At 36.4% G+C, this 72089-nt stretch overlaps 3 protein-coding genes and 2 long non-coding RNA genes across 7 annotated transcripts; 3 read left to right on the forward strand and 2 right to left on the reverse strand.

The window, feature by feature from the left end:
* The first annotated feature begins 22405 nt into the window (after positions 1-22405).
* On the forward strand, positions 22406-23990 carry LOC118491257. Its single transcript, XR_004890997.1, has 3 exons — positions 22406-22667; positions 22746-22930; positions 23669-23990. It is a non-coding gene; the product is annotated as an uncharacterized LOC118491257 (long non-coding RNA).
* Positions 23991-26240: 2250 nt separating this feature from the next.
* LOC118491259 lies at positions 26241-28023 on the forward strand. Its single transcript, XR_004890999.1, has 3 exons — positions 26241-26695; positions 26774-26958; positions 27703-28023. It is a non-coding gene; the product is annotated as an uncharacterized LOC118491259 (long non-coding RNA).
* A 3515-nt stretch (positions 28024-31538) lies between these two features.
* On the forward strand, positions 31539-44419 carry LOC110936718 (intermediate cleaving peptidase 55, mitochondrial). Of its 2 annotated transcripts, none has more exons than XR_002590231.2 (14): positions 31539-31800; positions 32653-32724; positions 32831-33094; positions 33209-33301; positions 40023-40229; positions 40439-40542; positions 42332-42398; positions 42481-42588; positions 42692-42784; positions 42952-43042; positions 43398-43463; positions 43556-43611; positions 43693-43753; positions 44142-44419. XR_002590231.2 is itself a non-coding variant. In XM_022179127.2 (14 exons), the coding sequence occupies exons 1-14, from the start codon at positions 31741-31743 to the stop codon at positions 44250-44252; spliced, it is 1458 nt and encodes a 485-aa protein (XP_022034819.1). In that variant the 5' UTR covers positions 31540-31740; the 3' UTR covers positions 44253-44419. The 2 variants fall into 2 exon arrangements, 1 of the variants encoding a protein (XP_022034819.1); XM_022179127.2 differs by having other exon boundaries at positions 31540-31800; positions 43398-43468.
* Positions 44420-44558: 139 nt separating this feature from the next.
* On the reverse strand, positions 44559-45410 carry LOC110933594. Its single transcript, XM_022176807.1, has one exon. It carries the CDS (start codon positions 45408-45410, stop codon positions 44559-44561), a length of 852 nt encoding a protein of 283 aa, XP_022032499.1.
* An 8446-nt stretch (positions 45411-53856) lies between these two features.
* LOC110936719 (5'-nucleotidase SurE) lies at positions 53857-59020 on the reverse strand. Of its 2 annotated transcripts, none has more exons than XM_022179128.2 (10): positions 58776-59020; positions 57823-57917; positions 57148-57212; positions 56807-56850; positions 56411-56488; positions 55745-55898; positions 55336-55518; positions 55178-55237; positions 54968-55085; positions 53857-54091 (listed from the first exon to the last, which is right to left on the reverse strand). In XM_022179128.2, the coding sequence occupies exons 1-9, from the start codon at positions 58922-58924 to the stop codon at positions 54978-54980; spliced, it is 936 nt and encodes a 311-aa protein (XP_022034820.1). In that variant the 5' UTR covers positions 58925-59020; the 3' UTR covers positions 53857-54091; positions 54968-54977. The 2 variants fall into 2 exon arrangements, with proteins under 2 accessions (XP_022034820.1, XP_022034821.1); XM_022179129.2 differs by having other exon boundaries at positions 53857-54100.
* Between the last annotated feature and the right edge of the window lie 13069 nt (positions 59021-72089).

A 72089-nucleotide genomic window follows, 5' to 3' on the forward strand; every position in this document is an offset into this window, starting at 1 on the left:
TAGTACATACTACACACCCATACATCATTAAATCGGTTAGCTCGGGATCAGCCAGCCAAATTGTCAAATTTTACTAAAAAAAATATTTTTTATAACAGTGTATATAAATAAAAATAATAAAAAAATTGAGATAGTCATGCGTAATTTAACTGAATTTTTATATCATTTTTATAAATTTTTTTGTAAAATTTCCGCATATTACTAAAGTTTAAAAAAAATAAAAAGAAAACCATATTTTTTTATATTGTGTGTTCTAGATTAATGTTTGCTGAAAAATAAAAGAAAATGAAAGATTAACTTAAATTAAAATGGAAAAACACAAATTACCCAAATAGGTACGCAGTTTATAAAAAGAACTAATTTAATACAAACACAAAGTAAAGAAAATTATGCCATTTTGGACGGGGTAAGCACCGCCAAAAATACATGTTATCAACCATGAACCTTCTGTAAGCTAAAAACTTTTGTTGAATATCGTCTGCTAGATTAATTGGTTTATCCGTAACCAGATACTCCGGCAGCATACAAACGTACACAGCTTTGTTACCTGCCAGTGATCCGTTAGACACTACATAATCATCGTTAAGCTCGAATGTGATGCATTTTTCTTGTTGACCAGTTTTTTTCCAGTATCGCATATACAGCGACCTTTCTTAACAGAGGGTGAATGACAGTCCTGTATTTTAGACAGCCACAAACATTCTCCCATGCGTAAATAAGCAGTTGTTGGGTCTCCAACTCTACTCTTATAAGCAACCATTCTTTATTGTTGAGCGGTATTGGGAAGAAAACATAATCAACATCAAAAAAAAGATGGAAACGGGCTTAATTTACCATTGCAATAGCTAGCCACGTTTTTTGGAACGGACTGTAACAAGCTTTCATAAAACTTTGGTGGTAGAATCGTCCAACGCATATTTAACAAGGGGTCTTTTTGTAGCTTTCTACTTTTCCAGTTTATCAATCTTCCAACCCAGCCTTCAATATGCTGTTAAAAAATTTAAAATTATAAGTTTTTTATTAAGAAATAAATTTTAACAAAAAAATTACTTAATAATTCTTACTGCTTCGGTGAGATTACAGTTTAAACGTTTGCCCAACAAAGTTCCCCGAAAATTTTTGTCAAGTTCTACAGTCCTTGAAAAAACGGCTGAGAAACAGAACGGAGAATCCCCATTATTATAGAATTCGACAACATCTTTAGACCAATTTGCTGTTTCGTCGTCTGGTATAGCCCATCTACCGTTGTTGTGCTGGTGTAGGCTTTGCCGATTGTGTATAAACTGATCTTCATCCGGAGCGGGTTGATTTGCATTTTCGTTTAATGATGATGTCTCGCTTACATTCATCGGATGTCTTCACCTACTTAAGATCCAACTAGAAGATTTCTTAGCGGGTTGGGAACAATATTCGTCATTAGCTAAGCTTTTCCCAAGGTGATCAGACATAATTTAGCTTGACAAAGGAAAATCAATTAGACGGTATTTTGTGGTCTCAAATATATTGCCACACAAAATTATTAGCACAATTATTGGTTTGGTATTGCTTTATATTATAATATTAAATTAATTTAATAACTTAGCCGATGCTTGCATTGCGTCCGCCGACGCTTTCAAAATTCGAGACGTCTTGCGCCTGCCATCCTTATCCTCTTGCGTCTGCCCCCTTATTGCGTCGCACGAGAAAAATATTAAGTGAACATTAATTAGTATTTAATGGCGTCTGCCCCCTTATTGCGTCTGCCCCCTTATTGCGTCTTCCTCCTCATTGCGTCTTCCTCCTCATCGTTAACCTCGTGTGTCCTCCATTAAAAAGGGAAGCGTCCGCCGACGTTTGCCATGCCTACACGTGTTCTCTTCCAACGTCTGCCAGACGCACCATAGTAGACTGACCACATTTCTCCCTCATTCCCAAACGGCATTGGCGCTAAACCAGGGACCACCACGAGACCTGACCCGTTTCTGGTGCGAAACACGCACAAAAAACTTTGACCCGACCCGTATTCTGGAGTCCCCATCACGTGGTCCCGGCCGACAACATGGACTTTTGGAATGAAGAGTTCAACCAATCAGGTTACAACGGTAATGTTGGAAACTGTGTTTTCGGTAACTTGGGGCAAGACCCAGGTATTGGATTCGGAAACATTGGTGAGGTCGGATAGAGTGGATTCAGAAATGTTGGTGGTAATGCCGGAAATACTGACTTCCGAAACGTTGCCAACGCAGGAAATAGTGACATCGTAAACTTTCTTAATGCTGTAAACATTGACTTCCAAAACGTTGCCAACGCCGGAAACAGTGACATCGGAAACCTCGGCAACGACGCAAACACTAGCTTCGGAAACATAGGCCACGACATCAATCCGAATTCAAATGTTTTAATGCAAGACAAAACATCTAAACAGAAGAAGGTAAGTATTTCTTTCATTAGTATTATATTTTTATTAATCAAGTCTATCATTTTGATTATTGTTCAAGATTAGTATGTTTATTATGTTGTTCAAGAATAGTATGTTTATTATTATGTTCAAGATTAATCAAGTCTACCATTTTGATTATTGTTCAATATTAGTCTTCAAATTTATCATGTTGTTTATTATCGAAGATTAATTTGTATTTTAACCTAAGGTTCCTACGATTAAAGTTAGAGCCGTTTGGACGGTAATTGACAAACTGAAGGAGAAAATGTCTGCTTCTTTAGAAATCCAGTTTAGGCAAGGCTGTTTTGGAGATTACTTGAACATTAAAAACGTTATCTGCCAAAGCAATCTTTTGCTAGGAGTTTCGCAACGACAGATTCAAATAGATAATCCTATTGAGGGAATATCTTATGCAATAGGTGTGCACACTTTGAAATTTACACCAAAAGATTTTTGCCAAATAACTGGGTTTAGATTTGGACCAGTAGAAAATGTTCTATCCAAGCAATCCCCTAACTCATTCAGAAGTAGATATTTTGGAGGTTACAAAGTGGTTAGGAAACGTCAACTAGAAGAGTTGTTTGGGTCTGATTGGACAGGGTATACAGAAGATGATTGTCTTCGCATTTGCCATTTGATGATGGTTGAATCTTTTAAAGGAACCCAAGTCTACCAGGCTGTTGACGACCTATTGTTAAATCTGGTCAATAATCTTGAAGCTTGGAACCAATTTCCATGGGGTACTTATCTCTGGCCGAACACATGTGCAAACGTTTACAATCTAAATCAACGGTACCAGCCAGAAAACAAGGGTTTTTTTTTACCCGGCTGCGTTTGGCCATTCAAGGTACATCAACGGATTAATTTTGCGGTTTAGGATTTTAGAAAGGTTTTTTAATTATGTATACTTATTTAATTTTGCAGTTTTGGATTTTAGAAAGTTTTCATGAGTTCAAATCTTGGGATGGATTTTATATCGCTCCAAAAAGTCTGAGATTTTTGAGTTGGGCCGCAGGAAAGAGGCTAGCATGGAATTATGTGAATCGGATTATTCAAGATTCGACAATGGTATTGTCTTTGGAATTTGTATTTACTTGGATATATTATATATTTTATGAATATTTTGTGAATGTATTGTGTTAATTAAATGCAGATTGATGAATATTTTCCAACCTGTGATTTAGTTCCCACCAGCGAAGAGTCGGATGCCATGTGGTTCGGCTCGAGTTTGCAACACATAGTCAGTTTTGGTTTAATGAAACCGGCCTCAGAAAAAATGCAGCCGTCTTTTGAACGACATGTGTTTGAAAATATGGAGGTAGATGGTGGAGACAATGATTGTTTAGACGGTTTTGATGGCAAGGTTGATGGAGGCAACGATGGAGGCAATGATGGTTTTCATGGCAAGGTCGAAGGGTTTTCCGGTTCGGAAGGTCATTATAACATGAATGCATCCACACATTCAAGGAAAAAAAGAAGTGGAAAACCGCTCGGTGGGTATCATGTTGATGATGAAACACAAAACAATTTGATAGAACAATTTCAAAAACTTCTAGTCGATCGGTTTAAGGAAAACTACCAAAGGTTGGCTAAGCTACTGAAGCTGGAGGTAACACTAATCCACTTATTTCTTTATCAAACAATTCTTACGTACTATATCTTATATTGTAACCGTTTTTTACAGTCGACAATTTCTAAGGGAGCAGATGGAGCATCTAACGCTACTGAAAGGGTAACTTTGAATAACATAGAAATAATGTTTTCATTGGTAAACGTTAATTTTTTATTTTAGGTTGATGCGGTCTCGTGTGGTGCAAATGATAATTGTAGCGATTATCATGTGTAGACCGACAAGTTGCATCCGAGTAGTGAAAAAGTGAGTAACTTTTATATGTAAAATATCAACAAGTAAAAATTCTAAAAATTATTTATAACGAGGTATTATTTTTTTGCGGCAGATAGAAGACATTGAAGTGGCCGAGACTAGAAAATCCGATAGGTTATCAAAGCCGAGCTCCTGGTTTCTCTCACCTTTCGTTGTGATGAACAATGTAGCGGGTAGGAAAAAGCGGAAAGAAGATAAAGAAGTTCCGCCAGAAAAAAATAAAATAAAAGAAATAAAGGAGTGGGCCGAAAAGGAGCAAGAAGTAGTTAATAAAGGTGAGTCGAGGGTTCGAAAACTTGGCCTTACAATTGGCACAGAAGTTGGCCCAGACTGTTGGCTTTGTTTGCTAGGCGTACAGCGGAGGGGTTGGTTAGACGATGATGTAAGAACCAACTTTCTTACGTAAAATAACATTTATATTCTAATTTGTATTATATTTAACACTCTATTGTTTTACAACACATCTATGCTTGCATGATAGACTTGTATAACTCGAGACAGAAAATCGACCGTTGGTGTATTTTACCACCTCATTTCCAATGGTCGCTTTTTTACTCAGGGATGAAGAATGTTTTTAAGTATTATTTTGATGGATCATTGGAGCCCTTGCCACGAATTGACCAAGTTGACGAGGTAACAAAAAATTTAATTTTTAGTTATAAGTACTTTCTTTGGTTTTTTTATTCAGTTTGTCGAATACATGTAGGTTTATGTTCCATTGAACGTACTAAACAAGCATTGGTTCTTGGGAGTTTTCCACCTGCACGACAAAACATTAACGATATATGACAGGTTAGTGTGATTTATCTTTTTAAGTGTTGTAGGTGATGTCTAGTAATCCTTTCATTTTTTTTAAACCTACAGTTTGCTCGATTGGTCGTCAATACACAAAGAGAGAACACAAGTCATATGTCATATCAATTTTGCATTTGACTCGTGGTTGCTAATGAACGATTACTATGATGACAAGGGATGGTCATTGTCATTCCCGTTCAAGGTTGTGATGTGCACAAAATGCAACATATAAATTACATCAATAATGGCTTAAAACTAACCCTTTTTTAGTACTAATGTTGGAAAAAGTGTGCTTTTGTCTTCCTTTTGTATTTTCAGGATTAAATGCGCTCAAAATAACAAAAGAAGCAAAAAGACAGCAAAATCTAACATAATTACAAGAAAAGGAACAAAAGTGATATGCCGACCCTCCCGACAGCATCTTCCCAAGCAAAACAAAGAAGTCAGAAGACTGAACACGCCCCGTGCTCAGCGAGCATGGGGCCGTGCCCAACAAGCAGCAGAAAAGACAAACCTATAGAAGCTTCTACTGCCCACCACGGGGCGGTGCCCAGCGGACACGGGGGCGTGGTCAGAGTGCTGCAGGCGCATTTATTGTAATTGCGAATTACAATTAATGAAGAGAGAGAGTGTCAGATGGACACGGGGCCGTGCCCAGGCTTCTGTTCAGCCTATAAATAGAAGTGCTTGGAGCCATTTCAACTACACCACCTCTCTCACACTTCACCCACCACCCACCACCACCATAACACCATCATCCATTGTCCATCATAGAGTGTGTGAGTCGTCTCGGGATCCAAGATTGATCGTAAGAGTTCTTGACAATCAAAGGTCATGTTTGCCTAAGTCTCTTACATCACATGGTGAAGACAAGTGTTTAGTGTAGTACTTTTTATTTTTAATCTTTTGCACTTTTTAATTGGTTTTGTATTAATGACTTTAATTACTAGTTTATTATGTTGAAGGTGATTCTTCCTTATCGTTTGTCCGTGGTGTCTTGGCATTATTTTACTGTCTATATAAAATAAAAGATTTTCACCATTCATATCTCCACGGTCTATATGGAGGTATGTTGGCTACCTGTTCGGGGGTTAAGGGAACGGTTTGGTAAGAGTCTTGCCATTGTTCAGTGTATAGATCCTGCAAAGGACCTGGGTCAAACTTAGTAAGACCTCCTTCAATACCCAAAGGTATTGGATGGCGGGGGTCCAAACTCTTTGACCCCCTCATAAGTTAAACTATTATTAAAACTTTAACCCGACTACTTAGGACTGTATCCCTGCTGACTCAGACTACTTAGCGGAGGGTAACGTCGCCTTCAAAAGAGGGGCCTACCACATTATGCATTAATAACTTAATTAATTATCTTTCAATAATCCGAACCTTTAGGATTGTATCCTTGCTGACTCAAACTACTGGGTTGAGGGTAACGTCACCTTCAAAAGAGGGGCCTACTACAATAACTAAGATAATCTCTTAAACAGGTGCAAAAGTGCGAAAATAATCAAAGGTTACACTAACACACGAGTCGAATCCAAGTGATTCATCTTGTCTATCTATTTTTATTTTTATTTTATTTTTCAGCATTTTAGTTAGTTTTATTTTCTTAGTTTAAAAATCTTTTTTTCTAACATTTTGATTTGATTAGACGTTGAGGATAAACCGGTACTAAAAGCTCTTGTGTCCTTGGACGACCTCAGTATCTTGCCAACACTATACTACGTCCACGATGGGTGCACTTGCCCATATGTGTGTTTAGTGTTAGTAAATATCGTGTTTTATAAATTTAAAACTTGGCTAAAAAGTGTAAAAAGGGCTTAAAATACACATCTAAAATATATACACTAACATGCACATCAAATTTTTGGCGCCGTTGCCGGGGACACAAGGATTTCAAGAAAGCTTAAAATCGACGGCCTAATCAGTTTTTCAAAACCTTTTTAAAACGCGCGCACATTTTTCGGCCTTTTAGTTTAGTTTGCATTTACAGTAGCCTAAACACGGGGCCGTGCTCACTGAACGCGCCCCCGTGCTACATATTTTTAGCTAGATACCCAGATACAGAGTCTGAACACGGGGCCGTGTCCACTGAACACGCCCACGTGTCCAACAAGACCAGTAACTTTAATTAAAACGCCCAGATACAGACCCTGAACACGGGGCCGTGTCCACTGAACACGGGGCTGTGTCCAGCTTCTGTTTCCGTCTTTATTTTCTGTTTTCTGGTCCCGAGACTCAGTTGTGGTCTGTTGAGTGATCCCCATGGATCAATACTCGGGAGGCTACAACTACACCTATGAGGAGGATGATTATATGAGAGACTATTGCACTAATTGTGGAAACCCGCACTCGGTACAATATTGTAATTTATTTCAACCATCCGCTTCATAAAACTATTATGAGGAGCCCAGGTACGAGCCATCGACTTCATACACATCCTATGAAAACCAAAGGTATGAACCTTACCCCTCATACTCATATTTTGACGAACCAAGGTATGAGCCTTCATACTCATACTTTGAGGAATCAAGATATGAACCACCACCTTCATATACTTATTATGAGGAACCATGGCGTGAACAACCCACCTCATATGAGTACTATGAAGAACAAAATTTTGACCCTTATCCATCATATACTTACAATGAGGAACAATGGTGTGAACCATCTACTTCATATGGGTACTATGAGGAACCAAGGATCGAACAACCGGATTCAAGCTTTGAGGATCCTGATCCTTACTCTATCACTGACATAGCCGATAGGATAATAGAAAAACTTAAAACTATCGAACGTTGCATAAAAGAATCTCGCGCAAGGGGAGAGGAGTCCCGCGCAAGAGAAGAATTAAATAAAAAAACGATAGTTGAAGAGTTAAAAATGGAAGAACAAATAAGTGAAAAACCGACACATGAGCTAAACAACGAAAAAGGTGAGGCCGATAACGTTAAAATTCAAGAAGAGTCTAATTTTTAAGAAAATAATCTCTTGTCACCTTCTTTCGAAAATCATTGTTTAGTACCAACTCATGCTAAGTTTTTAAAAGAGTTAAACACTAACACTAAAATTGAAGAAATGGTAAGTGTTAAGTTAACTAATGATCAAACTTTGCTAATAAAAGAAGACCCTTTTGAAATTAACATTACACCGGTTCCATGTTTTTTTCAAAATTCATTTATTAGTAATGTCACCATTGATAAAGATCTTTGTGTTAACATAATGCCCAATTACATTTTCGAAAAATTAAGTATTAGTGATTTTGCTCCACTTCAAATACCCATTTTTCTATCCAATCGGAAAGTAATAAAATCAATCGGTGTAGTTGAGGACGTCTTGGTTCAAACAAATCAACTGGTTATTCCAACGGACTTTGTCATCCTCGATGATGCTCCTCTCGTGTTGGGAGGACCTTTTGTAAAAACTCATGAAGCTTTGAAAAGCCGGAAGTTTAATAATCTACCTCTTCAATTAGGGGTATTTAAAAGGAGCATAGATATTGAGCGTTCAATGAAATATCTTTTTGGCAATAATGACCCCCTAATTGAAGATGAAGATGAGCCACCCGATACAAGTGAAAAAGTTGACCACTTTGTTGAAGAAGAGGTCTCCATAAAACAAACCTTTAAAGTTCTTGATTTAGATGAGCCACAAAATAAGGAGTCTCCTAAAGACCCACCCATTGAGCTCAAAGAACTCCCAAAAGGTTTGGAATATGCTTTTCTAGACAAAGATGGTAAATTACCTGTAATTATTTCATCTAAATTAAGTAGCTTAGAAAAAGAAAAATTAATTAAACTTCTAAGAAAACACAAAAATGTGATCGCTTAGAAGCTTGTAGATATTAAAGGAATAAGTCCTTCCATGTGCACGCACAAAATTTTAATGAACGATGACTACAAAATGGTAATACAACCACAACGTAGAGTAAATCCCAATGTGCAAGAAGTGGTTAAAAATGAGGTCATCAAACTACTTGACGCCAGACTAATTTATCCTATCTCCGATAGTCCATGGGTGAGTCCCGTCCAAGTAGTCCCAAAGAAAGGAGGTATGACGGTAATAACTAATGAAAAGAATGAATTAATACCAACAAGAACCGTCACAGGATGGAGAGTTTGTATAGATTATAGACGATTAAATGAAGCAACGAGGAAAGACCACTTTCCTTTGCCCTTCATTGATCAAATGTTAGAAGACTATCCGGTCATAAATTTTACTGTTTCTTGGATGGCTTTTCAAGTTACTTTCAAATTCCAATAGCACCTGAAGACCAAGAAAAGACGACTTTCACATGTCCCTACGGAACTTTCGCTTATCGACGCATGCCATTTGGTCTATGTAAGGCACCTGCAACATTCCAACATTGCATGGTGGCCATTTTCCATGATATGATAGAAAAAACAATGGAAGTCTTCATGGACGACTTTTCTATCTTTGGAGATTCATACGACCAATGCCTCGATAACCTCGAACGAATGCTATCCCGATGTGAGGAAACTAACCTCGCCCTTAACTGGGAAAAATGCCATTTCATGGTAACGGAGGGAATAGTACTCGGTCACAAAATCTCGAGCGAGGGAATGGAAGTTGATCGAGCAAAAATTGACACAATTTCTCGATTACCTCCACCATCCTCCGTTAGAGCAATCAGAAGTTTCTTAGGGCATGCCGGATTTTATAGAAGGTTTATCAAAGACTTTTCAAAAATTTCAAGACCTCTAACAAAATTACTTGAAAAAGATGCGCCTTTCATCTTTGACAAGGAATGCAATCAAGCGTTTCTAACCCTCAAGGAAATGCTAGTCAATGCACCTATCATGATATCGCCCGATTGGAAATTACCTTTCGAAATCATGTGTGATGCAAGTGACTCTGCTGTTGGAGCAGTCTTGGGACAAAGAAAAGAAAAGCATTTCCACCCAATCTATTATGCTAGTAAAACACTTAATGATGCACAAGAAAATTACACAACCACTGAAAAAGAATTACTAGTTGTGGTATTTGCTTTTGATAAATTTCGTTCTTACCTTGTTCTTTCTAAAACTGTGGTCTATACAGATCATGCAGCTATCCGATACCTTTTCAAGAAACAAGACGCCAAACCCCGTTTGATCAGGTGGATTCTACTCCTACAAGAATTTGATATTGAAATCAAAGACAAAAGAGGAGCAGAAAACACTGCGGCAGATCATCTTTCACGCCTAGAAGACCCAGCTTTGGAGGCAACCAGGGACGAACAAATCAACGAAAAATTCCCAACAGAGTCCCTGGAAATGATGGAGTATCGACAAGAACAATGGTATGCCGACTATGCTAACTACTTAGCTAGCGGTATAGTCACCAAAGGATGGCCACACCACCAAAGAAAGAAGTTTTTTGCTGATGTAAAGCATTACTTTTGGGAAGACCCTTATCTTTTCAAAATGTGTGCCGACCAACTCATCCGAAGGTGCGTACATGGCAGCAAAGCACGAAGAATTCTCCGCCATTGTCATGAAGGTCCATATGGGGGACATCATGGTGCCGCTAGTACCGCACGAAAGGTATTTGATTCAGGATTTTATTGGCCGACCATTTACAAAGATGCGCAAAATCTTGTAAAGACATGTGATGCTTGCCAAAGATCAGGTAATATTTCTTCCAAAAACGAAATGCCTCAAAATGGCATTCTCGTTTGTGAAATTTTTGATGTGTGGGGACTCGATTTCATGGGCCCTTCCCACCGTCAAAAGGAAACAAATATATACCTGTGGCAGTCGATTACTTGTCTAAATGGGCCGAGGCCGAGGCACTTCCAACAAACGATGGAAGAGTAGTGGTAAGATTTCTGAAAAAATTATTCTCTCGTTTTGGAACACTTAAAGCATTAATAAGTGATAGAGGTGCCCATTTTTGCAATCACCAACTCGAAAAAATCTTAACAAGATATGGGTCTATCACCATGTCTCAACAGCATATCACCCTCAAACAAACGGACAAGCCGAAGTGACTAACAGAGGTTTAAAACGAATACTTGAAAAAACCGTAGGTTTAAATAAAAAGGAATGGGCTGATAAATTAGATGATGCTTTATGGGCCTTTCGAACTGCTTATAAAACCACTATAGGCACAACCCCATATAAGCTCGTCTATGGAAAAAGTTGTCATTTGCCAGTAGAAATAGCTCACAAAGCCTACTGGGCAATAAAAAATGTGAACCTAGACTTAGAAATTGCAGGTAAAAATCTATTTTGTCAAATGAATGAATTAGACGAACTAAGGAATTATGCATACTCTAACTCAGAAATTTATAAGGAAAGAATGAAAAATTTACACGACAAATACATTAAGCCTAATGAATTTCGAGTAGGAGACCAAGTTCTATTGTTTAATTCACGACTTCGATTATTTCCGGGTAAACTAAAATCTAGGTGGTCAGGACCTTTTTCCATCACCCATATTTTTCCTCACGGTGCAGTAGAAATTAAATCTCGAAATGGAATTCCATTCAAAGTCAATGGCTAACGGCTAAAGCTCTATCGTGGATCCATTGAGGATGAGGAAGAAGAGATCTCGCTTCAAACGGTCAACGAATAAAAAGCATCCACATCATACCTGGTATGTTACGAACAAGTGAGTACACATCGAAACCGGTAAGTCTTCTAACCATGTTTCTGGGAAAAAAGAAACGGGCACTCACACGAGCACTAAAAAAAATTCAAAAACTTTGCTTGGCACGGGGCCGTGTCTGCGCAACTGTGGGGATAAAACCCTCTTTTCATATCAGTTACACCATTCCACACGCCCCGTTTCCCCGAAAAACGCTCTGGTCCGGGCGATTTTCCGCATATTTTCGACGTCTCTTCTCGTTCTAACAACATCAAGGTATGATTCTATCATCATTAGTACTTAGATCAGTTACTTGCATGTAGTTAAAACATCAAAAATTTGGGGAAAAATCTAGGGTTCTTGAAGTTCATCCGGATCGAACCTCAAATTTTTGAAATAATCTGTTAGCATTAGTTTAGATTAGTATAATGGGAAGTAAATACACTTGTATTGTTGATAGATTTGCCCGATTTCTCACAAAAACCTCAAACCCTCGTCTTTGAACCGAAAAAGATAAAATTGAAGGGGGTAAACGGTTTGTTTTGGGAAAAACGGCACTTGGGGTTTCATTTTCGAGGGAAACTGCACATACTTGGCCAAAAATTTTCAGATTTTCAGGACCGGGTCGAAAAATGAAATTTTTGAGTAATAGACGCCTGGACACGGGGTCGTGCCCGCTGAGCACGGGGCCGTATCCAGCTCACTGTTTGCAGTTTCTTTCGAAAACCTCACTCTTTCATGCTAACTTTTGGTGTATTCTTTCAGATGTCGGCAAAGTTCACAAGATTCAACGCAAATGAGCTCGATGCTAGGGCCAGATATGACATGCTTCAAACAAGACCCGAAGAATATCCAAGGCGAGCATGTACGGATCTCTTGACCATGGTGAACCAACTTGACCGATTCAACAACCTTGTTACCGGACCACTAAGGGTTGCCCTAACCACTCGACTTCGATCGGTGCATCAATGCACTTTGGAGTTCTACAGTACTTTCACCTTCACTTCAAGGTGTGACCCGTTTGACAATGAGGGGGTTGCATTTCGATGTGGTGGGACGAGATACTCGATCTCTATGGCGCAATTCGGGGCAATAGTGGGACTGTATACGGAGGAGGATTCGGGAAATGAAGAAAACACCGGGGGATTGCGAGAACTGGATGAAAATGAACGCCAAGCCGCATGGGCTCAGATTGGTGATGGGTTTTACAATCCGAGCAGCACTAAGAGTACTAAGCTGAGGGATCCGCTTTATCGCTACATTCATAGGCTCCTCACTTACTCTCTTAGTCAAAGACATGATAGCAGCGGCGTTGTTGGGTTAAGAGATTTGGTAATCCTTCACTGCATCCACAACCGAAGACCCCTCGATGTTCCATTCCTCCTACTCCGAAACATGCATCTGAACCAGCTTGCTCAGGCACCAACCCCTATCTTCTATGGGGGATGGGTGTACCGCCTCTTCAAGCACTTCACGCGCATTCCTAGGTCTTTTGAAAGAAGCCCATGGTTGGGGCGGGTCGATGTGCACATTTGCCGCGCCATGAACCTAATCTATGAGGCGGAAGATGGATCGGTGAGCTTTCAAAGGATGCAAGGTCATGCATGGAACCCGCAAGAGGCGCTAGTCCTTCACGCTCCACCTCCCCAATACCAGTACCAACCCCACGGTGACCCGGGGCAGTCCTCCTCACAAGGAGGTGGTTTTCCTAACCTTCAAAGTTTACATGATCTTTTGCAGGAAAACCTTATGTGCACCAGGAACACCTACAACCTTGCCAACAACACATACCACCGGGTCGGAGCCATTGAAAGAAACATCACCGATATCCAAGACGACATCGGGAGCATCCGGGAGTATATGGCGGGTCATGGGGGAGGAGGTGATGACAATGATGAAGACATGGACTAGGAGGGTGAAGAAGGAGTAGGAGTGGACGGTTGGTGAGCCCACAGGTTAATTTCCCTTTCTATCAAACAATTTCCGGCCTGCGTGTCGAAGTGTTGAACAATTTACTTTCCCTAACTTATTTTTATTTTCTACTTTTGTTTTTACTTTTAACTTGACGGTTTGGATGTTTGATTTGGTAATTTAGGACGTTTGGTATTGTTTGGTGTGGTATTTACTGATAAAACAGGTACAAACGAGGCTTAGAGTGCTAAACATTAGTGCTACTAAAGCCAGGACAGGAAAACCAGAAAAAGAAACTTGTTTTTCAGCCTTACAGATTGTCCACACGGGGTCATGTCCGGCCGACACGCCCCCGTGCCCACCTCCCAGATCTGCTGTTTGTTTAAATTTCTGCAGAATTTTTGCCAGACACGGGGTCATGCCTAGCCAACACGCCCCCGTGTCCATCTTCTGTAAGTTTTCGTTACTGGCAGTTGAACACGGGGTCGTGTCCAGACTGCCAGTAACATAAAATTTTGCTTTTAACACCATTTTACACATTCAATCAACCTAAAAACTTATTTTTGGGACACATTGAGGACAATGTGTAATTTAAGTGTGGGGGGGGATGCTAAAATCTTGAATTTTGCAAAGTCCTAATAACAAGCCTTACACAAAACTCTATTGGAACCGCTAATCACCCCAAATTTTTTCAAAAATTTTCATTTTTTTTCACTTGTATAAGTTTAAGTTGGAAATTCAAAGTCTAACAAGGTTATATTTTTATAAGTTTACAACCAATACCGTCGTGATAAAAAGAACCAACATAAGAAAATTATGAAACGGCATGACAAGCTTAGTTCAAATTTGATTATATATACTTGATCACATAAAAACCCATTCCCACAAAAGTGAGTTTTGAGCCTTTATTGAGCATACAAATATACATCTTTACACTATATGCTCATTTTTCGTTTCTTGTGTGAATAGCCGCTTGGTTCTTACGACTCTAGAACTTGCCACGAAAATTCATTCCCGGTCCTTACCAACTTAAACCCAAGTAAGTAAATGATTGAGGCATTAGGACTAACCCCTTTTTCTTTTAACACCATTATTTTCATTTTTTTTCACCTACCCAAAAATTCCCCCTAGTTAACCCCTTTGAACTTAAACATTTTCATTTCTTAACCCAAAACCCTTTTACCCACCAAAACCCCTTTTTCATTTTTAACCCTTTATTTTAGTAACAAAGCTCGGTTTTCGTGTGACTTCCCAAAAAAAAATGATGATGAAGTTGGAAATAAACAAACCAAGCTCCTCAAACAAAGGCTTGTTTGAATAAATACTTCATCGAAAATAAAACGTCACAAAAACAAAATGTTTTACGAAAACCGACGCTTTTTACGTCTTTCTCCCTTTTCTACTAACCACTACCCCAACCACCCACCTTTAGCCTAAGCCTAACCCATCACCCAAAAAGTCCTCTTGATATTTACAAAGGTAAAAAGTTAAAAAGGAGGAGGATTGATTGCTTGGCAAGCTTATGGTAGGAGTAAGTTCCATGCCGCACTCGAGTGATTCACTGAAAATACACCTTCGGCCGAGTGTGAGTGATTTCCTCCGTGAGGTATGTGAATTTGTATATAAATGGAATTTTAAAGAGGTATGTTATGCCTTAATAAATAATTTATCTTATGAAATGTTTTTAATAAATCATGACGAATAGGATTGTAAATAAATAAAAGTAAAACCTAAATGATCTTGGAAAATCCCGACACTCTATGACAAGTCCAAAAACCTTCTCTTCTACCCATTCCATTTGGGAGTGAATAAAGCCACTTTATAAAGAGTTTTACTTGAGGACAAGCAAAGATTCAAGTGTGGGGGTATTTGATGTGCATAAAATGCAACATATAAATTACATCAATAATGGCTTAAAACTAACCCTTTTTTAGTACTAATGTTGGAAAAAGTGTGCTTTTGTCTTCCTTTTGTATTTCAGGATTAAATGAGCTCAAAATAACAAAAGAAGCAAAAAGACAGCAAAATCTAACATAATTACAAGAAAAGGAACAAAAGTGATATGCCGACCCTCCCGACAGCATCTTCTCAAGCAAAACAAAGAAGTCAGAAGACTGAACACGCCCCGTGCTCAGCGAGCACGAGGCCATGCCCAAAAAGCAGCAGAACAGACAAACCTATAGAAGCTTCTACTGCCCACCACGGGGCCGTGCCCAGCGGACACGGGGGCGTGGTCAGAGTGCTGCAGGCGCATTTATTATAATTGCGAATTACAATTAATGAAGAGAGAGAGTGTCAGATGGACACGGGGCCGTGCCCAGGCTTCTGTTCAGCCTATAAATAGGAGTGCTTAGAGCCATTTCAACTCATCCCTTGGCACACCACCTCTCTCACACTTCACCCACCACCCACTACCACCATAACACCATCATCCACCACCATCATCCATTGTCCATCATAGAGTCTGTGAGTCGTCTCGGGATCCAAGATTAATCGTAAGAGTTCTTGACAATCAAAGGCCATGTTTGCCTAAGTCTCTTACATCAATTGGTGAAGACAAGTGTTTAGTGTAGTACTTTTTATTTTTAATCTTTTGCACTTTTTAATTGGTTTTGTATTAATGACTTTAATTACTAGTTTCTTATGTTGAAGGTGATTCTTCCTTATCGTTTGTTCGTGGTGTCTTGGCATTATTTTACTGTCTATATAAAATAAAAGATTTTCACCATTCATATCTCCACGGTCTATATAGAGGTATGTTGGCTACCTGGTCAGGGGTTAAGGGAACGGTTTGGTAAGAGTTTTGCCATTGTTCAGTGTATAGATCCTGCAAAGGACCTGGGTCAAATTTAGAAGGACCTCCTTCAATACCCAAAGGTATTGGATGGCGGGGGTCCAAACTCTTTGACCCCCTCATAAGTTAAACTACTATTAAAACTTTAACCCGACTACTTAGGACTGTATCCCTGCTGACTCAGACTACTTAGCCGAGGGTAACGTCGCCTTCAAAAGAGGGGCCTACCACATTATGCATTAATAACTTAATTAATTATCTTTCAATAATCCGACCCTTTAGGATTGTATCCTTGCTGACTCAAACTACTGGGTTGAGGGTAACGTCACCTTCAAAAGAGGGGCCTACTACAATAACTAAGATAATCTCTTAAACAGGTGCAAAAGTGCGAAAATAATCAAAGGTTACACTAACACACGAGTCGGATCCAAGTGATTCATCTTGTCTATCTGTTTTTATTTTTATTTTATTTTTTAGCGTTTTAGTTAGTTTTATTTTCTTAGTTTAAAAATCTTTTTTTCTAACATTTTGATTTGATTAGACGTTGAGGATAAACCGGTACTAAAAGCTCTTGTGTCCTTGGACGACCTCGGTATCTTGCCAACACTATACTACGTCCAAGATGGGTGCACTTGCCCATATGTGTGTTTAGTGTTAGTAAATATCGTGTTTTATAAATTTAAAACTTGGCTAAAAAGTGTAAAAAGGTCTTAAAATATACATCTAAAATATATACACTAACATGCACATCAGTTGTTTACCCAGATAATGTCCCTCAACAATTCGGATCCTTAGGTGATTGTGGCGTTTGGGTATGTATTTTCATGGAGAGGTTGATTAACAATCACCTCTCTTAAGACAACATGAACAACCAAAAGAAACCACAATGCAAATGCGACACAAGCTCGCGATCAAATTGTATGATACTATTTTGGAAGACAATTTTGATATGGCGTCTACTAGCCAAATGATAGTCGATGAGGCTAACAAAAATTTATTTCCGGATTAAGGCATTGTATTTATAATCTTTTTGATATAACATCTACAAGCCGTTTATTAGGAGTTTTTTAATTATTTGTTTTAGATATATGTTGTGCATTTTTTTTTTTTTGGTATAATCACCCCTCGGAAGCCACTTCGCAGTCCCGTTTCTGCCAGCCCTGAGTGTTGATGGGCAAACGGACCGGGCCGAGATGAAAACCTCACGTGGGACTTTCATTACGTTAAATGATACGGGGCGGGCTACACCGGGAAGACCCGTTTTAGCAGTGTTAAAATACCTAACTCGTGCATTTTTTTTCCTAAATTCAGCCACGTTAGTAACTGTTTTTGAGTATCGAAAACCGAGACCATTAAATGGAAGAAGCAATATAAACGTAAACATAAACATAAATTTTTTATATCGTAACCTCAAACATAAACATAAACATTAGCATAAACAATTAAACATAAACATTAATATAAACATAAACGATAAATAAAACATGAAAACACAAATTTAAAACTAAAATTCGTCTTCAGATTTGATCCTTGATAATTTCCCAAGCATCCACGTGTTCGAACACCTCATCGTATTTCTCGGCGTAGTCAAAGCACGCCTCTTTGATAAGTTCACTTTTAGAACGATCAGTATCAGGATTTGGAACTTTGTTGTAAATCGAAGAAAACAATGAACATCTTAAGTACAGTAAAGTACCCCGCCTCTTAACTTCATCTAATTGACGGGTTGTCTGCACAATATTACGACAAAAATGAAAGTAAACCCGCTCCCAAAATGCCTCGTTCATGCTAGCATATAAAGCTAAGTCAGCCACTTCGGCGTAAGACATAGCCAATTCTACGTCTTATTCTTTGGACCAATTTTCGGATGAGCTAGACATAACTTGAATGAATTCGTTTTGGTGTTCAAGAGTTGAAAGGCTTTGTTTGATATGAAAAAAGTTGGATGGTTCTATGCATATATATATATATGTGTGTGTGTGTGTGTGAATGTGAATGGTTTGTAGTAAATTAATTAATAAATAATTTAATGTATTAAATAAACATTAAAAGTCACCAAGATTGTATGACGGATAGGTATTTTGAAATACATATTCCTGAAAGTCTTCTGGTTCAACTTGAACAACTTCAGGATTGGTAGACGATTTTTTCTTTGAACCTCGACGCGAAGAATTCTAGGAAGGCATGGGGAGTGTGCAACTGTCACGATGATGGTCGTACGTTCTACACCTACTACAATATAAACGAGTGGGTTCCTCTCCGATAGATAAGATTCTTTTCCCCTTCTTTGGACGACCCGCTTGACGTTTAGTAATGCGTAGTGGCAGAAGATTAATAAGGTCATCAGGTACTTCCCAATCAGATTTATGCGGTAGTGGATATATCGCTTCCTCATACGTTCTCTTGTAAACTTCATTGCTATAACAAGAAAACGCATATTGACTGCAGCTCGTTTCACCTAGAAATCTGGAAACGGCAATCACATGGCCACACGGAAACCCAGATACCTGCCATACCCGACAACTGCATGTTTGGTTCGAGAGGTCGACAAGGCCCCTTTTTTCCCCGTCTTCAACGTCAAAAGTATTTTTCCATTGCCATCAACCGTCCACGTCCGAGAATTGGATATCTTTTTTTCTATTTTTTTCTCAGCCCATTCTGTAAGAAATTGCTTACCATGGATACCCTGATTTCGCCGATCATAAAACCAACCTGGTACAGAGTGTCCAAAAAATTCGACCAGTTGGGTTATTGGCATTTTCCTCTGGTGTCTAGATAGAGCGTTCATAGACTCCGCGATGTTAGATGTCATATAATGATATCTTTTGCTAGGACAGTGTGCTCTAGACCATTTATGAAAACCAATGGTTATAAGAGTCTGTCGAATTCTCGGTACAGCTGCACAAAGCGCGTCGAACGATTCTTCGAAATCGGACATCCTATAGGATTTACAAGTCTTCCACCAGAGGCTCTCGTGTTCCTTTTTCTTGTTGGACGGTAAACAAAGATTGACCATCAAATACCGGCAACACAGGCCGTGAAAGGCTTCTGGAAAAACATCACGTACCGCTAAATGAATGGAGTTTGCACGATCAGATATGATGGCTAACTCCGGATGAACACCGATACACTCTCTTAATTTGGACAAGAACCAGGTCCAGGACTGCCCGTCCTTAGATTTACCAATGTCGTAGCCGATAGGCAAAATCTGATTGTTTCCATCCATGGCAACTGCCAAGAACATTGTGCCTTTAAACTCCCCTTTCAAATGAGCCGCGTCTATGATAACAATAGGTCTTAAGTTGTTAATAAAAGTCCGAACCTGAAAGATAAAAAATATAAATATCTAGCAAAAATTATATAAAAAATTTTTTGTGTACATTTAGGACCAAAATTACCGCAGCACCAATGGCGACAAATAACATTTCAAAACGACTCTCGTTGTCTGTCAATATATGTGTCACTGTTCTTGGATTTGCCTTCTTTTAGATTGTGACAATGTAATGAAAGTTCGGCAAAAGAATTTTCCAATGTTCCTTGCAGATTTTGCAACGCGTTACATTTACCCCGCCAAGCTTGCATGTAAGATAAATTCACTTGAAAATTTTGTCTAAAATCTTTAACGATATCAGTAGCTCGGTAAATGCGACCGCCTTCCTTCAATTGTTCTTTTACGTAACTTCCAACAACACTCAGGTGTGCTTGACGCAGACGTGGATATGTCTGCGTCTTAGAACATGTATGTTTGTTGTTAAAATATTTTATATAAAATACTTCACTAGATTGACGACTACACGCTCTAAAAAGCCACTGGCAGTCGTCATTTACACATGATACGACATAACTTGTTTTTGATGACCTTATTACTTTATATTCGAAACATTCTTCAAGACATAATCTTCCTAGTTCAATTTTCATCTCTTCTTTGTTTCGAAAAAGATACCCTTCTTTTAACCGACAATGTGACCCAACTTTTTCTATAACATTAAAAGAAACAGGTAATTGGTTTTCAGAATCAAAATTACCTTTATCACAATCATTAAACTCATTAGTTTCAAAACATTATCGTTTAAATCGGGGCATTTGAAATCAGTGCGTTGACTTCCAGAAGACGAACCAACGCCAATTTCTTGAACTACATATAATTTAAAAAGCTCATAGGGATTTTTTTCAATAAGCTGAAAAAAAGGAAAGATCATAATCATTAGTTAAATCAATAGGATCAGTAAAAGATGACATTCTGTATGATAAACGTGTGATATTTTGAACACCAAATATCTCAAAAAGATATCTTATAAATTCAGTATACGAAATATTATTGTTTGGGATTTCTAAAAGACGACTTACTGATTGACAATCAACAATATATTCCAACTCGTTATTAATAACTTTCCAATTTCCACCAAGGTAAACAACAATTCTAAAACCCATAATTGAGAGTAAAATCACACGTGATGTCTCCTGTTTTATTTTCTTACTAGTAATACTTCCTAGGTTCCAATACTTCCTATTTAAAAGAGTCAAATGTTTTTGAAGTCAGTATACAATCTAAAGCGTCCACATGTACTTTATCCTTCCTTCGTACGATTTTGAAGCGCCTATCAGGTTGCGTCAGTCCGTACGGTACGATGATGCCTTTTGCGTTGGCAGGACTTCCCTTCTGCGTCGGCGGGACTTCCGGTTGCGGCGGTACTTCCCTTCTGCGTCGGCGGGACTTCCTTTTGCGTCGGCGTGCCTTCTCTATTGCGTCAGCGGGACTTCTCGATTGCGTCAGCTAGACCGTTCCCATTTTTCAATGTCAATTTATCGAGATGGTCAGAATTTTGTATTTAATTTATAAAACAATTCCCTAAAATTAATATATTATATAAGAAAAATATTTTTCCCAGTATTTTAATACTTATTGGCTTATAAACACTACTCTAAAAATAAATAAATCATAGTAATTTATGCCAACCGTGTTAGTTAAAAAATCTATTTCCGATTACGATTGTCAAATATTAGAAAAATGTAGTATGGAAAAATTATCTGCGAGTTTGTGTCTACATGATGTTTTTCTCAGTTTTATATTCACTCCGCTGCTGCAAAGGGGCCTTCTACAGTGAGATCGGTTAAACAACATGTAACATTTCGTATTTCCGAACTTTCTATTTTTAGCAAGCCGTATCGTACTTTCCCTATTTAGACGATTGTACTCTCGTTGCATCCTATTTGTTTCAAATTGTAAACCGAGACTTGAAATCATAATGGAAATGCATTTGTTTTGATCATATCCTTGTTATAATTCTATGTTATGTGTACACGACTTATCACGCTTGAAAACACGTTAAACTATGTCAAACACGTATAAACAATTGAAAGATATCCAAATCCCAACTCTTAAATCAAGCGTTGTCAAGAGATTACCCTAAATCGTACAAAAATAAGGGATTCATACGTTAATTCGGTAAAATACCCAAAATTTGGGTAAAGCAAATAATTATAATATTTATTAATATTAATTAAATAAATTAATATTTTAATTAATTAAAAAATTTTAAAAATTGGTTTTTGTTAATAAGGTTAGTTTAAACCTAACCTAGTTAGTAAATTCTATATAAATATTCAAAAATAACTAATCTAGTCTAACTAGGTTAGTTATTTACCAAAGGAAACATGTAACTGGGTTAAGAGTCACAGTTAGCTCATTTAGTAATGTTAGAGTAAACAAAGGGACTTGTATGAAACATTCACAACTTAATAAAATGATTAAAAAAAATAAAGGTAAAGGAGGGAGTCGAACCCGGAATCATCCGGTTCCCATATCAACGTATCAACCACTGCACCATCTTATGAACTTATGAACTGGTGCTAGCCTTCAGCACACATTTAACATATACGCGACTTAATCGCTGTTTCCTTTTTAAATCCTTTACCGCCAAACAGATTGATAGCAACATCATACAATTCTTTCCTTTTTGATCGAACAGTTTCAATCATTTCCATGCTTACGAATCAATCACGGTTGAGTTTCCATCTTCGGCACGTGATCGCGAACCATTCCAAAAAACCCGCAACCCAGTCGAACTCCTATAAATACCGAGTCCCACATCCTTCTCGAAACACCTCACCAACTCGCCGCAGTTGTACGGACTTCCACGGACCACCGGTGAGTTCCGCAAGAAGATGACCGGAGTTTTCGACAGGAACCACTTCACTCGACTTCCTTTCACGTAACCCGCCAGCGCCGCCGAAGGAGTCCGAAGCCAACGAGGATCTTACATCATCGAGTTTCGGTATACCTTCTGTCCACTTATTCGTTTCTTTTTCGAGTTATTTCAGATGTGGATTAACACACGTATCGCTAATTACAGTGGGTGTGTTGTTGTTTCTTTTATGGTTCATGTTCCTGTTCGACACAATCCAACCCTTTCGCTATTTTTCGTTACACTTCAAGCATTTGCCGGAAATCCGCAAGCCACCGGGGACTTGCTGGAAGACCCGTGCTCACGCCGGAGCCGCTCGGAGTACACAACGGGAACTCAAGATCGCGTGATCGGTATACTCTTCATTTACAAGTTCATATTTTGCTTCTGTTTCATGTTTTGTAAGCACTCATGTACATAACTGACCACTCGACTTCATTTTTTCTTTCCTTCAGTTTTGTTTGGTTGGTTTGTTTTAAACAAAGAAGGTGATGATGTTTCATTTTAAATGCTTTATATGCATATAAAAGTAAGGATAAGATTATTAACATAATTATTACTTTCGGTATATATTTTTATCATTTTCTTAATTAATGACATTCTTATTTTTAATCTTATTAACTGTCATTATTATTATAAAATTTTAGAAAACCGGTTATTATTATTAATATTATTATTCTATTCTTATTATATTATTATTAATGTTGTAATTATTTAAGACTAGTATTAATATTGTTAATACTAAAATAACTAGTATTATCACTAAAATTAATATAACCCATATAAACATAAATTTTGTTTATATTATTATTATATATATAATCAGATTTATTATTAATCTATATCAGAATTATTATTATTGTTATTATTATTAATATATTATTATTATTATTATTACTATTATTAATCAGATTTATTAATAATACATATTATTATTCAATATTTCATTATTTTAGTCAAATATACTATTGTGAAATATTAGAATCTATAATTTAATAAGGTTCTCGTTGTTTTGAATCGGAGTTTATTTTGATCAATTTAATCTATTCTTATCATTATTAATAATCATTTACGAATTCCCAATTAAATAGGGTAAATCTCTTGCGCTTGTCACAACTCTCTTGGATTCAACTCCACTCTCTATTATTTACCAAGAAACGCAACGCAATCAATGTGAGTATACATGACCCATTTTCGTTTTACACTTTTGGGTGCAATATGTATTACATATCAAACATCACAACACATTAAACATTTTATGCACACTCATTCCATATTCTATGTGACACACTCTATTCATGTTAGACATGTTATGCTACTGTAAACACCTAATGACTATGTGTTCATTAACTTCGTACAAGCCTCCCCTAACAATGGTAGCGCTATAGGTTGAGAAACGCCCCTCCTGTTCTACGAGCAGGTATTGTTAGGTTAAACTATGTCAACCTACTCAAACTCGTTTGGGTACACTTTAATTGCGTTAAACTTTGGTTTGGGCACATAGAGTAACATCGTTTCGAGTATATACTGTCAATATGGTATGGTATTTCACATTTGGAATTGAGTAAACATTTTAAACATGTATATACTATGTATGAAAACTTGTATACTCGCCAACATGTTTTGTTGACATTATTTTAATACATATTGCAGGTTGAAAGTACAAGATTCAAGAATCAAGCTAGGATGAACTCTAGAAACCCACATAACATTTGAATTATTGTTGAACAATATGTTGTGTTGTTTGGAACTATGTATTTCACTTTAAAGTTTATGAAATGAATTAAATAAATTATTGTCACATTTAGTGTTATGTTGTTTTGAGCAATTTGTTCGTCTCATCCCGATGTTTCCGCCATCGGTTGGGGTGTGACAGATTGGTATCAGAGCCATAACTATAGGGAATTAGGTAGGATTGCCATACTTTTCCCTAGTCTCTTGTAGGAATACTCTGATACCAGATTGGTATCAGAGCCATAACTATAGGGAATTAGGAATGCCTTGCCTAGTCTATAGTTTAGGAGCTTTTTCACTATGTGTTGCTTAAAACAACTTCCCTTCTATCTTCTTTGCTTCCCTCTACTTTCTTTTGGACTCTTAATATACATGCCTTTCCTAAGGCTAACACAATACACACTTGGAAGCTTTGAAGACACTCTTACAATACAATCGAAATGATTCATCAAGATAGGGGTGATTCCCACACTTGGTGATGATTTTCACTCAGCTATACTTTGATTTTTGCACGAAATCTACCCTCAAGTTAGGAGTGATATCCAAACCTTGATGGGAGTTTTCGATTTCATACTCTAGTGGACCCTTATCTTTTGATAAGTACCAACCACGTTAGGGTACGATGTTATCAAGTTAGAGGTGATACTCGCATCTTGTTTAACTAGTCCCACTCCTCGATTTTCGCTCTCGCCAAAGTTTCGATTTCCCAATCGATTAAGGACGTGTAGTAACTGGAAGGACAAATATCGTTAGTCGCTCCTCGATGAGAGTATTTGTCTATTAGGCCAAAGCACGTTTCCTTAATTCGAGAAGGACTTCGATTTACTTTGGAAGTGTCGTATGTTACGTTCCGTGACAATCCATGTTTTACGTTAAATCTCTTTTATGTTATCTCAATTATTATGTGTTTTACGTTTGAACGTTTCATTCATTTCTAGCTAGGAGACACATGTCGCACTAATTGTCGCAATCTAAAACAATTAATGATACTCTTTCGTGAACAAATTAAATTTATTATGCTTTTATCATACATGTTACTCTATGTCGATAATTCATGTTATACTATGTGAAACTTTATGTTAAACAAGTTGCTATTTGTTGCATTCATGAAAACAAGTTTTTCCTAAACAAACATTATGATCAAGGTCTCATCTATTCTCGTTAAAAAAAAAAAATTCACCTTTTCTAAAATCTTTCTCTTAGATTTCGAGGACGAAATCTCCTAAAGTAGGGGAGACTGTAACATTTCGTATTTCCGAACTTTCTATTTTTAGCAAGCCGTATCGTACTTTCCCTATTTAGACGATTGTACTCTCGTTGCATCCTATTTGTTTCAAATTGTAAACCGAGACTTGAAATCATAATGGAAATGCATTTGTTTTGATCATATTCTTGTTATAATTCTATGTTATGTGTACACGACTTATCACGCTTGAAAACACGTTAAACTATGTCAAACACGTATAAACAATTGAAAGATATCCAAATCCCAACTCTTAAATCAAGCGTTGTCAAGAGATTACCCTAAATCGTACAAAAATAAGGGATTCATACGTTAATTCGGTAAAATACCCAAAATTTGGGTAAAGCAAATAATTATAATATTTATTAATATTAATTAAATAAATTAATATTTTAATTAATTAAAAAATTTTAAAAATTGGTTTTTGTTAATAAGGTTAGTTTAAACCTAACCTAGTTAGTAAATTCTATATAAATATTCAAAAATAACTAATCTAGTCTAACTAGGTTAGTTATTTACCAAAGGAAACATGTAACTGGGTTAAGAGTCACAGTTAGCTCATTTAGTAATGTTAGAGTAAACAAAGGGACTTGTATGAAACATTCACAACTTAATAAAATGATTAAAAAAAATAAAGGTAAAGGAGGGAGTCGAACCCGGAATCATCCGGTTCCCATATCAACGTATCAACCACTGCACCATCTTATGAACTGGTGCTAGCCTTCAGCACACATTTAACATATACGCGACTTAATCGCTGTTTCCTTTTTAAATCCTTTACCGCCAAACAGATTGACAGCAACATCATACAATTCTTTCCTTTTTGATCGAACAGTTTCAATCATTTCCATGCTTACGAATCAATCACGGTTGAGTTTCCATCTTCGGCACGTGATCGCGAACCAATCCAAAAAACCCGCAACCCAGTCGAACTCCTATAAATACCGAGTCCCACATCCTTCTCGAAACACCTCACCAACTCGCCGCAGTTGTACGGACTTCCACGGACCACCGGTGAGTTCCGCAAGAAGATGACCGGAGTTTTCGACAGGAACCACTTCACTCGACTTCCTTTCACGTAACCCGCCAGCGCCGCCGAAGGAGTCCGAAGCCAACGAGGATCTTACATCATCGAGTTTCGGTACACCTTCTGTCCACTTATTCGTTTCTTTTTCGAGTTATTTCAGATGTGGATTAACACACGTATCGCTAATTACAGTGGGTGTGTTGTTGTTTCTTTTATGGTTCATGTTCCTGTTCGACACAATCCAACCCTTTCGCTATTTTTCGTTACACTTCAAGCATTTGCCGGAAATCCGCAAGCCACCGGGGACTTGCTGGAAGACCCGTGCTCACGCTGGAGCCGCTCGGAGTACACAACGGGAACTCAAGATCGTGTGATCGGTATACTCTTCATTTACAAGTTCATATTTTGCTTCTGTTTCATGTTTTGTAAGCACTCATGTACATAACTGACCACTCGACTTCATTTTTTCTTTCCTTCAGTTTTGTTTGGTTGGTTTGTTTTAAACAAAGAAGGTGATGATGTTTCATTTTAAATGCTTTATATGCATATAAAAGTAAGGATAAGATTATTAACATAATTATTACTTTCGGTATATATTTTTATCATTTTCTTAATTAATGACATTCTTATTTTTAATCTTATTAACTGTCATTATTATTATAAAATTTTAGAAAACCGGTTATTATTATTAATATTATTATTCTATTCTTATTATATTATTATTGTTGTAATTATTTAAGACTAGTATTAATATTGTTAATACTAAAATAACTAGTATTATCACTAAAATTAATATAACCCATATAAACATAAATTTTGTTTATATTATTATTATATATATAATCAGATTTATTATTAATCTATATCAGAATTATTATTATTGTTATTATTATTAATATATTATTATTATTATTATTATTATTATTACTGTTATTAATCAGATTTATTAATAATACATATTATTATTCAATATTTCATTATTTTAGTCAAATATACTATTGTGAAATATTAGAATCTATAATTTAATAAGGTTCTCGTTGTTTTGAATCGGAGTTTATTTTGATCAATTTAATCTATTCTTATCATTATTAATAATCATTTACGAATTCCCAATTAAATAGGGTAAATCTCTTGCGCTTGTCACAACTCTCTTGGATTCAACTCCACTCTCTATTATTTACCAAGAAACGCAACGCAATCAATGTGAGTATACATGACCCATTTTCGTTTTACACTTTTGGGTGCAATATGTATTACATATCAAACATCACAACACATTAAACATTTTATGCACACTCATTCCATATTCTATGTGACACACTCTATTCATGTTAGACATGTTATGCTACTGTAAACACCTAATGACTATGTGTTCATTAACTTCGTACAAGCCTCCCCTAACAATGGTAGCGCTATAGGTTGAGAAACGCCCCTCCTGTTCTACGAGCAGGTATTGTTAGGTTAAACTATGTCAACCTACTCAAACTCGTTTGGGTACACTTTAATTGCGTTAAACTTTGGTTTGGGCACATAGAGTAACATCGTTTCGAGTATATACTGTCAATATGGTATGGTATTTCACATTTGGAATTGAGTAAACATTTTAAACATGTATATACTATGTATGAAAACTTGTATACTCGCCAACATGTTTTTGTTGACATTATTTTAATACATATTGCAGGTTGAAAGTACAAGATTCAAGAATCAAGCTAGGATGAACTCTAGAAACCCACATAACATTTGAATTATTGTTGAACAATATGTTGTGTTGTTTGGAACTATATATTTCACTTTAAAGTTTATGAAATGAATTAAATAAATTATTGTCACATTTAGTGTTATGTTGTTTTGAGCAATTTGTTCGTCTCATCCCGATGTTTCCGCCATCGGTTGGGGTGTGACACAACAAACCCCTTAGACCCAAACCCCTTAAGCCCAAACCCCGTAAGCACAAACCCCTTGGCAAAAAACTGAACCCCTTAAGCCTAAACCCCGTAAGCCCAAAACCCTTAGACCCAAACCCCGTAAGCCTAAACCCTTGGCAAAAACTGAACCGCGTTAAGTTCATTATTATATAATTTTTTTTCATTGAATTTTACTGCAATTGAACTAGAATTCAAACGTAAATCAGTAAACTTTATAACTTTATTATGATTGAATACAAAGTACATAAAAAACATAACATAAAAAAATACAAACATAATCATTTGAACTAGAATACACCAATCTGCTACTTCCATAAATTTAAAACTTGAACTAGAATACACCAAACCGCTACTTCCGTAAATTTAAAACGGGGTAGGAGATCCGAATTCTGATTCCGGAATTTGCATCGAAACACCTAGCAATGATAAAGATGGGTCGTGAACTGATAAGTTCCATCAACCCACATTTATATTGGACTAGGTGATATGTAAGGGGTTGTTCACATTTTCTTCAACGGTTCACCGGCTTCAGTTATGTTTGGAGACCTGGCAACACATTGGTGAACAACCCGTTAGACCCTTCACGTGTCCGTTGTAGATGAGTTCTTGAACCCGATCGACCCCACAGTGCACGTGAAAGGGGAAATCCGATCACATCCGATGAAATCGGAGGAGATTTGTGTCCGTTGTAGATGACTTCTTAAACCCGTTTGTTGAATTCGAAAAAATAATTTTCAGGAGGTCTGCCTATTTTTTGAAGCTGTGAACTGTGAACACTAATGGGGGGGGGGTAGAGGATATGGTGAACAAAAGATTGTATGTATATAAACAGGGTTGAACTTAAAAAAATTTAAAAATTGCACACGTTCACACTTTTTAAAGCGTCGGCCAAAGCTAAAGCGTCCGTTCAGACTCTTTAAAGCGTCGTCCAGACCTTTTTTAAAGCGTCGGCGGGCCTTCTCTATTGCGTCAATAGGACTTCTCGATTGCGTCAGCCAGACCGTTCCCATTTTTCAATGTTAATTAATGGAGATGGTCAGAATTTTGTCTATAATTTATAAAATAATTCCCTAAAATAAAATGATTATATAAGAAAATTATTTTTCCCAATATTTTATTACTTAGTGGCCTATAAATACTACTCTAGAAATAAAAAAAAATCATATTTTAATAATTAATCTGTTTCCGATTAAACAACAAAATAATTTTACTTTTCTACGTTTACCCCATTTTTATGTTAACATAAAAACATAAAACCTAAACATTACATTAAAAAAACGAAAAAACAAAAAAAAAAATACAACCTAAAAACAGATATTTATTACAAGACGTGTTTGAAATCACGTGTTACAAGCAAACATAAACTACGCCAAACTGCTATTTCCAACTGAATTAAATAGTCTTCAAATAACTTCGTCAAACTGCTAATTCCTTCTGGGTAGAAGATCCGGACAGAAATATTAAATTAAGAATGAATTTATTTCTGCTTTCGGAGTTCGCATCAAAACACCAACCAAAGATAAACGATGTGTCTTGAAATGGTAAGTTCCATCAACACGTTGTTTACACTTTAGCGGAAGTGATATGGGACGGGTTGTTCACAGTTTCTTCACCGTCATGTGCCGAACAACCCGTTTGATGCATCACGTGTTCTTTGTAGATGAGCTCTTGAACACTTTGTAGTGATCAGAGGTAGAGGACGGAGAAATCGGCTGACACCCGTGCCATCAGACAAGTATTGTCGATTACAAACAATGACAACTCTAAAGCTTAGGAAAACGTCATCTTCAATTAAAGCAACTTCACACAAATCAATTTCAGGGGGTCTGATCATATTTTGAAGGTGTGAAATCTACAGGGGTAAAGGAAATTTTCATTAGATGATCAATGCAGAATGAGGATTTTATGAAGAACTGGTGGTATATATAGGGGAAGAAATCTTGAAACGGTTTAAGAATAAATTGTTATATGTTAATAATTAAAGGGGGGGATTATAAATATGTCAAAACCAAACCGTTTAACAATAAATTGAACTTCAAAAAATTTAAAAATGCCCCCCTTAAAAATTGAACACGCTCAGACTTTCTAAAGCATCGACAGAAATTTTTAAAACGTCGGCCTAAGCTAAAGCGTCCGCCTGTCCGTTTTAAAGCGTCGGCGAGTCATTTTTAAAGCGTCGGCCAGATCATTATGGTGCGTCAGCAGGACGCTGGGGAAAGCGTCAGCCGAACCATTGCTCATCTTTAGCCGGACCATTCCGGTGCGTCAGCCAAATAAATCCTCAGCCGCTTTAGAAACGATATGAAACCAGGGACGCAAGCCGTGGAATCATTGCGTCCACCAACGCATGAACATTAATCAAGAGACGCTTGAACATGTCGGACACGTGTCAGCTTGTAGGAAATGGACGCTTCAACATGAAAGACGGACGCTTCCGAGGCTGTGAGGACCTTCCAAAGACGCAGGAACGTGACAATTTTGCAAATGCAATTGGTCAACCGACATTTTGGTAATTTTCCCTTTCTTTAAATTATTTTTGTTTTATTTATTATAATAATTTTAATTAAATTGATAAAAAGACTATATTACCCTTATGTGATCAAATTTAACTTAAAAATTTAACTAAGTTAAGGTTAAAGGCTGTTAGGTTTAATGAGTTTTCCAAATAAAGGATTCTAACTGTAATTATTGAAGTTAAAGGTCATCCACTGCAATACGATACAAACATAAAGGACGAAAAGTGTAATTTACCCTTTTTTATTTATTTATATTTTTAGGTTATCATGCCCCAATCTATCTTGACAAAAACTTATCTTGACCTAAACCCATCCTAATCCATTTTTAATAAACTCATCCTAACCTAAACTCATACTAACCCATGCCATCCTAACCAATTACCTAAAAATATTAAAGAAGTTATATCAGGCATACAATCGAGTAAATGGGTAGACTTTATCGGATAAACGGGTATACCACCGAGTTCCAAAACCATGAAAAAATAAAAACTAGTTCTAAATATGTAAGGTTTTGGGTTTACTTGTCAGGTTCGTTCAACTGCTATAACCGGGCAAAATGTTTCGGATTTCAATTTGTTTTTCCCCCTTTGCCCAAACCCTAAATTGAAGACCTAAAAAATTCAGGTGCCGACTCCGGCGAGCTATTCTCTTGATATCCGTTCCCGCATTATTTACAAATCCACTTGCATCGAGCGAGAAGACAGGAAGTTGCAGGATGCAATATCTTCAGAGAAAACTAACCACTAATAGGTCTTCATTCAAATTAGTCAATCAAGTTCGTACTCTTTGCAACCTCTTCAATATTTGCTTGTTCGAATAAAGACTTGATCATTGACACTGCTTGATCTTAGTTTTATGATCAGTTATTAAATTATGTGACGATTTACTTCGGTTTTAGTGACATATGCGATTAGTTATGGTTAAAAATTTGCTCATAAACAGGCTACATTAGCTTGTAAATTAAATACTTCTGAGAGAACTGTTTGTCCGTCAGGTAGTTTGTTTATTTAATACACGGACACAAATTCCTGTTCGTCTAAGTGTTCGTGTTCAGTCATTTTGTTCAGTTGGTAATAAACTAACACGAACAGGAAAATCTGTGTGTTTAAGCGCTGAATCAGTAAGAGGTCGGTCTGAATCATTAAGTGCTGAACCAGTAAAGGTCTAGGTCTGAACCATTAATAGCCGGTATAATGTTTAACCGAGGCAAACGTCTGACCAATTCAAATTAGAGGTCTTTAACCATTCAGACTCAGTATAAAACTTAACCATTCAGAGGCAAATGTCTGAACCATTCAGACATCTGCTCGGGAAACAAACAGTCTGAACCATTAAGTGCTGAACACGTAAGAGGTCTGAACCATTAAGAGCCTAATTAAGAGCTAAACAAACAGCCCCTAAGTGTTTCTGTTAGTTCATTTAAATTTAATGAACACGCACAAGTCCTGTTTGTGTTTGTTCAGTTCGTAACAAACGAACACGAACATTCGTTTCAAGTGTTCATGTAATCATGTTCGTTCATTTGTTTGGTAAACTAACGGATATGGATAAGCCTTGTTTCTGTTTGTTGGGTTTGTTTGCAGCCCGTCTTGTTTCAAAGCTTATATATTTTTGTTAATATTGGCAGGTACTCCGCCATTTTTATTCTTCTGGCAAGCTCTTTGATGCTGGGCAGCCAACCCCTAGTACTCATCCTCAGGTACCTTTCTACCTGATAACTTTTCTTCTTATTGACCGTAATATCTACAAGTGTTATGTATCATTTTCATGTTAACTTTTTTCGTTTTGTGTGACGATATTGGTAGTTGCTAAAAGAAGGCGAAATTACACCAGGAATCACTTGTGATGAATACGTATCAAGGAGAAAAAGATTATTGGAATTTCTTCCGGAACATAGCGTGGCCATTGTTGCAGCTGCTCCTGTAAAGATGATGACCGATGTTGTTCCTTACACTTTTCGCCAAGATGCTGATTATCTATATATAACTGGATGCCAACAGCCTGGTGGGATAGCTGTATTGGGTCATGACTTGGGTTTGTGCATGTTCATGCCTGAACCGTCCCCTCATGTATGCCTGCCTGCCTGAATCCTTGTGATATCAGAAACTTTTGGTGCTAAATAATACGTTGATATAAACAAGTACAATATTTAGTGGCTAAATATTTTCTGAAATGATTTTTAGGATGTTACTTGGCAAGGACAGATTGCTGGAGTCGATGTTGCTACAGAATATTTTAAGGCTAATCAGTCATTTCCTATTAGTCAATTACCTAAGGTTAGTACTGTACAATTTATTTTTTTGTTTATCTGTTTGTTAATTATCACTATGGTCTGCTAGTTCCTATCCATGGACAATATAAGGATAATCTGACTTTAGGATCCATACCAAAGAGAGGGATACACTTGAACTCACCAAGAATGTGAATTGATCATATTAAGAAACGATTAAAAACATTATGCTTAAAACAACACAGGACATGACAGCTTTCTAGGTAACTTTTGAGCGAACGTTATTGTTAGCTTTGGGATCTTGGATGCTACATGTTTTTTGAAGGCTGACGGAGCCTGTGATGTTCAGTATTATGTGGAATTTATGAGAATCGAAACTTAATATTCTTCACAAGTACTCTTTTTTTGGTACGGAAATCAATTTAGGAGTTGTTGCTTTGTCAAAGTGATAACAGAGACTTGGTTTTGAAAAACAAAATAAACAGAAAATTAAAAAATAACTAGTACCAAGCAAGGGAAAATTAAATACTTGGGGTTTTTGAGAATTGCATTTAGGCATCGTAAAGATTTGGTAAGATACTGCTTGTTTGTACTTTGTTTGCTAATTTTTTTTATCGCAAAAAAATGAGGTGTAATATTATGTCAATAGGAATGTGGTGTTGGAATGTATGTTAGGTAATCAACTAATTATTACTGGAGGTCTCATTTGGAGCAGCCTCTCAATGTTCTGAGATAGAGGCAAGGTTTGTTCTCATCTCATCGGCTCATCCTTTCCAAACCCTAATCTACGAGTGGGATATTACTTGCTATGTTTGTTTGTCTCAAAAATTGTTTGAAAATGGTAAAAAAGAAGAAAAACAAAACCAAAAAACAATCATCTCTATGTGACTATGTATTATCTCCTTTTCTTTTCTTTTATGTTTTGTTTGTTTATTGTGTCTTCAAGAGAGGCTAGTCTTCGATTACAAGGTTTTGAACTATGTAGTTAATATCCCGATATATCATTGATATATCAGTTATTGGTCCCCTACCGAGATAACGGTGCAAAATATCGCTCAGAATATCAGTACCGATAATATTGGCGATATTGACCGATGTTCGACCGATATTGGACTGATATTTGACCAATATGTTAGGGGTATCGGATCAGAGTAGGCTCGAGCGGAAGCGGAACAAACACACACACACACACACTAGCAGGAAATAAAGAACACGAGAATTTACGTGGTTCGGTCAAGGTGACCTACGTCCACGGGTTGCAACTAGGGTTTTACTTTTATTAGATGCTCACAACTGTTTTCAGAATGACACAGATTACAATTACATCATAGGTATTTATAGAACAAGATTAGGGTTTCCTACTTGGTCAACAAGTTAACTAAGTGGGCCTAATAACTAGGGCCGACTAACCCTAACTAGGGCAGGCTAACCCTAATTAGGGCCGGCTACCCTAAAGCCTACGAACCCAACAATCTCCCACTCAGAGGCTTTGCATAGTCCACAAAGTGCATCCAAGAAACCCATCACCAGTAACTTCAGTAATCTTTACGTTCAAGTCTTCCCAGCCTCCAGTTCCAAGAACAAGCTAAGACTTCAGGCACATCCAAGCCACCTAGTTGCAACCACACCTCTCATCAAGTACCTGAGAGACCAGTTGAAGTTCCCACAAGCTCCAACCCAACAGTCTTATCAGACCCATTCTCTATCTCAACCGGCTTGCACGATCCACCAGCTCTAGAGATACACCGAGAATTAATACCACTCTCCACATTTTGCAAACTATTTCCAGGAGAGCTTTTTTCTTTAGTCGGAATCTTCGTCTTCAAAACCCAACGGTTCTTTGTGATTGTACCCGGAACACGACCCATGCTCCCACTATAACCAAATCCCCTGACTGACTTAAACTTAGACCCCCGACCACATTCAACTGACATCCCCAAAGCACCAGGATTCAAGTTCGCAAATTGAACCCTTTTCCGCTTACTAGATTCAGCGAACTAGACTTTATGTTGTACAGGGACGGCTACTCCCTCAGCAGGTATCTCAACTAGATACAACGATCCTCGTCTCCTCCCACAGGCAACAACAAGATTTCCATCAATCACCTTCCACTTCCCACCACCAAACTTAACATCTAGTCCCTGGTTATCCAGTTGACTAACAGAAATAAGTTTCTTCGTTAAACCTGGAATTACCCTGACGTTCTTTAAGTTCCATGTAGTGCCCGGTGGAGTCTTCAGATTGACATCTCCCATACCCGTAACATTAAGAACATGACCGTTAGCTAATCGTACCTTTCCAAAGTCTCCCTTTTTCAGATTCACCATCGTCTCCCCGCTGTGCATGGCGTGAAACGAAGAACCAGAATCCATAGCCCAAGAATCTATAGACTCTTCACAGCAAATCAGTACGTCACCATCAGATTCATCTGACACAACACTGTTTACATGCTGGCTACCACCCTCTTTCTTAGGATCAGGACACTCGTTTTTAACATGCCCCTTTTCACCACAGTTCCAGCACCTCACATTCTTCCCAGCTTTAGACAAGCTTTTCCCACGACTCCCACTGCTTCTGTTTTTACCTCTTCCCCTGCTAACACTGAGCATACCAGAAGTAGATCCTCCACTAGTGTTCCTCCGGCGAACGTCTTCACCCAAAACACTATCTCGGACCCGATCAAACTTCAAATTTCCAGTTCCAGCAGTTTCAGTGACCGTTGTCACAAATCCTGACCAGCTATCAGGTAAGGAAGATAACAAAACCACAGCCTGAGTGTCATCATCCAACTTCATGCCCACAGTTGCTAACCTGGACAAAATTGAATTGACTTCGTTAATGTGATCAGCAACTGAAACTGAACTGCCCTCGTTCATCCTCATATTAAATGCAACGCTCCTCGTCAAAGCCAATGTAATTTTACCTCTTGCCTTTTTGTCCTTTGACTTCCAAATTGCCTCGGCAGCTTTATCCATTCCAGCAGGTTTTTCTTCCAATACCACATCCAAATCGCATTCACCAAGCAACGCCTCTATTTGCATTCTCCACCATGCAAAATCAGTACCGTTGAACTTCTCGATTCGGAACTTCCCGTCTTCAGCCATAACAAACGAGAAAACCAGAAAAAACCACAAGGAACCAAGCAACCGAAACCCGAGCAACTTTCAATAAACCAGAAACCCGAAGTACCCGAACCAGCGACTTCTCCTGCAAACCCGAGCGTAAACCAGCGAATAACTAGGGTTCAAGAACCGAAACCCTAATCGCCAAACACCCCAAAACCACTAGATCTGCAACAGCAAACCCTACGGCGCAAACCCTAGACCTTACGAGCCGTAACCAGAGAATAGGTACGGGCCATAAACAAGTCAGCGGCGACGGCAGCAACAGCAGATCAAGATCTTCCGTCCAGCTCTCTCCTTCTCCTGCGATAACCGTGTGAACCGTGTATTTTACTGAACCTTTGGCTCTGATACCACTTGTTAGGGGTATCGGATCAGAGTAGGCTCGAGCGGAAGCGGAACAAACACACACACACACACACTAGTAGAAAATAAAGAACACGAGAATTTACGTGGTTCGGTCAAGGTGACCTACGTCCACGGGTTGCAACTAGGGTTTTACTTTTATTAGATGCTCACAACTGTTTTCAGAATGACACAGATTACAATTACATCATAGGTATTTATAGAACAAGATTAGGGTTTCCTACTTGGTCAACAAGTTAACTAAGTGGGCCTAATAACTAGGGCCGGCTAACCCTAACTAGGGCAGGCTAACCCTAATTAGGGCCGGCTACCCTAAAGCCTACGAACCCAACACAATATATCATCGATTTTCCCAACATCAGTTCCTTTTCTCTTATTTCTACCATTCGTCTTTCTTCTTAATGCTGCTATTAGTGTTTTAAGTCTTAATTGTTAGTTGTTAGTGTTTTAAGTCTTAGTCAGTTCCTACTTGCTACAATTGTTAGTGTTTTGCAAGTTAAAGGTTAATTTGTTAATGGTAGGAGAGTATACTGAACTGTTAGTGTTAAATTGCTATATATATAAATTTAGCATGATATTAAAATTACCGATATTCCACCGTAATAACCGATATCTCAAATATTGGTCCTTGACCGATATCCGATATTTTACTGCATTAACTACTTAGGTTTTGAAACCCTATTTTTTATAATAAAAAACAACCCCCTAATCTAAACAAACACAACTATTAATAAGATTAGATCAAACTAACTGCCCCACTAATTTTGGCCCACTACTTGTTCCTAGAACTGATCCCCCCAAAACCAATTCCCACTAATAATTAAATGGGTCAAATACCCGGCTGGAGCTGCCCACGAGACATGGGTCGACCCACAGGTTTGTATCATCAATGTTAAACAAAATTTCAATTTCATAGTAGGATCCAAGATAACGGCAAAATACAATCATTAAGCTTATCAAACTTCCCCCAATACTTATCAATATTCTCACGCATTAAGCCATCCATTACACAAAAATCGAGGTGCACTCCTCTTCATGTAGATGTTTGTCCACATCTAGGATTTTTCTAAAGAAAGTTGAGCTAAGGGATTTGAAGTGGTCAATGCAATGTTCGTTTTATTTTTGAACTTTTCTAAAAAACGGAAGTTGTATCGGCCCCTTCAAAGCCCTTAGTTCACCTTTTTTAGAGAAATCCTAGATTTTGAGAAACATCTATTAGATATTTAGATAGTATTATCAGATTAAGGTTTGTTTGTAAGAGCCCACGGGCCTATTAGGGTTTTGTTATGATGTCTATATTTTGTAACTTAATCTTTCAATGATATTGAATTCAGTTTAACCATCTCACATGGTATCAGAGCCTTAGGGTTCTTGATATCGTCTTCCCTGTGCCAAAACACAAAAATAACCCTAGACAGAGCGGCGTGCCGCCACTGCCCTGTCATACCTCCGTTTCTTTTTCGTTTAATTTTGATTTTCTAGTTTTTTGTTCAATGAAGCTTCGTTATCGGTTGAAGATCCAAGCAACATGTCCGAATCTTTTTGCGAGACGCCCTTAAGTCTCACCATCATCGCCATCACAACCGGCTTGCTCCGATTAGCCATCTGCTGAAAACCGCCGCTGGTACGCCTTCCCATGCACCTCCACAAAGTTCTGCCGCCGCCGCATCTTATCGGCGCGTCCAGCCTTCGGCTGCCATCGGATTTTGGGCTTTGCTCAGAATATAGGTCGTACCTTTTTGTGCGGTTGGTTTTCCATTTCGAACGGATTCTTCTGTTTTGTCAAGGTTGTCTTCTCCATGGCTATTCCTTGGCGACGTATTGGTTGACTTCTTTTGAAACCTGGGATTCTTTGTTCACGGAAAATGATTAGTGTCTCAATTTCATTATTATTCATTTTTTGTTGGTGGTGGTGGCCAAGTACTCTCTGGTTGGAAGCTGAATGAAAACAAGTTTTATTTGTTTATCATTTTCACATTGATTTGGTTGGGTTGTAGTTTTAATCGTTCACCATTATTCTTTTGGTTCGTTTCTGGGTTACGGCTAATTGTAGCAGCTACTTCTATTTTTTTTTCCTTTTTTTCATTAGATCTCAAACTACCGTTTGATGAGATTATGTTTTCATTTAGATCTACGGATCTCATCTCTTGATCTACGGATCCAAGAGACCGCCGTCCAACCACGGTCACCGGCCTTGCTTTGTTTCCTTTTTTTTCTTTTTCTTTTTGGATGATCTCATTTCTTGATCTACGGATTTTAAGGGACCGTTGCTTGCTAGCCTCAACACAACGCCACACGACTACGATTGCCAGTTGTCGTCTTACCTCTAGCGAACCGTGTTTTTAACTCCGTGAAACGAACCATTGAACTACTGTGTTACAATCCCAACAAAATTGGTGAATTTTTTGAAGATCAATATTGTCAAATCAGCCTCATAACCACCTGCTTTTGAAGACCATGACAACCCCATAACCACATGCTTTTGAAGACCAGGACTACGGCCATTGCTATGCAAATTTCTGAAGACTACATAGTACAATCAAGCAAAATGTGGATGGCAAAAGTTTGGATTTTCGAGTCGATCGAAGCATGTTTACCTTATTATTGGTTTATATGCTTTTTTGTTTTCTAGTCATGAGTGTTCGATTCTCTACCGCTCCAACTGCAGGGGCCCACGAGCTTAGTTAGGTATCTAGGGTTTATGTTTTGTGCTCTATATATTGTAACATATTTTTGAGTATTAATCAATCAAGTCTTTTACCATCTCACAACATCTATGTGAGTGGGGGGTTCCACTTCGATTTTTTGGGTAATGACCGCTTCAATGCGTGAGAAATCTGATAATTATTGAGGGAAGTTTGATAAGAATATTGACTTTATGTATCATGCCGTTATCCTGGATATCACCATGAAATTGTATATTGCGGTAAAGTACTGAAAAACCTGGTACTGGTACCAACCGGTCGTTATCATTACGAGATTTGATTTACTGATGAGGTCCATATTGGTTTCGGTAATTTGTGTTACAGTACCGGTTCGGTCCAGTATCAATACCGGTTTCATCCCTTTGCCATATGGGTCCTTTGGTTACGGTACTGTATTTGAAATCTCGTTAGGCTACCAGATGGAACAATGAAACTAGTCACTTGTATTAAAATTTATTGCTTATATGTGCGTGTGTATGTAATACGTATAACGTATGCTCTCACCGGTTGGTTAAACTGGTAATCAGTTCGCAATGGTCAATTGTTATGGCTGATCATTTTCATCTGATTGAAGGTCCTCCCAAACATGATAAAAAACTGTTCAAAGTTATATCATAATGTGAAGACAGCTATCCCAACTTATACAGACTTGGAAGCATTCCAAAAAGCTGCCTATAATGGTAGAGTAGATGATCTCTCTTCGTACACCCATGAAGCACGATGGGTAAAATCATCAGCTGAGCTTAATCTAATGAGAGAATCTGCTTCTATAGGTTGCCAGGTATGTCAACGCCCCACAATTATATTTTACAGTTTTGATTCTTTTACTAATACCAAATTTTGTTCCCCTTTTATATCTCATATATAATTTAATCGGTGATTTTTTTTAATTATCCTATTTTTAACTTTATGTTCATGTAACCATAGTTTTTCGGAGTCGGTTGGGCCATTATATTGTTACTGAATAAAATGGAATCATTTATTCGATAGGCTCTTTTACAAACTATGCTGCACTCCAAGACGTCTCCTTATGAGAGTATCTTATCAGCTAAAGTTGAATATGAGTGCAGAGTTAGAGGTGCCCAGAGAATGGCGTAAGTTTCCTTGTGTAATATAGTTGTTTCTAAGTTTGCCACACACACACACATAGGGTTGGGTTCAATGGGGAACACTAGAAGTGGGGAACCGACTAAAACCTAAGCTAAACCGTAAAATCTAAATTATAACCCAAACCCTAAAGGCTAAAACCTAAACCCTAAATCTTAATGATAAACCCTAAAGCAAAACCCTGATATAAAACACTAAAAGCTAAACCCTATATATATATAGGTAAAGGGTACTGTACAAATTCCCTTATCGTACATTACGTACGCGACAATCTCAGCCGTCCGATCATCTTCCCGCAATGAAAATCGCATGTTGTTTTTTTTTTTTTTTTTTTTTTTGTAATAATTTCGCATGTGATAAATTTGATGAAATAGCAGGTGTTTTTTGGTAACAATTTCGCATGTGTTAATTCAATTTCGCATGTGATAATTTTGATGAAATAGAAGGTTGTTTTTTTGTAACAATTTCGCATGTGGTAATTCAATTTCGCATGTGATAATTTTGATGAAATAGCAGGTTGTGTTTTTGTAACAACTTCGCATGTGGTAATTCAGTTTCGCATGTGATAATTTTGATGAAATAGCATGTTGTTTTTTGCAACAATTTCGCATGTGTAATTTTTGATGAAATCGCATGTTAAAAAACCAACATGCGAATTCAATGCGGGAAGATGATCGGACGGCTGAGATTGTAGCGTACGTAATGTACGATAAGCGCATTTGTACGTTAACCTACCCCTATATATATATATAATAGGGCGAGGATCATTTCAGAACCATAAATATTTACAGAACTCGCAGAACTCCTAACAAACAATCTTTTTATTTATATATTTTCATGTTTAGGATAATTTTATCATTTATTATGTGTATTTTTACAATTACATACATGTTAAGAGTAATTTTATTAATTTTTATATGTAATTTTATAATTACACATATATACACTAGTTTTTTTACATATATGTAATTAGTTATGACACATATACTTTTGGCAATTAAACATATGTAAACTACTTTTAACATGTATGTAATCAAAGAAATACATATAATAGATGATAAAAAGATCCTAAATACAAAAACTTATGTATAAAATGATTGTTTATTAGGAGTTCTGAAAGTTCTGTAGTTATTTAGAGTTCTGAAATGAACTCAACCCTATATATATATATATATATATATAGGGTTCGACAAGCCGGTTCCAATGCCACTAGAATGAGTCCAATCGGAGTTAGTTTGACTCGGTTCCCCACTTTTTTAGTGTTTCCCATTGAACCTCCCACTATATATATATATATATATATATATAGGGGAAGGATGTATAGAAAACCCACTTTAATTTAGAAAACCCGGGAAACTCAAAGCTCCCGATGTTTTTTTTTCTTGAAAAAATTTACACATGTTATATACATGTTTTTAAGGATTTTGGGCAAAAAAAATCAAAAAAGCGCCAAGTAGATATTTTTAAAAAAAATAAACAAGTTTTGGTGTAACACATGTTACATTCATCTGACATATTTGTAACATGTGTTACACCAAAACTTGTTTATTTTTTTTTAAAATATCTACTCGGCGCTTTTTTGATTTTTTTTGCCCAAAACCCTTAAAAACATGTATATAACATGTGTAAATTTTTTCAAGAAAAAAAAACATCGGGAGCTTTGAGTTTCCCGGGTTTTCTAAATTAAAGTGGGTTTTCTATAGATACTTACATTATATATATATATATGTAGAATGTTGCTTATTGTCCAACAATATACTAATTACTGTTTCACAGGTTCAACCCTGTAGTTGGCGGCGGGCCAAATGGTAGCGTTATTCATTATTCACGAAACGACCAGAAGGTGAGCTTGTTTTTATTTATCCAATTAATTACCCGTATCTGGGTTATATATTTTTGTCATTGACCATGATATTGATTGTTAGGTCAAAGATGGAGACCTTGTTTTGATGGACATTGGGTGTGAATTGCACGGCTACGTTAGTGACCTCACACGGACCTGGCCGCCATGTGGCAGATTTTCCGATGTTCATGTATGTGGTGACTTTACACTTAACAGTATTATGAGGTAGAGTAGTTTTGTTTCTTTTTTTCTTGTATTATGCTTATTATAGGATATAATGCTTTTAATTTCAGAAAGAACTCTATGCTCTGATTCTAGAGACCAACAAAGAATGTATTGAACTTTGCAAACCTGGTACGAGCATACAGCGCGTACACAACTACTCGGTGTGAATTATATAGTTTGCTTTTTTTTCGTTCTTTATATTTTAATTGCTTAGTTCAACTATTTATTATGTTGGCTATAAAATGCTGTTTGATATATTAATATATTTTATTATCATCGTCATGTTTTTTTATTTATTTTTTATTTACCATCGTCATGTGATGTGTAGGTTGACAAACTTGCTAGAGGACTGAAGGAGATTGGAATATTGAAAGATAACCGTCTTCATAGCTACCACCAGTTGAATCCAACTAGCATAGGTAATCTCTCTTTGGTTTAATTTTTAATTAAATTTTAAACGATAACTTTATTATGTTTCTGGTGCTAAACAGGTCATTTTCGTGGGTTGACTGAGAAAACCGACCCGAACTCGACACATGAACCCAAACACGACACGAGTGTTCCGGGTTTTCACGAACATGACCTGTTTAACCCGAACAAATTTTCTTTTATTTGTTTTGTATATCAATACCCTAAAATTGCAGAAACTTATAAAAAACAATACATGTGTATAAAATAATTGCATGAAATGGTAAAGCTGTGAGGCTATTGACCCAATCAGAATTTAAGTTGTTTTTTATAACAAAAAGTAGGCTGTTTTACTTGTTTATACAGGTCATTATTTGGGAATGGATGTGCATGATTGTTCTAAGATCGGCTATGACCGCACCTTAAAGCCAGGTGTTGTAAGTTCTTTTTTGATCATCTTTTTGACTGTTTCTTAATTTTGATTGCCATTTGTTTGACCAAGCTTTTTTCACTTTTATGAACAGGTGATAACAATTGAACCAGGGGTATATATCCCTCCCAATTTCGACTGTGCACCGAGGTAGGTACCTAACGGTTATGTCATGGATGCTAGTTATGTATAACGGTTAGATACAAAAAGCAACCCATTTGTTGGATGCAGATACCAAGGCATTGGGATCAGGATTGAGGATGAAGTCCTGATTACAGACACAGGTTACGAGGTATAAGCATAGCGTTTTAGCTAGCAGTGTCAATCTTGGCGATTTGAATCGTTGAACCCATATGTTTATTTGTTTTAAAATTTATTAACCCTAACCCTGGACACACTGAAAATAGTGTATCTTGACACGAGTCGTTTAGTTAAATGAGGTTGTAATAGGTTAAAACAGTTGGTGGGTTGAGATGTTTAATTAAATGGATTAAACATGTACACAATGCTTTTATTAAACAAGTTGAATATGACTACCCGAAACCTGATTATGTCGAAACATGTTAGGAATTGAACCTTTAGTTTTAGTCGAACTTTTTAGTTGTTAACTTTCATGTCTTGTGAATATTGCAGCGATATATGATGAATGGTTTTTTTTTTTTTTTTTTTTTGGTAAACAGGTTCTTACAGGTTCATTGCCAAAAGAAACGAACCACATAGAAACCTTGTTGAACAACCACAGCTATGGCGTGGGAACAGAGACTAGCAAGATTTCTGCTTCGAGTTTTTGAATCGAACTAGTGCTCTAAGCAGTCCTACACACCTAACACACAATATATTTAGTTAATTTTGCCATTGTATCTTTCGATATTATCGGACGCCAATTATTAAATCAATTACAACTTGAATAAGATATGACACCCGTCGCTACACATTATTATTTATATGTTTGATCGTCCTTGTGCTTGGGGTTATTTTAACACTATATTCATGTGTTATTAGTATATTGAAGCAAAATCGATCTACATTGTGAAGTTGAAATATAATTAACAAAGCGCGTATAAAAATGAATCACATTTCCTCAAATCATACATCATTCATTCATTTTTCCAAGCATAAACCATCAAACAAAAACTAGAACTCCGCAAACCAGCCCACGCAACATTCGACCGATCCACAACCGAACACGTACGAAACATAAAAACTGCGCTTCCGGTAGTTGATCCAAACAACCAATTATGCACATCCCAATACACTTCCACAGGAAGCCCATCAACCAAAATCCTACTATTCCCTCTAAACTTCCACACCAAATGCTTCACTTGCATCACTATCTTCCCATCTAACCTCACCATGAGCCACGGATCATCAACCCCGATCGTATCACATTCGATCTTCAAATCATGAACCCGACCATGGTCCTCAAACTGAGCTTTTGTAACATAAACTTTGCTACCAAAAACATGTTCCCTCTTCATTAACCGCAACCAACATTTATTGTTCTCCGCCATTTCTTTAGTTGTATCCCCGATTAACAACACCATTTCCCCATCGAAAACTAGACAGACGAAGAAACCAGCGATGGGTTCTGGGCTGGACCCGAATTTGGCGTCAGTGAGGTCCCAGTTGAGATCAACTGTAATGAGATTAAATGTAACAGACTTTGAACCTTTTCTTTTGGAGAACATGGAGGGTTTGACATGAATCTTGGAGAGAGATTCATGTGATGGATCTTCGATTTCGACGGTGAAGCAATGGCCTACAAGATTCTTGCTCCAGTTGATGATGATTAGATGAGACTTGTTGAGTAGTTTGCAGTGGTAAATGCAGGTGACAATGTTTTGAGAGGGTTTGGGTATGATTGAAGTTATGGTGGAGGATGCATTGGAACATGATGAGTCTATTATTTGAACTCCATGCTCACTAAAACATGAAGGGAAATTGTTCATTTTTGTGGGAATTTAGAATAGGGAAGGATTTCAATATGAGAAGGTAAGATGGGGTATAAATCTAACACTTTTAAATGATTAGATTTTGTGTGAAGTGGAAGAAAAGAATTAGAAAAAAAAAAATAATAAAAGGGTTTAAGAGAGGAATAAAGCCAATGATGTACTAGTGGAGTGGTTTGGGAAAGAATTGGTGTTCTTTGTGTCCCAGATTTGATTCTCACTCTCTTCGTTATTTTTTGCGGCATCCAGGTGAAGAGCGAATACGGGTGGTGCCGGTTCGACTTGGATGAGAAGCGAGGTTTTACCGATTATTCCACTGTCGTACCTTCGGGCGGGTGGAGGTCGGGTTCCGCGCATCTGGGGAGAGCCAAGGGGCTGGCGACGGTCGAGTAGTTGACCTTGGCCACAACGCCCGGTGTCATGGTGGTTGGCACGTCGTTCTCTGCCTTAAAAAAAAAGAGGAATAAGGTTTTCACAACCAGATTGATTTTTGATTGAATTTGAACCTCATGTATTTTAGAAATCTAATGACATAATAAATAAATTAATTAATGATCAATAAAATTGTATTATAACTTGATTAAAAGTAAAAGCTCTGTATGTATGTGTATATAAGTGTCTCTTATAGTAATACATACACAATCAAAATAATAAACTTAAAAATTATTAAGATATGATATATTATGCTATATATTTATATCATATAATATTATAGTTAAATATTTAACCAAGTTGGATAGATCAAAATAGCAAATGATTGAAGCTCTTAATCTTCAAATAGGATTTGGGTTCAATGGTTCATATTTCATAATATCAAGAATTTTTTTTTGTTAAAAAATCCGGCCCAGTCCGATAACAATGTTACCGGTCCGACCGGCCGGCCATTCCAATTATGAAAACATCGAAGAGGAGCAATGTTATCGGGTTGGATAAAAAGAAAAAAAAAAGAGATTCAAGTGGGGGGTTTCGTGTATGTCACGTCATGTTTTCATCTTTACGAACCTGTTGGTGCCAACTGCCAACCCATAAATTTGCTGGCCGGGCCCAACCTTTTTTACGGAATATGTGTACACGGTGAACTGCAATATCCATATTAGTTGTATTTTCATTTTAAAATAAAACAGATACATAGTGCTAAGAATTTTGTATTTATTGATTTCATTTACTTTTATATTTTATGAATATTATTTGGGAAAATATTAAAATGTTGGTTGACCAAGTCTGTTTTCAAATTTGTCACCCTCCTGCGTCCTTGGAAGGACTACTCAGCCTCGGATGCGTCCCTATGTTTTGTTGAAGCGTCCATGTCCTAGAAGCTGACATGTGGCATTTTGTATGTGGGCCCAGACGCATTCCAATGCGTCTTTTTCTCTCTCCTCTCTCTTCTCTTTCTCTTTCTCTCTCCTCTCTTCCTCTTCTTTTGGCCGACGCCGACACATCTCTCTCTCTCTTCTCTTTCTCTTTCTCTCTCCTCTCTCTCTCTTCTCTTTCTCTTTCTCTCTCCTCTCTCCTCTCCCCTCTCTCCTCTCTCCCAATGCACATTTCGTCATCCTCCTTGAACTCTATTTGGGATCTTTGACTGTGTTGATTTCAACACTGTTGTTCCATTTTAATTAGAAGAGAACGAGAAAAGAGAGAGAGAGGAGAGGAGAGAGAAAGAGAAGAGAGAGAGAGAGAGAAGGACGCATCCCGTACTTCATGGACGCATCCCGTGTTTGAAGGACGCATCCCGTGCTTGAAGGATGCATCCCGTGCTTGAAGGACGCATCCCGTGCTTGAAGGACGCATCCCGGAATGGTCCTTTCAAGGACGCATAAACATGTCGGACACGTGTCAGCTTCTAGGACATGGACGCTTCAACAAAACATAGGGACGCTTCCGAGGCTGAGTAGTCCTTCCGAGGACGCAGGAGGGTGACAAATTTGAAAAGAGCTTTGGTCAAACGACATTTTCGTAATTTTCCCATATTATTTGCGTAAGAGTTACAACCCTTTAATTCTTTAGAGACTTTGTAATCGAGTTTTACGTGTTTATTTTTATGTAAATGTGAGAATAAATTCAAGTTGATTTACGTTTCGACGTAATTTTTTCCAGGAAATGAGTCGGATCAAATATAATATAACCTTATGCTTATTATTATGTACGTTTTCGGTTGGTCTACATTTTGACATAATTTTTTCCCCGCAAAAGAGTCGAGACAAATATAATAGGTTTTTGTGCTTATTTTTATGTACATTTTTAATTGGCCTACGTTTTGACGTATTTTTTTCGGACGCCGTGGTAATGCGCGAGGCAATTTACTGGTTGTGAATAGTGCTTTGACTTTGACCTTTTTTATGTTTTTGTATTTAATTATTTTTGTATACGTTTACCCCTCAACTTTTAGCATTGACAATTACAATCCATTAACTTTCTAGAGACTTTGTAATCAAGTTTTACGTGTATCTTTATGTATGTGTCGGTAAGCTCAAGTTTATTTACGTTTCGACGTAATATTTTTTCCAGAAATGAGTTGGGTCAAATATAATATGTTCTTATGCTTATTATTATGTACGTTTTGACGTTTTTTTTTTTTTCAGAAATGAGTCAGGTTAAATGGCGTGCTTATTTTTATGTATGTTTGTGGTTAGTTTACGTATTGGCGTAAATTTTGTTCGGAAACGAGTCCGATCAAATATAATACGTTTTCATTAGACGATATAAATTTGAGTCACGTTACGTTACGTTTCGAAACCGCTGCAACGCGCCGTGCCATTCTTTAACTTAAAAAACACTATTTCTTATGTGCTTATTTTTAAGCACGTTTCGTTATAAATTCAAGTTGGTTTATATTTCGGTGTAAATTTTCTTCGGAAATATGTCAAATCAAATATGATACGTTTCATACTTATTTTTATGTTCGTTTTCACTTGGTCTACGTTTTAACGTAATTTTTTTTCGAAAACCAGTTGGGTCAAATATAATTCGCGGTACTTTACGTTTTAACTTTGCGGCAACACGTGATTATCAACTTTCATGAATAGTAACTTTGACTTTTTTCTTTCTTTTTAAATATTTTATTTTTTAGTTTTAATTACACACCTTATATTATAAATAATATCCGTTTTTAACCCTATAGTTTTGTTTTTTTCTAATACTTTTGTTCATATGTTTTCAATAAAAAACAAAATACGCAGTTGCGTTAAATTTGTTTTTTCGCTTCAGTTCTGAAATGTTTATATTATCAGTAGAGTCATTTAGAACTTTTCATCTATGATATATATTAGAGAAATAATTTGGGTTTTCAGTTTCTTTATCAAGTGCCGCTACAATACCGATATCGTAACAAACGAATATACACCAACCGAATCCCATTGCATAGCGCGGGGAATTTTGCTAGTTTTTTAAATATGAAAACTTAGAATAAAAATGATTGAAATAGCATAATTGTTCAGTTAGTTTTATAAGCTTCTTCAGGTTTGGCCTTGTTTGTATAATTGTAGTTGTATTGTCATATATATATATATATTTATTTTTGTTTAAATAGAATCATTTCACCGAAGGTAATGTAAACATGTGAAATCAGGAATATCCATTGGTATTTCGGAGAGGGAATAGTCATAATAAAAATTCCCCTTCACCCATGTTCCTAGCAATCACTTTGGTGGAAGTGTTGCATGAAACATTGAAAGTTAGCGGACTATTATAAGGTCATCCGGGATGGTGCGTGATACCACCCCATCACGCGTTATCATTTAGGGGGTGAGCAAGTTTAGGTCCGAACTGAAAATAACCGAGAACCGAACCGAAAATATACCCAACCCGACCCGAACCCAAGTACCTAGGTATTTAGGTCGGTTCCAATTTTTCATATAAAACAGGGTCGGTTCTCAGTTCTTTTCATGGTGAAACCCGACTTGGACCTATGGACCGGAACCGACCCTATATTTAGGGTAGTGAATCGGTTTTGTATTTTATGTTTGATCAGTTCTCGGGTCGGGTCAGGTAATGGTCGGGTAGGGTCGGGTTTTTCCTTTTGTTCACCCCTATCATCGACAAAACACCGCCGCCACCCCCTATTCTTCACGCGTTAAACATAAAAATGTTGTCTTTTTGACGCGTTGAAGTTTAAAAAATCCGACCGTTTTGTTGTTTTGACCGTTTTTTTAACGTTATATTTAATAAAAAAAGCCTTTAAACAATCTATATATACTTCACATTTTTATACCATTTCACCCAAACCAAAACACAAACACATATCACACATTCTACATATTTCACAAATGGATTTTCCTACATCTTCGTCGTTTCCGATTGACAACAATAGCCAATCGTCTTCCGACAATGAGACGCTTGAATTTTTTGTGTCGGTGTATAACGAACTTGAAGCTAGTTCAAACCGCCCAAAGAAGAAAATGGTGGATCGTGATCGTATACATGCTAACGAAGTGTTAATGAACGATTATTTTGTGGAGAATCCGGTCTACAATGACGAAACGTTTAGAGATCGATTCTGTTTACCAAAAGAATTATTTTTAAAGATTGTTGGAGACATCGAAGCAACTGAAGAATGGTTTCAAGAAGGTTACGATGCGAGGGGCAAACCAAGTTTCACGCCGATACAAAAATGCACGTCCGCCATTCGCCAACTAGCGACAGGTAACCCTCCCGATCAATTTGATGAATACCTAGCTATGTCGGACAGAACTTCACGTGAATGTCTGTAATTTTTTTACTAACGCGGTCATTAAATTGTATGGTAAAGAGTTTTTACGTAAACCGCCGAGACACGAAATCTCACGTATTTACGTCACACATGAGGCTATGTTGCGAGGGGCGTATGTTAGGGGTGACGTCAAAAGACCAACCATCATACTTGAAGCGGTGACGCCGAATGATTTATGGTTTTGGCATTCATATTTTGGTGTTCCAGGTTCAAACAACGACAACAATGTTTTGCACACGTCACCGTTGTTCCAAACCGTAACGGATGGTACCGCACCCTTATGTCCATTCTATGTTAACGGACGATATTACAGACGCGGCTTTCTTCTTGTGGATGGTGTCTACCCATCATGGTCTGTTTTTGTGAAAGCTCCTTCATTTCCTGTCGAGGCTAAAGAAAAGGTGTTCAAAAAGTTGCAAGAATCGGCAAGAAAAGATGTTGAGAGAGCTTTTGGTGTTTTAAAGGGTAGATGGGGTATACTAAGCCGACCGGTTCGTGCGATGAATAAGAAATCAATACATAGCATAGTATATGCATGTATCATATTGCACAATATGCTAATCAAACAAGACGGACGTGCAATATCTCAAGATTGGGTGCCGGATCCTCCTACACAAGTTCAAGTTCCCGAAAATATCCAACAAGACTTGCGTGATGAAGAAATTCACTTTCGATTGAGATACGATTTAATTGAACTAGTAGGTTCTTTAGGTTTGGAATTTCCTAATTCGGACGAGGAGTAGAGTTTCTTTATGTATGTTTTTATTTTTTTATTGTAGTCTAAAATATTTCTAGTATGTTTAATTGAACTAGTATGTTTTAATTTAAATGAAATTTATAATTTATAATTTTAATGTTTTATTGTTAATTTATAATTTAAAAAAAATAAAAAAGGTTGTGAGTGATGGAACTCCATCACAAGTGATGACCATTCCAACTAAAATTCATCACTAGTGATGGAATAATGGTTGATGATATGGTGGAACTTGATTGGATGTTGTGAGTGATGAATGAGTGATGAGTGATGACCACCCCATCCCCCTAAAAAGTGCGCCTTTGCATGCGCCTCCTAGCGCTTAGGTCAAAGTCAAACGTATGTGCATCCAACACCTCACGCAAGTTGCTCTCTCTCCCTTTGTTCTCTTGTCCGTCCTCGTCCTCTATTAGGGTGTAATGGGTGCATGCCTAATCCATTTAGGCAAAATTTCCTCCCATCCAATTGAATTGTGCCATGTAATTTGCCTATAACTTTTGCCTATTACCCAAAAAACTTAATAGGTGTGTGCCTAAATTGAGATTAGCCAAAGTAATTTTTTTAATCTGCCTAATTTGTAAATGAAAAATATTATATTAAAAAAACATTATATTAAAATAAACTAACGAAAATAACATTAACAAAATTAAAAAAAGAAACTACATGGCCATCCATATTTTTTTGCGATCTCGTGTTTTCGAGCTACTGTGATTTCCAACATCTCCAGTGGAACAGTGTTGTGTGGCCTGTTAAACGTCTCGAGATCTTTATCAAACCGAATCGATTTCAACGTTTCTCGATGTTCATCCACCAACTCGATATATTTTTCCTCTCGTTTCTTTTTAATTTCCACCAACTCTTGTTTCATATATTTGTATTCTTGGAGCTTGTCGGACATACCAACTGACTTTTCGCTCGACGTTGCGGGTCCTTTATCTTTTTTGTCTTTTTTTTCCTTGTTGATGAGGGATCTACGTTTATGTCGGGTAGATCACTACCCTCTTGTTAGTTACCCGAATCGGATGAATTTCTTTTTTGCCCCGAACCACCACTATCCTCACCCACCAATAGCACCGGGGGGCCATTTCTCATGCTTTCTAACCACCTCCCACGCCTCAATATGAGGAAAGCCGCCGGCATGTCGTTTTTTGTAATCTATTAGCGCTTGTTTCATAATAATATGAGCATCGTCACTTCCGCTAGGATGTAAACGATCCTATAATAAAAATATAAATTTTATTAATGTAAAAAACAAGAATCTTTTTTATGGTAAAATTAATATCTATATAAACGTTAAAAGTTATACCGCTTGATGCCAAAAACCGTTGAATTAGTTCAACTTTGATTGCATATTTTTCCATTTCGGACAGACTTGATGAATGGTCCGTGAGCTTCTTCCAACGGTTGCATTGTAGTGTGCGGGAATATTCTTCCAAAAACTTTCCACTTTTTGTGCATTTCCTTTTTTCTTGTTATGAGTACACTGCACGTACGCCATCGCTAAAGCCTCTTCTTACTTCTTCGTCCATCTTTGCGGATCCGCCCTATTCCCTTTTCCTTTCCCTTCATGTTGGGCTTCTACTTCACCTTGAACATCTTCCTCTTCTTCGACTTCTTCATCTTCATCTAAGTGTTGAGTATCGGGTACAAATTCTCCATCTTCGTCGTCATCGTATATGGGAAGCTCGTGTTCAACATTATCTCTTGGAGATTGAGACAGTGGAGTCCGATAAGCAAACGGGTCAAAAGCGTTTTGGGCTTCCGTAGGATACTCGTATACACCCGGTGCAACCATCGTGGGACCTTACGGTAATGAATAAAATTGTGATGGATAGTTGGGTTGGGGTTGGGTTGGGTGTTGTAAAAACCCGTTTGCGGAAAAAATTGCGATGAGAAGTTGGGTTGGTACACACTTGATCCGCCTCGTCTACTTTGCGAGCCACGCCCTCTCGCACTCGAACCGAACCCGATATTTTTTTCTTGCCATCGCTCTTGTTTTCTCTATCCATGATGTGCTTGAGAACTTTTTAAATTGGGTGATGATTTTTTAGAATTGGGTGAGAATTTTATAGAATGGAATAATATTTATAATGGTGTTTAACTAATTTTCTTTTATAATGCAAGGGTTATATAGTCGTTAAAATCAATGCAAACTTTCAAAATCAAAGCCAACGGTCATATTCAAACTGTCAACTCACCTCCCACCCCCCCCCCCCCCCCCCCCACACACACACACAACCTGGACCTTCCCACGTGGCAAATGAAGACGGCGGCAGTGTTCCTGATCGACAAAGGGCAACCGATCAACAAAGGGCTTGCCGAATGCATTTGTCGATCTCACCTTGTACACCCTTATGTACTATTTGTCGTTAGATTTATCTATTTCTACAAGTTAATATTATATAGTTATATTTTATTTTGTAATCATAAAATTTCAATGTATGTTAAAATTATCGGTGAGTCCATATGTTGTTGATGTTGATACAAATTTGTAGCACTATGCTGGTCAAGTGTTGAAGTTGTTCAAACTTGAAATTCATTTATATTCAAAGGTATGTATGTTCACGTTTTAGCTACATAATAATTATTATTACCCATATTAGACTTGTTTCCTTTGCTTTGTAGTACTTTTGAGATGTTATAATATATGGTTTATAAACACTTCACTAGTTTGTTTACAAAGAAGTGTGCACCTCAACTCGCATGACCCTATCGCTTAGCCTACGTTTTAAATACTTTTTAAAACGATAGATACATTCCTTTTATAGGTCTCGATTCTAGAAGATGATGTCGCTTTAGTCTACACGAATGGAGTGTGTGCGCCTATATGGACAAACGACATGTTGCCAAGCGGCATGGTGACATACCATCGAATGACATCGTGATATCTATCACAACAATCGTCATCCAGAAATGAAGAACGACTAGTGTAGAGAAGTCAAACTACATTATTAACATGCTTGACAGCATGGTTGACCAAAAAAAAGTCAAAAATATAATCCACATCAGTAAAGTCAAAAGCCGATTTGATAGACAAGCGTTTATTTCATATATCTTTATTAACTTATTTCGCCACAGAATCTAAAAGGGCAAACACCACGATCACGCGCTATGTTTCGAATGAATTCTGCTAACCATGTTAAACGGATGGATACATATGATTTAATTACGAATAGAACCGATGAAAGCTATTCAGCAGCACCAAGAATGATATCACACCTCCTGCAAAAACTTAACAGCAATGCTCAGATTGAGATTGAAACTTTGAAGTTTATTCACCCAGAAAAAAAAAAAAAAAAACATTTTTGAAGTTTAAGATGCAATTTTTAGTCACGGTCTGGTTAGGCCGGTTTTGGTGAAACTCAGGGTCGGACCACTAACCATTGACAAATATTTTTTTTTTGGGGCGGTTTCAGCAGTTTGACTATTCGGTTTTTGGTGCATTAAACCAATTTTTTAATTTTTATTTAAAAAATTACTAGTTTGTATTAAAAATTAGAGTTAAATGCCATTTTAGTCCCTGTGGTTTGGGTCATTTTGCCAGTTTAGTCCAAAGGTTTCATTTTTAACCTGTGGGTCCAAAAAGGTTTCACAGTTACCATTTTAGTCCACTTGGTTAACTTCATCCATTTTTTCTGTTAACGAGAAGGCCAATTCGGTCATTTTGTATGTAATTCTGTTAACTAAAAGGGCAATTCAGCCATTTAAAATGACCGAATTGGCCTTCTCGTTAACAGAAAAAATGGATGAAGTTAACCCAATGGACTAAAATGGCAACTGTGAAAACTTTTTGGACCCACAGGTTAAAAATGAAACCTTTGGACTAAACTGGCAAAATGGCACAAACCACAGGGACTAAAATGGCATTTAACTCTAAAAATTATATATGATAAAGATTTCAAAATGAAGAAAAAAATAAATAAAAAAGTTGTCCGGTTTTGAGTTCCAAACCATGGGCTGGACGGTTAAAACACCAAAACCAAACCATGAACCAAAAAAATATAAATCTCAAACCGGCCAGCTTGCTTCGATTTTTGTGGTTCGGTCAATTTCAACGGTTTATTAACACCCCCTAGCAATTTTCCAATTAATACTTACAGATAAGTAATCACAAAGCTGAAGAAGCATGTTCAGCTACTGCTGGTAACCATTCTTTGAAAAACGTCTGGCAGTCGTTATCCGCATGACTTAACGCCCCAAGGGCAGTGACAGTTATCTGAAACAAAACCGTAACCGGGATACTAATAATTAATACCGGCATATATTAATAAATCACTTCCAGAAAGTAAGAAATAGAAATGTATGTACATATCCTTCTTTAACGAAACGGTAGTCTGTTTCCCCGTCGTCCACCGCGCCTCCCTTCACCTGAAAAAAAAAGGATAGTTCACAATTATAATATTTTCATAGTAATATAAATAAAAATAAAATTTGAAATATTTAATTTATGATTAAAAAACAAAAACCTCTCTAATGAACAAACAATTTTCTTGTGAAACAGATTTAGCATCGGTGTTTAATGCTACAGAATTTGGGTCATTAGTCATCGTTGATAACATATTGGAGATATTGTTTCCTTGTGCATTGGATGAAACTTGCTTCCAGCCCATTTTGACGATACTCTTTCCTTGTTTAGTCAGCTTATAGCCCTAGTAAATTAAACATGTAAATATATAGATAAATTGTTTGATGAGGCGGACCTAGAGTGATAGAAGGGGTAACCTCCGTTGCCCCTTGACGCTCCGAAGGTAGTGTAAATTTTGGAAAAATTTGACGTTTTTTTTTTTTTTTATTCCGTTACCCTTTTTATTGAAACGTTACCCCTATGCCGATCTTCTAGATCCGCCACTTGATGAATATGTATATACAACTCACCTTATGTTTCGGAATATTTGTGGGCAAATCTACATTCAGGAAACAATTTTTCGGAAAGGTTTTGTTGTTGATCTCGAGAAGAATGGCGTTTATTATGGGTAAGCAAGCTTCAGCGGCCAATGTGAAGTCATTGATACTGCTTATTCCCCCAACCCTGAAAATAAACAATGAAGAGGGTGTTTGGGGTTGAGTTTTGAAAATAGATTATGCGTTTTGAATAATTAGAATAAGATAATTAACTGTAGCAAAACGTGATGTTGAAAGATAGTGTTTGGATTTGATTATGTTGTTTGATATCACAATAATCAGATAATCAACTATTTGAGTGTTTGGCAAATATATATATTTAAAAAAATAAACAAGTGAAAATCCTTTTCTAAACGCAAATAATCAATTTTTGGAAAACTGCGTTTTGTTGTAGTAGGGGGGGGGGGGGGGGGGAGCTGCTTTTGGAAAACTGCGTTTTGTAACTTTCTAAACGCAAATAATCATTTTTTTACCCAAACACTCAAAACTGATTATTTACGATTTCAAAACTGAATAATCTAAAAATTTCCTTCAAAACTCAACCCCAAACACCCTCGAAGATCATACTTTGTTATTGACCACCACATGTTAAAAGAACAATTGGAAGCCGAAAGTGAAAAGGTTTACATGCATACATACCAATCATATGATATTGAGACAGATGGTACACCATAGAAAAAGGCCTCTCGAGCACCTCCTACCGTCCCTGAGTAGACACTGCATTTCAACAAGTTATAGATAAAATGGTGACCACCAAAGAGTATCAACAAGCCACATAAACTAAATAAATTAGTAGGCAAAAATAACTATTAAGTTAGACATGTTTGCTCAAATTTAAGGTAGAAGCATAACTAACACTCGTGTTTTCCATGAATTATTATTTTTCAAACGACACTTATTTTCCATTTCCATGTCCTGTTTATGTTATTAAAAAAACATAAACGAGAAAACAATAAAATAAAATAAATTCTATACTGGCGAGGAAGTATAAAATAAGAAAAGGAAAATCATATAGCAGAGAAAACTGGAACTAACGTGTGATAACCACAGTTGCTGCCCATATTTATGCCGCTTAATACCTGTCAAGTGTTAATAGTGAGCAGAAAGTCAAAACGTTATATTTAATATAACATGCATCAAGTTTTAAACATACATATCTAGAGTTTGGAATTAAGTATACCTAACAATCCAAGTAATACCAACAAGAACAACTACTATCGCCGATAGGCGGGATATCACACATACAATACATTTTTTATAAGAAAAAAATTATACAAGGTAATAACAACTAATAAATAATAAGAATAACTTAAGATGAAGCTCCAACAAGAACAAGGAATATCAATCATGTTAAGAGATGAAGGGCGATGATATACCAAATCAGGCACGGAAGGAAATAATGCCTTTGAGATTCCCAGCGAAGTACAGTCAGCAGGCGTTCCTACAAAGCATTATCAAAAAGGTACTTATACGAGAAAGAACTTTCCTATGTATGTACAAACTGATATTGCGTTAATAACTACTAAAATTTTGAAGCACGTATGAAGGGAACTCCCCACTACGCCTAAGAGCAGAACTACAACAACAACAACAACAAGCATACCCAGTAAATCCCACAAATAGCATAGCTACTTATAGGGTCTGGGGAGGGTGGGGTGTAGACAGACCTTGCCTCTATCCATAGGGATAGAGAGGCTGCTTCCAGAGAGACCCCCGGCTCGAAAACAAACAGCATACCAACACACCAAGTTCAAGTTGGAACAATGAAAAACAGAAACAGTAAAAACAAGTGAAAAAAAGACCTATTAGGCAACCGAAATTTTGTCAATTTCAGACTTCAGTTTAATGGAATGATAGAAATGCATCAACCTTAAAATTTTCACCAGACAAGTCCCTTTGTTTATCGTCCGTCCATAGGCCAAGATAAAGATATAAACCCTAATTCATATAACTCTAACTACAAAACATATATAAAGAAACAATTTTCCCACTCACAGAATGATAAAAAAAAAAGTTTTGGATGAGATAATTCAAGTTATTATGAAACTAACCAGAAACAGCAAAAGCCGTTGCTCCACTAATTTCGGTTTGCTTTGCTGAGACAGGTTGGCGCCAAGTGATTGAATGACTGACTGCTGACTTCTCCCTGGACTCATTCAACAAGAATAAAGTATAAAACTTCAATTTATAACCATTAACACAATCAACTGTACGAAAGCAAGCTTTCGTCGTTACTATGTTACCATGCATGCTCAAGTAAATTTAACAAATAACACGTCATGTGAAACTATTCAGGACCATCTTACAATAAATTCGTCTAAAATTATAAAGTGAGCAATAAAGATGACAACACTATGAAATGAAATGAGCATGCAGGATAAGCACACAGACATTAAGAAGTTCTTGTTTGTGATTTTAGTGTCATCTAGTTGTTTTTCTAAAAAAGATCTGCGCAGCCTCTTCTGTCTATGCCGCACAGACCACGCGCAGACATTGTCATCTGCAGACTGTTTGTTTTTCCGAAGACGTTTTATTAAAACGTCTGCGCGAGCTCTTCTTGGTGCAGACTTGGCCCAGCCACTTTCTAAGATCTTTTAAGGTCTGCAGAGGGTTATCCATCACCACCACCGCCGTCCACCACCACCCACCATTACCGTCCGTACACCACCACCCGTTTATTTTAGAAGTATACATACGTTAAAAAAACAAATAGTCATTCTTATTCCTGTAGACTAGAGGTTTAGTCCGCCTCTTATTCTACATAGGTATGCAGATGTGGTCCGCAGACAACAACAACAGACATTTTACTCTTAAAAAACAAACAACACCTAAGGTACACGAATATCACAATTCAGTTTACACTCTGGTTCTCAGTTCCTCTCTAACAATTACAGAAAACATATTTAAGTATACAATTTCCAATTGACAACAACTTATGTGAGTTCATAAGGTTCTCTTTTCAATATGAAAACAACAATCATGTAAAGGTTCAGGAGGAACGTACGAATCAGGGGCACAGACCCACACACGGTACCGATTGGTGGAGACTAGTGTACGAACTAGAGCCTGGAGACCGGGAGCATCGATACCATCGTCGTTGGTAACCATGATGGTTGGCTGCTTACAATCCGGGACATTATTAGCAACTTCCATTAACCCAATTTCACAAATTTGGATTGGAGACCAAGGGTTTGTAAGAGGCAATGATTATGTTTGTATCTACCTCCAAAACCGAAGGATGTATGTTGGGTTAACAATATAATAATTTTCAATTTATAATATATTATTGGGGAAGGATGTTTTGGGTTAACACGTATAATAATTTTCAATTTATAATATATTATACTAGGTTAGAACCCCGTGTATTACACGGGTTAAATAAACGTGATTTTATATATTAAATAATAAAAAAGTTATATCTTTGAGAACCCCGTGTATTGTACGGGTTGAGTAAATTTAATTTTATATATTAAATAATGAAAAAAGTTACATTTTTAAGAAACTCATGTGTTATACGAGTTGCGCACATGTAATTTTATATACCAAACAATAAAAAGTTATATCTTTATAAACCCTATGTATTATATGGATTGAATAAATCTAATTTTATATACTACATAATAAAAAAATTATATTTTTTAAAACCCCATGTATTACACGATATACTCGATATACGATGGGTAGTGTGATTGCGGTGATGGTTCTTATAAAGGTCACGTAAACATAGTGATTGCCGTATTTGAGTTAAGAATTGAACACGAGAATAAATCTAATTTTATATTCTACATAATAAAAAAAGTTATATTTTTAAAACCCCGAGTATTACACGAGTTGCATAAATATAATTTTGTATAGTAAAAAATAAAAAATGTTATATCTTTAAAAAACCCCGTTTATTACACGGGTTGAGTGAATCTAATAAAAATTTATATCTTAAAAAAACTAACGGATATACTCGATATACGATGGATGGGGTGATTGTGGTGATTGTTCTTATAAATGTCACGTAAACATAGTGATTACCGTATTTGACTTGAGAATTAAACACGAAAATATCAGTATAGAACCAATAAACACCTTTTAAACATTTTTGAAATAGTTTCTACACTTAACTATTTTAGTTTAATAAAATAAATAAATCATTTAAATTAACTGAGTTAGGGCTAAAGGACTCTTTTATTATATTAGATAGATTATTATTATCAATTGATTAGCTAAAGTGAATTCTTTGGGTTTTTTTTATAGCACAAAAAGTGTGAGGCTCTTTTGTTTTATTTTATCATGTCATTAAGGTTCTTTTGTCGTAATTCCTTTTTTTCTTCGTATCATACAGATACATTTGTTTATTTATTTAGTTCATGAATCAACTTCAACTTATATTAATAATATTATTGATAACAAAAATTTGTATTAGATTAGATTTTAGATTTGATTAAATATTATTAATAATAAAAATTTGTATTAATTTAGATTAAATATTATTATTATTATTAGTATTATTAATAATTTTAATCAATTAAATGAGAGAATGACAAGTGTCCCAAAATAGGTTTCTTTTATTATATAGTATAGATTGGGGAAGGATCGATTTGGGTTAACAATATAATAATTTTCAATTTATATTTATAATATATTATATTGGGGAAGGATCGATTTGGGTTAACCATATAGGGTGATGATTAAATAGCAAGTTTATTTTGACTAGAAGTATATGAAGCAATAAAATTATAACATGTGGCAAAATTTAAAATAAAGAGTAAGGGTATTTTAGTCAATTTCATCCAATCTTCTCTCTGTAACTTCAAAACCCACAATTTTTAAAACCCACCATCTTCAACCTTTTCTTCAGTTTCTATCTCAATAATTACTACATTATAGTGCGATTTTCGTCACCAATCAATGATTCAAACACCCAATCAACGTGTTCTTCAACTTTTTTGAAGAAATCCAGTTTAATTTCATACAATATCTCATTTTTTCCGGTGATTTTGAAACGAATCACTCGATTCATTCGATTCAATCGCTGATAAGTGTTTCTAACATTCAAATTTCGTCAATCGTTGAACAAATATGAAGAAATCGGCTTCGATCTACGTAAGAAATTTTTGAATTGCATTTTTACGATCTGTGTTTTTTAATTGAGTCATTGCGTCTTACAAAGTAATGAAAAAACAATGTTTTTTTGTATTTTCAGTTTATTGGGTTTTAGAAAAACACATTTTGAAGTGTTTTTAGTCCATTGCGTTTTAGGTAAAACACATTTTATGTGTTTTTAGTCCATTGCGTTTTAGAAAGAATACTTTTTTGTGTTTTTAGGCCATTGCGTTTTAGAAAAAAGACATTTTTATGTGTTTTTTGGTCCATTGCGTTTTAGAAAACACACATCTTAAAGTGTTTTTAGTCATTGCGTTTTAGGTAAAAACACATTTTTATGTGTTTTTAGTGCATTGCGTTTTAGAAAGAACACTTTCTTTTATGTTTTTAGGCCATTGCGTTTTAGAAAAAAAGACATTATGTGTTTTTTGTTCCATTGCGTTTTAGAAAAACACATTTTAAAGTGTTTTTAGTCCATTGCGTTTTAGGTAAAACACATTTTTATGTGTTTTCAGTCCATTGCGTTTTAGAAAGAACAATTTCTTTTGTGTTTTTAGGCTATTGCGTTTTACAAAAAAAAAGACATTTTATGTGTTTTTTAGTCCATTGCGTTTTAGAAAAACGCATTTTGAAGTGTTTTTAGTCCATTACGTTTTAAGTAAAACACATTTTTATGTGTTTTCAGTCCATTGCGTTTTAGAAAGAACAATTTCTTTTGTGTTTTTAGACTATTGCGTTTTAGAAAAAAAAGAAATTTTTATGTGTTTTTTGGTCCATTGCGTTTTAGAAAAACACATTTTGAAGTGTTTTTAGTCCATTGCGTTTTAAGTAAAACACATTTTTATGTGTTTTCAGTTCATTGCATTTTAGAAAGAACACTTTCTTTTGTGTTTTCTGGCTATTCCGTTTTAGAAATAATACATTTCTTTGTGTTTGATAGTTATTGCGTTTTAGAAATAAGACATTTCTTTGTGTTTTTGGTCTATTGCGTTTTAGAAAAAGTCACTTTTACGCTTTTTGTCCATTGCGTTTTACGCAATTGGGTTTTCGATCTTTTCGAAAATATAGCAATAGTATACTCGTTTTAAAGATAAAAACGCTCGTTTTTTTTGGTGCAATTTTTATAGAAAAATAATGTCGTATGAAAGAGTTATTAACGTTGAAAAAATGAGGGGGATTTGAGGAGAGAGAAACTATTGCCTTTAATTGACTAGAATACCCTTACACAAACTCACGCACCTTATTTTTTTCTTCAATTTCACTTATTTAATCTTAGCCCTTAATTAAATCAATTGATGGTCAAGATTACTTCCTAGTAAAAAAAACTTCCTACTATATCCTGAGCCTAACAATATAATAATTTTCAATTTATAATATATTATTGGGGAAGGATCGATTTGGGTTAACAATATAATAATTTTCAATTTATACTATATTATTGGGGAAAGATGGATTTGGGTTAACAATATAATAATTTTCAATTTATAATATATTATTTGGGAGGAAGGATCGATTTGGGTTAACAATATAATAATTTTTAATTTATAATATATTATTGGGGAAGGATCGATTTGGGTTAACAATATAATAATTTTCAATTTATACTATACTAGGTTATAACCTTGTGTATTACACGGGTTAAGTAAATAAAAATCAAATAGTTAATAACAAAGATTTAACAATTAGAAAACGATATTTTTAAGACGCGTTTCTGATATCCAAACAAAATTTTGTGTCATGTATGATCAAAACGTGTGATGTTTGTCAAGTTTACAAATATGAAAGCATTTGAACCATCGATTAGAAAACCACCTTTATCATCGACTTTCTCCCGAGTTTTAACAGTCATGTGAACATACATTTAATAACTCAAGTTTTATTTAAATAATAGTGGTCTTAATTTATTAGTTCTAAAGAAATGTTGAAATGTCCAGATTAGGCAGCCAAATAGATAAACTTATAGCTACAAAATAATATTTAAATTTAAATTAATCAGATAAGTATAAATTATCGGTAATTATTAAATTATATAACTTTAAAATTTAATATTTTATGAAACTTTATCCGTAATTTCTTAAATGTTTGAAATATACATTAAATTTAATAATTGAAATTAAATAATAATTATCTAGAATTAATGATGGTCTAGAATAATGACAAGTGTCCTTTTGTTGGTTTCTTTTATTATATAGTACTAGCGGTAAGACCCGTGTACAAACACGGGTCGTTTCTGTAACACCTGTGCCTCCGCGACCATCAAACAAATACCAAATTAATGAAATATTGTGTTTCATACTTGGGATTTGTAAAAATATGTGTATCGTTTGCACATATCAATTCATGTTCGATTTCAAGCTTTAAATCGCTTTCTGGAAGGTTATACGCGCACCGATGCGTAAATATAACCAGTTTAATGCAGCGAACACTCTGGAATAGTGAAATAGGATTAACATACCTTAAATAACCTATACGTAACTTAGAAAAAAGTTTTGGACGGTTTGGAGTGTTGAAATCAAGTTTGTTCAATCGCAGGGACTAATTGTGTCAAAGTGCGAAACTATACCGATTTGTATAGTAACGAACATTACGGAACTTGATCATAAGTTAAACATACCCTAAATATCCTTTACATAGCTTACAAATAGGGTTTGAGGGGTTTGGTATGCTAAAATAAACTTTATTGATCAATAGGGACTAAAAGCGTCAAAAAGTGCACAAGTTTGCATTTTCGCGCATATCTTACATTCTGAATATATCCAGACATCCAAAAATTTATGTAATCATTAAAATATTTTATTTTAGTGATTGGCTTGATAAAATTCCATTCGTCGCGTAATTTGGATCGTTTTTCGCATTCGTTCGTGTTTCGTCGTAGTTAACCGAACAACGCAACTGTACGAACAAACGAACCGACATCCGAGATATTTTTGAGCATGTTTCATGTTCCCTATACTTTAACTTCATTTTAGAGCCTTGAAATAGGATTAACGGAGCTTAAACGTGTCAAAAAAGCATCAAAAACCATGTTTTGCACATTCAGGGACCAAAATTGACATTCTGCCATAGTTATCTTAGGAAGGGACCAAAATGAAAAATCTAAATTCCAGCTTGTTCCAGCTGTTCCCCTCATTTGCACATGGTTTTAATGAAACTAGGGGCTCCCATGGTTTCACAAAACCATGGGCACATGTGTACGGATGAGATCGAAGCTCGTTTTACGATGAACGATCTTAACGTTTGTGCAAAAACTATATAAACCCCACCCCCTTTTCTCTCAAACTCATATTTGATGTGAACCATTTGTAACCATTTGATATATGTGAACCATTTGTAATTGTCTGAACCGTTGGGTTAGGGAAGTGATTAGGTAACGGAGCGGGTGTAATGTGTTAAAAGCATGGTGGGTACGCCGCTGGTACTTCCTATATATAAGTGCTTTTAACACATTATATATCGTTACGTTATCTAGATCACTTGGGTAAACAATTTTAAAACAATGTCACACAAGGATGTTTTCTGAATATTATAAACCATACGAGTTTTACTAACGAGTTTTCTACAATATGTTTTACAATTTGATTTCATAAAACAAATGTTTTGGAGTTAAGAATCATTGCTACGAGATTTAATAAATTATAACCAAGTTGATTTGAGTTGGTTAATTATGTCGCAATACTTTTCAAAACAAGGTTTTTAATTAAGTATTGCAACATGTAAAATGAGCCATGAATCTGAACTCATATAAAACCTATGTACTCGCCGGAATTTTTGTGTTGACGTATTTTCACATGTGTTTCAGGTACCATAGTTGATGATGTTTGATGATGATATTTGTGTACGCTCACATAGGAATGGATGAGCCCTTAGTGACTTAATAACAATGAAAGACAATTTGTTCATGTTTTGTTTCTAATTCCAATGTAATGTAGTACATTTAATTCAATAAAACGAAAATGTTTAATCCATGGTTGTGAAACAATGATTTTGTTACAACACTCCTCGACGTTTCCGCCACGTTTTGTTGTTTTACGTGGTCGGGGTGTGACAGAAAAGTTGGTATCAGAGCCAATGGTTATAGGGAATTAGGTTATTAGTAATGCTTTGACCTAGACTATAACCTTCCTAGGACCCTAACACAAGTTATCTTGTGTTTAGTTTTAAAACGATACTGTCACTTATCCTTAAGTGACAACCACAATAAGAACATAAATTTTGAATCTGCTTTGAAAACTAATCAGCTATTCTAGGATGATTTATTATATGGTTTTGAACCTTCAAAGTTTTCAAGATCTCGTCAAAGTTTGGGTCTTATAATGTGAACACGTGCAATCCGGAAGGGTGGACGCCTGTACTCTGAGTTTTCTGTCTAAGGCTAGAGTATTCGTACAAATCCACATAATCGGACCAGTCATTCTTACCTGGGAACTCTTGGAGTGAGTGTCCACTTATAGGCTAAAGCATGTCTTCGCGATACATTAATGGGACCCGCTTACTTTGATTAGTCACTGTCTCATTTGTTTGCCTTTGGTAACAAACAAACGGTCACAATCTTCATGCGTTGTCATTTTTTTGACTATCTTTCGCTTGTTTCCTCCTATGCCTTCCATTATCTTCAAGATGCCTCTTCATCGTAACAACACTCAAATGTCCGAACCAGGTGCTGCAATTACCCAGCGAATAAGCGTCGTACTTCAGAGAACCGTTGATTTAGCTATTACCATGACTCGCCTCAGGGATGAAGCCGTATAAGGGAACTGCTCCTTGGCGCAATCAATGCCACCGTCATCATCCGAATCAAATACCCTGTTTCAAATGTACCCACGGTGGATGATGGGGACATTTGGTTAACATGTGCCGCTTTGCAATCCAAAGCAAAGCTGTTACAAATCCTGCTGCTGCTCAACCTTCAAATTCTGCTTCATATGTCGCCTTGGCATATCTAGCGCCTCAACCTCATGAACTTTCTACCTTGTGTATCGACTTAAGCACGCCTAGTGCAAGGTGTCCAAACACCTCTCGTTACACAAATTCCAAAATCCATATAGGATCTTTCTATCCTCATATTTAGATCCTTGCGGATGGGTAACGTTCATCGGAGCCCTTAATTGAATTCTTTGTATGACTCAATACGTACATTAGAATTCAATAAGGACAAAGCCGAATTCCTATTAAGATTTTCCTATCTTCATAGATAGATTCTTGAAAATGATTAAAGTGCCAAATGAAATCCACGGATTGGATTCCTGGTGTGCTTTAAATGTCCGTGTCCAAAGATAACAAATTAAAGGTCAAGATAAACAATTATGTGATTATGTGCTTATGTGTTCCCTTTTATGTTTTTGTGTGATCCAAATTTTTGTTATCCAAATCCTCATAGAATCTTCCATATCTTCGTATAAGGGATTCATAGTAGGATATCCCAAGGTACTATCTTAAATCCTTAATGGACTTCTACGTTGTAGTTAAGTCCCTTGGGTTATGAAGTACTATTCTATAATTGGACCCCTTGAGTGGTCTAGTTAAACAGATTGATCCAAAAATCTGGTTAGGAATATCATGTGATGATATAGCTGAAAAGACTCCTTGGTGGTCTTAACTAAAGAGATCACTTGTCGATCTAATTAAAAGGACCCTATGGTAGTCTAGTCACACTCATCACAGGTTTGATTTTCTTCCCCTACACATTATGAAATGCACTGTGCGGACTGTGCAAGGAATTACGTAATTATGGATGCGTACATAATTATGGAATTTAGTGCACAGAAACCACAACAAGTTTTGTCATGTGTCTAGAGTTAACCCTATTCATTTCCATTTCTGAAGAATACCCATTGAGGAAAATGACTCATTCCGTGCATTTTCGTTTCTCAAGAATACCCATCGAGGGAAATGAATATCCTTTTGTTTAATCCTTCATTTCCGTTTCTGAAGAATACCATTGAGGAAAATGACTCACTCCGTGCATTTTCGTTTCTGAAGAATACCCATCGAGGGAAATGAATATCCTTTTGTTTAATCCTTCATTTCCGTTTTTGAAGAATACCCATTGAGGAAAATGACTCATTCCGTTCATTTTCGTTTATGAAGAATACCCATCGAGGGAAATGAATATCCTTTTGTTTATTCCTTCATTTCCGTTTCTGAAGAATACCCATTGAGGAAAATGACTCATTCCGTGCATTTTCGTTTCTGAAGAATACCCATCGAGGGAAATGAATATCCTTTTGTTTATTCCTTCATTTCCGTTTCTAAAGAATACCCATTGAGGAAAATGACTCATTCCGTGCATTTTCGTTTCTGAAGAATACCCATCGAGGGAAATGAATATCCTTTTGTTTAATCCTTCATTTCCGTTTCTGAAGAATACCCATTGAGGAAAATGACTCATTCCGTGCATTTTCTTTTTTGAAGAATACCCATCGAGGGAAATGAATGTCCTTTTGTTTAATCCTTCATTTCCGTTTCTGAAGAATATCCATTGAGGAAAATGACTCATTCTGTGCATTTTCGTTTCTGAAGAATACCCATCGAGGGAAGTGAATATCCTTTTGTTTAATCCTTCATTTCCGTTTTTGAAGATTACCCATTGAGGAAAATGACTCATTCCGTGCATTTTCGTTTCTGAATAATACCCATCGAGGGAAATGAATATCCTTTTATTTAATCCTCCATTTCCGTTTCTGAAGAATACCCATTGAGGAAAATGACTCATTCCGTGCATTTTCGTTTTTGAAGAATACCCATGGAGGGAAATAAATATCCTTTTGTTTAATCCTTCATTTCTGTTTCTGAAGAATACCCGTTGAGGAAAATGACTCATTCCGTTCATTTTCGTTTCTTAAGAATATCCATCGAGGGAAATGAATATCCTTTGTTTATTCCTTCATTTTCCATTTTCTGAAGAATACCTGTTGAAAATAACTCCATTCATTTTTCGTTTCTGAAGAATGTCCGTTGAGAGAAATAACAGGATTATGCCTTGCATATCTTTGATGGGTTATTCTACGCAAATAGATAAAAACCCTAGATTCCATGCAAGACAATTATTTAACACAGCGTCACAGACAGACTCCTACGAATAAATTTCGGGACGAAATTTCCTAAAGTAGGGGAGACTGTGACACCTATGCCTCTGCGACCATCAAACAAATACCAAATTAATGAAATATTGTGTTTCATACTTGGGATTTGTAAAAATATGTGCATCGTTTGCACATATCAATTCATGTTCGATTTCAAGCTTTAAATCGCTTTCTGGAAGGTTATACGCGCACCGATGCGTAAATATAACCAGTTTAATGAAACGAACACTCTGGAATAGTGAAATAGGCTTAACATACCATAAATAACCTATACGTAACTTAGAAATAAGTTTTGGACGGTTTGGTGTGTTGAAATCAAGTTTGTTCGATCGCAGGGACTAATTGTGTCAAATTGCGAAACTATACCGATTTGTATAGTAACGAACATTCCGGAACTTGATCATAAGTTAAACATACCCTAAATATCCTTTACATAGCTTAGAAATAGGCTTTGAGGGTTTGGTTTGCTAAAATAAACTTTATTGATTAATAGGGACTAAAAACGTCAAAAAGTGCACAAGTTTGCATTTTCGCGCATATCTTACGTTCTGAATATATCCGGACATCCAAAAATTTATATAATCATTAAAATATTTTATTTTAGTGATTGTCCTGACAAAATTCCATTCGTCGCATAATTTGGATCGTTTTTCGCATTCGTTCGTGTTTCGTCATAATTAATCGAACAACGCAACCGTACGACCAAACGAACCGACATCCGAGATATTTTTGAGCATGTTTCATGTTACCTATACTTTAACTTCATTTTAGAGCCTTGAAATGGGATTAACGGGGCTTAAACGTGTCAAAAATGCATCAAAAACCATGTTTTGCACATTCAGGGGCCAAAATCGACATTCTGCCATAGTTATCTTAGGAAGGGACCAAAATGAAAAATCTAAATTCCAGCTTATTCCAGCTGTTCCCCTCATTTGCACATGGTTTTAATGAAACTAGGGGCTCCCATGGTTTCACAAAACCATGGGTGTACGAATGAGATCGAAGCTTATTTTACGATGAACTATCTTAACGGTTGTGCAAAAACTATATAAACCCCACCTCCTTTGCTCTCAAACTCACATTTGATCTGATTTTCATTCTCTACGTTGAAGTCTTGCACTTCATACCTGAGAATAAATTGGATCAAACCTCCTTGGACCTTTTGTAAGTCCTCTTTCGTTCTTTTATGCATTTTTAGCGTGAAAGTTAAACTTTGTTTGACTTTCTGCATTGACCAGTTTATGGTCAACACAAAGTTCGTTTGAACTTCACAACGTGAGTGTAATCACGATGGTTATAGTCCCTAGTGGTTATACCTACTGATTACCACGTTGATTAGGTGTAGTGACGAGTCGTAGTTTCAGCCAAAATGCGTGTTTATGCGTATTTTGTAACCAAACGACTCTTCGGTATCAAAACCATTTGTTTTGACATCAAAACCTGTTTTCTAAGTTAACTAAACATGTTTTAGCATGTTTAGCTCGTCACTTTTAGTTTAGTGCTTGTGTAGAGTCGTAAGTCAAGCGGTCTAAACAACCGCTTAGACTTTCGAACTAGACCCGTTTGGTCGATCATTAGGATCCGACCAAACATGTTTAGTGACCATAGTTGTATAGGGAATAACCTTCCGAGGTTATACCTTATGGTCACTTCGTTTAAGTAGTTGTATGATAGGTAGTTTATATGCTTTAGGTAAATGACCAAAATGCCCTTTTTACGCATAAATTCATTTTAAGCATACGTAACCTAACTTTCCACATCTAAACTAATTAGGTATCATTATTAGACATGTTAAGGCATATATTACTTATCATAGCACTAGTTAGGCGGTCCGAACATGTTTTACGTGAACGACGCGTTAAAGTAGTGTAAGCTACCTAAACGGGTCGTAATGGGTCGTAAGCACTTAGGTTAGGTTTCCTTTTAGTATGTAGGCCTTGTTAAACCATATCATGTGAGTCCCCACACTCATTTGGTTTACGAGACCTCATTCTATCCGATCTTCCGATTTAGGTCCGGTTTATTTACCTAGTTACCTATATTATGTGCCGTATGATTCTGTGATCCCTCTAGCTTTGCTTGGATGTTATTCAAGACTTCTAAGCACCCTCAAGTGAGTACATAGACCCATCTTTTACTGTTTTTCAAACGTTTTGGGGTGAAACACATGTGCCTACTTGTTACTTTCGTGTTTTCCATGTTTTCATATCATATACTTGCTATGTTCATTAGTACACTATTAGTACATGATTTCATTATGTTTTGCTATGTATGTTCTCTCAGCATGCTAGCCCCATTGTTTTACATTTTGAACTGTTTGAACCATTTGTAACCTTTGATTTATGAGAACCATTTGTAACCACTCGATGTATGTGAACCATTTGTAACCATTCGATGTATGGGAACCATTTGAAATCATGGGATGTATGAGAACCATTTGTAATCGTTGGATGTATGTGAACCATTTGTAATCATTTGATTGATGTGAACCATTTGTAACCATTTGATATATGTGAACCATTTGTAACTGTCTGAACCGTTGGGTTAGGGAAGTGATTAGGTAACGGGGCCGGTGTAATGTGTTAAAAGCATTGTGGATACGCCGCTGGTACTTCCTATATATAAGTGCTTTTAACACATTATATATCGTTACGTTATCTAGATCACTTGGGTAAACAATTTTGAAACAATGTCACACAAGGATGTTTTCTGAATATTATAAACCATACGAGTTTTACTAACGAGTTTTCTACAATATATTTTACAATTTGATTTCATAAAACAAATGTTTTGGAGTTAAGAATCATGGCTACGAGATTTTATAAATTATAACCAACTTGATTTGAGTTGGTTAATTATGTCGCAATACTTTTCAAAACAAAGTTTTTAATTAAGTATTGCAACATGTAAAACGACCATGAATCTGACACTCATATAAAACCTATGTACTCGCCGGCATTTTTTGCTGACGTATTTTCACATGTGTTTCAGGTACCATAGTTGATGATGTTTGATGATGATATTTGTGTACGCTCACATAGGAATGGACGAGGCCTTAGTGACTTAATAACAATGAAAGACTATTTGTTCATGTTTTGTTTCTAATTCCAATGTAATGTAGTACATTTAATTCAATAAAACGAAACTGTTTAATCCATGGTTGTGAAACAATGATTCTGTTACAACACTCCCCGATGTTTCCGCCACGTTTTGTTGTTTTACGTGGTCAGGGTGTGACGGTTTCTTAGAAAACCATGCATAAGACATATTGACAGAGAGTAAAAAAATAATTAGTGCAGACTTACAAAACTGATATAAATTAATGATCAATAGGTTTATTCAACAGCAATTCTATTATGTTGATAGTAAACCACTGTTGTCTATTAGCTGTTAAAAACGTCTGTTGCTTTCCAACAGACTTTCCTAAGAACTGTCATCCCTTATCTCCAATAGAGCTTGCCAGATGGATTTGGGTGCAACTATCAGATGTTAGTCAACCTATGTTAAAAAGGTCAGTCAACAGAAATTACAAAGGTTAGTAAACAAATGTTAAGAAAATAATGTTATTAACAAAGAATTTAGTACTCTCATTAAAAATGAGAGCTGCAAACTTGTTACTACAACGCCAGATATAAACATTTTTCACAACATGTGTTCCCAGGATATGCTTAATGCAGAGCAAGTATCAGATACTTTCAGAAAGTTGTATTACTTTCCAACAAACATTTCCTAACAACAGTTCCTCCATTATACCCAACAGACGTTGGCAGGTTGACAGATGTTTAGTATCATTATAGATTTTGTAAAACTTCTTTGTAAACCACATTAGTAGTGGTTGTACAGACTCTTTTCTCTTTATCACAAATCAAAATTTTCAATCCCTTCCTACTTTTTACTCTAGATACAGCAACATAGAGCTGGCCATGACTAAACACTGGACGTGGAAGATATAAACCAACACGCTCCAATGATTGTCCTTGACTTTTATTTATTGTCATAGCAAAACACAGTGAAAGTGGGAATTGTCTTCGAGAAATCTTCACTAGAAATAAGTATATGATAGGAACTAGAAATTCAACTTCGATTACTGGAAGAAACGATTACATAAGTAGCCAAATTCGAGATAGGCTTGATCTCCGATT

The sequence above is a fragment of the Helianthus annuus genome, chromosome 4, assembly GCF_002127325.2.
Source record: "Helianthus annuus cultivar XRQ/B chromosome 4, HanXRQr2.0-SUNRISE, whole genome shotgun sequence".
Taxonomy (NCBI): domain Eukaryota; kingdom Viridiplantae; phylum Streptophyta; class Magnoliopsida; order Asterales; family Asteraceae; genus Helianthus; species Helianthus annuus.

What these genes read in the sequence shown, in the direction of transcription:
- LOC110936718 (XM_022179127.2), top strand. Translation starts at nt 31,741, where the DNA reads ATGCAATATCTTCAGAGAAAACTAACCACTAATAGGTCTTCATTCAAA. An exon ending in AATTTCGACTGTGCACCGAG is followed by an intron (nt 43,612 to 43,692) that starts GTAGGTACCTAA and finishes TGTTGGATGCAG; the next exon opens with ATACCAAGGCATTGGGATCA. An exon ending in TTACAGACACAGGTTACGAG is followed by an intron (nt 43,754 to 44,141) that starts GTATAAGCATAG and finishes TTTGGTAAACAG; the next exon opens with GTTCTTACAGGTTCATTGCC.
- LOC110933594 (XM_022176807.1), bottom strand. Translation starts at nt 45,410, where the DNA reads ATGAACAATTTCCCTTCATGTTTTAGTGAGCATGGAGTTCAAATAATA.
- LOC110936719 (XM_022179128.2), bottom strand. Translation starts at nt 58,924, where the DNA reads ATGGAAGTTGCTAATAATGTCCCGGATTGTAAGCAGCCAACCATCATG. An exon ending in CAAATATTCCGAAACATAAG is followed by an intron (nt 55,519 to 55,744) that starts GTGAGTTGTATA and finishes TTAATTTACTAG; the next exon opens with GGCTATAAGCTGACTAAACA. An exon ending in ATTGTTTGTTCATTAGAGAG is followed by an intron (nt 55,238 to 55,335) that starts GTTTTTGTTTTT and finishes TTTTTTTTTCAG; the next exon opens with GTGAAGGGAGGCGCGGTGGA.